This window comes from Arachis ipaensis, chromosome B4, assembly GCF_059453495.1.
Source record: "Arachis ipaensis isolate K30076 ecotype BB chromosome B4, ASM5945349v1, whole genome shotgun sequence".
Taxonomy (NCBI): Eukaryota; Viridiplantae; Streptophyta; class Magnoliopsida; order Fabales; family Fabaceae; genus Arachis; species Arachis ipaensis.
The window spans coordinates 143,678,842-143,750,930 of NC_142439.1; the positions used below are offsets into that span (position 1 = coordinate 143,678,842).

At 29.8% G+C, this 72,089-nt stretch overlaps 4 protein-coding genes and 1 long non-coding RNA gene across 6 annotated transcripts; 2 read left to right on the forward strand and 3 right to left on the reverse strand.

Annotated features, from left to right (window-relative positions):
• Window positions 1–475: 475 nt before the first annotated feature.
• Window positions 476–10,475, reverse strand: SCPL25 (serine carboxypeptidase-like 25). 2 transcript variants are annotated; one of them, XM_016338884.3, is made up of 8 exons: window positions 10,080–10,475; window positions 6,559–6,762; window positions 4,991–5,166; window positions 3,426–3,713; window positions 2,539–2,669; window positions 2,358–2,453; window positions 2,170–2,275; window positions 476–877 (listed from the first exon to the last, which is right to left on the reverse strand). In XM_016338884.3, the coding sequence occupies exons 1-8, from the start codon at window positions 10,354–10,356 to the stop codon at window positions 734–736; spliced, it is 1,422 nt and encodes a 473-aa protein (XP_016194370.1). In that variant the 5' UTR covers window positions 10,357–10,475; the 3' UTR covers window positions 476–733. The 2 variants fall into 2 exon arrangements, with proteins under 2 accessions (XP_016194370.1, XP_016194371.1); XM_016338885.3 differs by lacking the exon at window positions 6,559–6,762.
• Window positions 10,476–24,493: 14,018 nt separating this feature from the next.
• LOC148569507 (uncharacterized) lies at window positions 24,494–26,988 on the forward strand. Its single transcript, XM_088485096.1, has 6 exons — window positions 24,494–24,718; window positions 25,313–25,869; window positions 26,030–26,196; window positions 26,302–26,509; window positions 26,660–26,721; window positions 26,831–26,988. Exons 1-6 carry the CDS (start codon window positions 24,494–24,496, stop codon window positions 26,986–26,988), a joined length of 1,377 nt encoding a protein of 458 aa, XP_088341222.1.
• Window positions 26,989–33,706: 6,718 nt separating this feature from the next.
• Window positions 33,707–36,048, reverse strand: LOC107637330 (glucan endo-1,3-beta-D-glucosidase-like). The gene has a single exon (XM_016340759.3). It carries the CDS (start codon window positions 35,901–35,903, stop codon window positions 33,900–33,902), a length of 2,004 nt encoding a protein of 667 aa, XP_016196245.2. The 5' UTR covers window positions 35,904–36,048; the 3' UTR covers window positions 33,707–33,899.
• An 8,447-nt stretch (window positions 36,049–44,495) lies between these two features.
• On the forward strand, window positions 44,496–45,572 carry LOC148569508 (uncharacterized). Its single transcript, XR_015881374.1, has 2 exons — window positions 44,496–45,059; window positions 45,285–45,572. It is a non-coding gene; the product is annotated as an uncharacterized LOC148569508 (long non-coding RNA).
• A 2,075-nt stretch (window positions 45,573–47,647) lies between these two features.
• AFP3 (ABI five binding protein 3) lies at window positions 47,648–50,567 on the reverse strand. Its single transcript, XM_016338886.2, has 2 exons — window positions 49,459–50,567; window positions 47,648–48,289 (listed from the first exon to the last, which is right to left on the reverse strand). Exons 1-2 carry the CDS (start codon window positions 50,246–50,248, stop codon window positions 47,946–47,948), a joined length of 1,134 nt encoding a protein of 377 aa, XP_016194372.1. The 5' UTR covers window positions 50,249–50,567; the 3' UTR covers window positions 47,648–47,945.
• Window positions 50,568–72,089: the final 21,522 nt, after the last annotated feature.

A 72,089-nucleotide genomic window follows, 5' to 3' on the forward strand; every position in this document is an offset into this window, starting at 1 on the left:
GGTAGCCACGGATTATGTCCCACCTTTTCCAACCATAAAACCTTATAGCGTCCAACGGTTTACATACAAACTAGAAACCATGGTTAACTCCCACGGTTTACATAAAATTGAAATTGTACATGTACGTAAGAGATTTTTCTTTTGTGTATTCAGGTAAACAATTCACAGAATTTATTTAATTAGATAAATTGCCCTAATCACTAATTTTTTTTTTTACATTTTATAGCTGGTTAACATAATTTTTTAAAGTCATAACCAGTGTTAATAGCGTTCTTAACACTAAATGTGATTATTTTAAATGATGATATAACTTAGGGATCATTGCAATTGTTAAATTAAACTTGTTCATCACTATTAGTCATGTTTAAAGCACATATCAAATTCACTTGTTATGTGAATATCATGAGGAAAAATTAAAGATCTGAACAAATAAAACACAACGCTCACAATTTAGAATAAACTCATTATCAAGCTCTTTCCATTAACGCCTCTTGTTAATTTTCCGATTAAGAAAAATGGCATTAAACTTTTTGTTCACAACAATATATATTGACGGCGGTAATGCAAATATAGAAATTAAATTAGCAGCTATGGCCTTTTACACTTGTTTAAATTTTCTTCTATCACCCCCATATTTTTTTTCCTTTTTTTTCTTTTCTTCTTGGCTTCCTTTTTTCCTAACCTTGCTAGCTTCTTAATTTTGTTTTACAGCGTGATTGATTATTGATTAATTTTAGGACTTAGGGAGAGGACTTCCTGAAAGGAATGATTTGAATAATTGAAGAGCTGCTCTTGGCTTGAATAATGGAACTTCATGGCCTGCTCCTCTCACTGTCGCAAATGTTAACCCTTCATATACTTCAGTCCACCCTCCAACCTTCACATAATACATCAAATTATTTTGAAGAATATATATAAGATGGAAAAACACCAATTAGATTTTCTAAAGTGAGGTTAAAGAAGATGAGAAAACAATTACTTTCTAGGTAATTATTGCTCCCGTATCCTTTCGAAACTAAAGGATAAATTAGAGAAAAGGATAAATAGGTCTCTGACCTTTTGTCCTGTGGACATTTTTGTCCCTGACCATTGAAAAATACTTTTAAGTTCCTAACCTTCACAAAACTTGGACGGATCAGTCCCTAACGGAGGCATTTGGACGGATCAATCCCTGACGGAAGCATTTGGACGGAGGGACTGATCCGTCCAAGTTTTGTGAAGGTCAATAATTTAAAAGTATTTTTTAATGGTCCGGGACGAAAATGTCCGCGGGACAAAAGATCAGGAACTTATTTGTCCTTTTCTCGATAAATTATTATTTTCTCTCATAATGCACACTTTTAATACATAAAATAATTTAATGTTGAACCAATCTACTATCTAATATATATAGTTAAAGTTCGGAAAAAATGTATTTTTGAAAGACACATTGAATATTATTATAGAAAATAATCGTATATTGAACTTTTTTTCTTCTTCACATTATCTTTTAATTTGAAGATTAATCTGTCGTAAATCTGAGTTGGTCAATGAGTTACTACATACACAAGATGGGATTCAAACTCCGACACTTACTTAAGCGGACGAATGAGCTGACTACTCGACGAACCCAACTTGATTATATATTGAACCTATCTTATACATATAGTTATAGTTCTAGGAAATAGGTGCTTTTGAAACACACATGGAATATATATTGTAAGATTACGCAAATATTTTTCAAATTTTATAATCTTATGAAAATAAAATGATGTATTAAGTTAATTAATTAAATTTAATTTAAATATGTTGCGTATACAATTAAATTTATTATATAGGATAATTTAGCCTCTAATTTTCAAAGAATAGCAGAGTAATTGCCTTTCTACTATTATTTGTTACTTAACTTCCACTAAGGTCATTATCTAACGTTGATAAGTGTTTCACTTCTTATCTTTACAACTATATATATCCTTTGTTTTTGAATCTCCAAACTCGAAAAGGCCTATTTGAATTTCTTGGTTATATATATGACAAACAGCCCATTATTCGAGACTTTATTATATTAAGACTAGATATATACTTAATACAACAATTTTACAAAGGATAGATGTAAAATGATTAATGAATGAGAGGTAGGATTAGAAGAGCAATGCGATAATTAATTAATTATTATTATTTTGCACTAACCTGATTTTTGACATACCAAGGATACCATGGTATTTTAGTTGCCACCTTAAGCTGTGCAAGTGCATATCTAGTTGCTGTAACCGGCACCACTGAATCTACGTCTCCACTATCAAACATAACATATATATTTATGATTAATTTTTGCCTTTTTAATTAATTCATGAAATTAAAGTAACTAACTAACAAACCTGAACACCCAAACTCTTATTCTATTGGCCATCAACTGTCTATAAATTGGTAGCACTGATACATCTGTATCATTCCAGTTTCGATTCAAAACCTCACTGCACAAAACGATCCAGAAAACAATTCAATTAACTTGATAATTATGATCAAATCTTTAATTAACAATTTAAATTAAGAGGTGACCTGCAAGCAGTCCACTTATAAGGAATTCCAGTAGTGTTAGCATGAAGTGCTTTCTGAACATCTGGTCTATTGTAGTATATCTCTGCATACTTTTCCGTACATGGATCATACCCGGACAATTGCCTAACTGCCTGATAACAAAATAAATCATTTTCATCAATTTTCCAACAAGATTATACCATTTGTTAAATATATAATTATTCGTGCATCTTCTCCTATCAGATTAAGTTTGGAAGAAATGAAAGTTTTAGCTGATAGGGAAGACACTGTATAATTATATCTAGGATAATGTTAGGTATTTATTAAAATTAGTTATCAAGATCAGACACTAATATAAAATATATGTTAAAAATTTACGATATAAAATACTTATTAAAAATAAGTTAAATAATACATGTATTTATACTAAAATATATGATGTTTGATTTTAGTATACAGATAGCATTTTTGATATTTCTAACATGTTCCGTCAGGTAACTGTGTTTGCTTGAATTTTTTGCATAAGTTTAATTTTTTTTTTATTGATCTTATGCTAAATTTTTTTTTTTGGGATTTAATAAAGATTAAACTCTAAATTTTTTCGCTCATAACAAATTTGATAGCATTTCATAAAATCACTTTTATCGAAAGCTTAAATTGATTAAAGGAAGAATATGAATAATTATATCTCTAACTGAATTATTCCTGGTTAATCTAAAGAAAATTTAACATAAAAAAAAAAAAAACTAATGTGAAGTTTCTAGTAAAATCCAAAAAAGAAAAATTTTGAGTAGCATAAATTAATGTCATTGTATGTTGATTTTTAAGAAATAAGACATAAAAGGCAGAGACAGAGAGTAAAAAATGATGGATTTAAATCATTATATCTAAGACACAGAAGTTGTTACCGGATGACGGGGGCGATGGGGTAGGCGCATGGCGCGGCGGGAGGTGGCGGCACTGCCATCGGAGTTGTTACAGGGAGGTGCATAGATGTTGTACTGATCAATGTTTCCGAATTCTTGATCCATGGCATAACTATATAGAGACTCACACTCATCAGATTCCTTCTGCCTGTGGAAGTCACAAGTGCTTATGAGTTGCCTGTAAGTCTGGTCAGAGATCATTGCATGGCTCCACCAATATGTCACTGTTCCTAAGTTGTCATAATAGTTGTCTGTTACTGCATTTCCAACCTGCATCATCATCATCATCATTTCAATTAATTACTATCTATTATTTCATGACAAATTAAAGGGACTACTCCTAACAAAAAGATAAAATTTAATGGATCCCCACAATAATACAAGGCAACTACTCAAATGAAGATACTAAAAACATCTTTTTATGAAGATTTTTGTGTTAAAAGTGTACTTTGTTTGTTTAGCCACACTTTAAAAAAAATAACACTTTTGTAACACATCAAAATCAAACCATACATTTCATCATCTAATGGTAAAAAAGAAGCATCTTCATATAAAGACAATAATGAAATCTTCATGGTAGTATCCACCATAATACAAACCTATCGATCAGTCTATCACCATCTATGCAACAATTCATATACTGTTCTCATAATACAATGGTCCTTCATCTCAAAATCGAGATAAGAAAGCGTTTGCTATATAGGATACCTATTATTATGGCAAGCTATAGTAGTTAGGTAACTTTTGGCATCATTTAAAAAATAGGTTAAAGTATATTTTTTAGGTTTAATTACTCTGCTGGTCCTATAATTTCACAAAATTTTCAATTAAGTCTCTATACTTTTTTTTTAATTGAGTTCTTGCACCAATTTTTTTTTTTAATTTGGTCCCTACACTTTTTTTTCCTTTTATTTAACTCACTGTACCAATTTTTTTTAAGCCAATTACTACTAAAAGGGACTTAATTGAAAAAAAAATTTGGTGCAGGACCCAATTAAAAAGAAAAAAAGTATAGGGACCTAATTGAAAATTTCATGAAACTATAGAAACCAACAGAGTAATTAAACCTATTTTTTATTCTTAAAATTTGGCAAAAATTTTAAAATTATTCATAAATTTATTTTGTTTTAATTTCATCCTAAAAATTTTTAATTTGCATCAAATATACTTCGACAGTCAAATTTTTAAAAAATTCAAGATCAGTTTAACAATAATGCATAACAATTCTATTTGATTTGCTTATGTTAAAGGTTATTCTTATCTAACTGTTGTTGAATTTGTTCTAAATTTTTTAAAAAATTAGCCGATAAATCGAAAATTTTTAGAACAAAATAAAACTTAACAGTATTTTTAAAACTTTTATCAAATTTCAAAAAAAATATACTTTATCCCAAAAAGTATTACTATTAAAGTATTAATGTTTGTTTATTATATGATAACGTTTTTAAATATGAAAAATAAAAGCAAATACCATTGTTGCATAAAACTTTTGACTATGGATCAGTATTGTAAATGCATAAATGGAAGTTGAGTATACATATATTTACCATGATTCCTTTGAGATTGATGGGGTACTTAGTGTTGGTGTTATAAGTGATAATTTCTCTAGCTAGTTGAGGCACATAATGGCCAGCATAGCTCTCTCCAGTGATGTAAAGCTCTCTATTTTTATAGCGTGGGAACCTTTCTAGCCATTGGACTACAAATTCCAGAGAGTCTTTTGCTGAAAAAATTGATGCAAAACATATTATTAGTCATTGTTAGTAGGTGAAATTTAATATATAATATTATAATTACAGTGTAATGTTTGAGATACATAATTAAAGTAAAGAAAATGACATGGTAAGACAAATGGATGATAGCAAAATTTAAGTTTGGCGTTATTGTGATTTGATTTAAATCACGTTTTGGAACTTTCCGTAACATCAAGAGTAGTCTTTGTAGAGAAGCAGAGCTATAATAAGTACACAATTGTGGCTACTTTAAATAAGGTACGTGGATAGATAGTCAATACATAAGTTATTAGGTGATGAACGTGGACCCCCCACAAAAATTGGACTCCATAATAATTAATTGCATTTATGTTTGACACACACACATATATAACAAAATGTTGCAAGATGTACCACCAATATGTTATATCTATTATTTTTGTATTTATTTTTCTTCTATATGGCTCTTTGTTTTTTATATTTAAAGTTATTAACAAAAAATAAGAAAAAGATAAAAAAATCTATCATTTATAGCATAAAAATGTATGTAAAAGATGATGCAAATATGAAATATCGTTTCTACATATATAACAAACAACAATATAATAAAGTACTCTTAGTACACTCATTAAGATAATTCCTAATGTATTGATAGCTTTTTTTTTTTAATTGAAAAACATCACTTTAAATGATGATGTTTTTGGACTCTTAATAATAACAATAATAATAATGGAGAAAAATTTGAGAATTAACAACTTTAATTGATATTGACTAGTATTTTTGGTGAGTAATCTAATATTTTTAATTCAGTAATTTAATATTATATTTTTAATTAATATTTTTTAATATTATTAACTAACTGCTGATAGAAAAAATAAATTATGCTGATTCTTTAACATTGTTCATAATAATAATAAGAAAAAAAAATCCTAAACGGCCTGACAATTACTTCGAAAGACACCGAGACTCTTAATTAAAAAAAACTCAACTCGACCTCTGAACTTTATTTTTATAGGACTAATTAGTTCTTGTGTAAAAAAAAATCAATGTTATTTTTTTTGCACAAGAATTAATCAGTCCAAAAAAAAAAATTAAGAGCCGGATTGAGTATTTTTTTTTTTTGAGGCCTCGTAGTTCTTTCGAGGTAATTGTCAGGACCGGATGGGTATTCACTCTAATAATAAATTATCAAATCATGGTAACAATGATAATGATGTTAGTAGTAGACTAGTAGTAGTAGTTAATTTGGTGAAGCTATAGTTGATCCAGCTATTCATTTTTGCCAATCATAAAAACCTAATCTTATCATCACTTCTTCTATATGGCCTACCAAACAATGAAAGATGCAGGAACCGTGAATGGTGGTTGTAATTAATGTGTATTGAAGGGTGGAGGGTCCCTACCGGTGCGGCGGTCGCCGGTGTCATGTAGGTCGGAGGAGCGGTTGGTGTATGAGAAGCCGACGCCGGCCGGGGTTTCGAGGAATAGGAGGTTAGCCAGTGAGTTCCATGAAAACTTGTTAATGTATAGTCCTGAAGCAGACCTATTTACTCTGAAAGGGCCAATCTCTTCAGAAGCTCCATATGCTACTGATGAACAACCGGGACCTAATATTTTCCATAAGGATATATTGTTAAGTAGAGTATTATAAAAAGAAATATTTTATCTTACATTTATTTTTAAAAAATATTATTAAAGATACAAATTAGCTAAATTCGTAAAATAAATAATACAATAAGATTCAGACACATGCATTCCATGTTATAGGTAAGAAACTTATTAGTAAACAAACTATATATACTTACACAAAGAATTATTATTGAATACTTGAAGTATGATGAAAAAATGCACTCCATAATGGACTATGGTTTGATTTGGGTAAACAGCTTAATTAAATTATTTTTGAAAAAATAGCTTAAACAATAAATGACTATATTAAAAGTAACTTATAAATAAATTATTTTGTATTTGAATTTTTAATTCTAAAAGTATTTATTTTATAAAAATGTGATAAAAAGTAGTTGTATTATCAGAGAAGTCATTTTTTTAACTTCTCTATAAGTTTCTAAATAGCTTTTTAGAAAGCTGCAATTTGATTTTGAAAATTGTACTAGACATTAATACTACTACTTTTCATAAGTCAAAAACTCAAAAAAATTACTTTTAAAACTTCTCAAACGGATCCATATGTGTACACTAAAATCAACCATTAAAGTCAGTTATCAGTATAAAATACATATTGGAATATAAATACACGTTAAAAATAAATTAAATTATACATGTATTTTATACACAAATACATTGGTGGCTGATTTTTGTGTATGAATAATATTTTTAAATAAATATATATGATTAATAAAAGACAATAAAGTTTAGAAAATGATTAACATCATTTTTACATTTAAAATTAAAGAAAAATTACAAATTAAATATATAAGAAAAAGTTAAAAGAAAGGAATAATAAACAGTTTTTGGAAATATAGTTATTTTTCTTTAAAATAGGATTTAGCTAACATGTATAGTAGAGATTAAGATAAGTTTATCATTAGTGAAAAATTTTAAATATTTTTATTTAATGAAACAAATGTATTAAAAACTTAAATTTTTTATATTTTTAATAAAAAATTTTTACTAATAGCAAATTTATTATGTATCTTTAGAACACATATTAGTTAAATCCTAAAAAATATATAATAAAAAAAAACATTATATGCAATGCACATTTTTAAAAAAAAATTAACTATAATTTTCACTTTTCACCAAAGAAATTCTTTTTTCTTAATTATCATAGTTTTGTGACAAGTTCACCTATTTTCTGTAGCAACTTAATTGTCTATTTCCAAAGGTGATGTGAACTACTTATAATTTGAATTCAAAGAAAAAAAGTGGAGATATATAAGAAGATTATTTTAGGGTTAGAGATACACTGAAACTCTACTAAAAATAGGGTTGCATTGATGGTGCACCAATACGCGCTGACAACTCGGCTAACAGAACCTTAAATAAGGGCTCTGAGGTTGATTAAGCCATTAATGAGGCTAGTTTTTAGTTGCTTTCAAGCATTAACTGCATGCGCGTGTGTGTATATGCGTGCGTGACTACTATTGTATTGTATTGTAGTGTAGTGTGAAGTGTAGCTTAGACATATAGATAGACTTCAGAAATCAGAAGAGAGAGAATGTGAGAGACACATTATAGACTCATAGTCTCATAGACTTGAACAAACCTTCAATATTATTAAGACCAAGAGTGTTGCTTTGATCATGGTTCCTATCAAAACCCTTTTATTAGGACAAAATATTAGGTGTTGATACAATAATATCATGGCTAGTTTATTCATAATTCATAAAACTATATATTACTATCTTAGATAAATATTTTCCTCCTTGTTAGGTGTAAAAATAATTATGCAAAGTTTTGACTTTTGATTCGCATTTTTTATTTTTTGTTTTCAAATTTTTATTATTTTTTATTTTTACAAAATCTGAAAATAGAAAATATTAAAAATAAGATTTAATTACTCTGCCGGTCCCTATAGTTTCACAAAATTTTCAATTAGGTCCCTATATTTTTTTTTCTTTTAATTGAGTTCTTGCACCAAATTTTTTTTTAATTGAGTCCCTACACTTTTTTTTTTCTTTTATTTAGGTCTCTGTACCAATTCTTTTTTTTTTAGTTGGATATCTGTAAAATTAAGCCAATTACTACTAAGATGGACCTAATTAAAAAAAATTAGTGAAGAAACCCAATTAAAAAGAAAAAAAGTATAGGGACCTAATTAAAAATTTCACAAAATTATAGAAAACAACAGAATAATTAAATTTAAAAAAAAAATAAAAAATAAGAACCAAGTACACTCGAATTTGTTTAAAAAAAATATTTTGTATACTTTCTAATCTATACTTTTTAAAAATAAAGACAAAAAAATATTTCTGTATTGGTATATTTTTACTGGATAAATAGAATCCAAGGGAAGAGTAGAGCATTGAATAGTCTCTCTTTTACTAGTAACATTGTTGTCGTGTATGGGTCATTGGGTTTGTACCATTCATTGTTAGTTAGGTCATCATTCCAACCTATCCATTGCCAACCCACTCATGTGGGCTCTACGTACACTTTCTTTTGTTTTCTTTTACAGTATCCAAAAAATATTTAATGCATTATTTCTCCAAGCAATTTATTTTTATTTTATTCTTCTAGCCTCACTTAATTGTCTATGAGACACAGGAGTAGGGTGTAATCAAACAAGGAAAATAGAGTAACATCTAAAGGTAATAATAAAAAGTAAGTAACATAACATGTAAAAGAATAATTGTTTCCATTGATCTTTCAAATCAAATTGAACTGTTGTTTGTATGTGTGACTAAGCCCATATATATACATATATACTTAATTTAAAAAGATGCCTCAACAAGAATTCACCTAGCACCATATTAAAGAGGAAGTTCAGAAAAGATTATTTTTGTACATTTTTTTTTGTTTTTTTTTACGGTATCCCCAAACCCGACGGTCAAAGACTAATCTGTCGCGAAGATTTTTGTACATTTTGTGTCTTCTATATATTATATGTCGGCATAGTAGTAAACTAGTAATTTAGATTGTTTTGCACTGTTTTTATAGTTTATCTTTCATGTGGTTTAAAGTACCCAAATGAGAACAAATGATAGCATTAATGTCCATAAATAAGCGATATAACAGTGACTTTCAGTAGATACTACCCAAGTATATATTCAAAAGCCATGAATATCTGGATTATTTAATTTGCATGCATGCTAATTAGTAATTACTTACACTTAAATTAATAAACAAAAAAATATGTCAAAATTCAAAATGCTAAATATAATAGTGAATTATTATAATTATAGATTTGATTTAAATTGAGAGAGATTTGAAAATGAAAAAGATGGAATAATTAATGTCTAACCTCCATTGAGCCAAATAACAAGGGGTTTTCTGAGTGAGTTTTGAGAAGATTCAGTGAGCCAGTAGAAGAGTGCTCTACCGGCAACCTTGTTGACAGTAACATAGCCAGAAAATTGTTGAAAAGACACCTTTGGTTGACCAGGAAGTTCCAAGATCCTATCTTCTTCTTCTCCTCCTTTAACACAACTACTTGGTCCCACCACCACCACCATCACCAACAAAATCACCACCACTTGATGAAGAACAACAAAGATCTTTTTATGATGTTGTTCGTCCATGCTAAGGAGGAGGAAGAACTAGAAGGAGGAGAGGCGAGTGTGAGTTACAAAAAGTGATGAGAGAAAAAGAAAATGGAAAATGAGTGAGTGAGAATTATAGGGAAGGTAGGTTTGTGTGTCTCCTCAAGGGAAGGATTAAATAGGAGAGAGAGAGAGAGTTATTATTTATGAGTGTCATAAACAATTTAATTTGTGCACTTAGGGGTTGGAGACTAATTTTATTTATTTATTTTATTTAGTTATTTTATGGTGAAAATTCAGGTGTAGTTGACTTCACATGAAGTTGATATTTGAGAGCCGTTAGAAACGGCTCTCAAAGTTTCTAATGGCTTTTAAATATATACTTTACGTGAAGTCGACTGCACCTGAATTTTTTTCTTATTTTATTTGACCATGTGTTGCATAGCTGCTACTATTTTTGGGGGACTTCTCTTATATCCATAAATTGTTGATATGAAGACTGTAGAGGGAGGATAGACATTGTTCATGTCTTAACTACCATTGGTTAGTTGCTCAACTAGGATAAACATTTGTATAGTAATGCATGTTTGGACATTGCATCTTAGATAGAATTACAGAAATACAAGATTTTCTTTTTTTAAATACAAGTAGAGAACTATTGCTTAATATTAGTTTTTTTTTTTTTAAGTTGACGCATATTAACATCCAAATGAATATTTAAATATTATAATATTATGTACAAATAAAAAATTCGTCATTATGTATTTGTATATAAATATATATTATTTAAATTATTTTTAATATATATTTATATTTTAACATGTATTTTAATTTATATAAATGATTTATTTTTTATGTATAACTAATATGATTGTCTAGAATTATATACTAGAAAAAAAAATCAAAATCCTATTACAAAAAAATTATAAAGTGAAATAAAATATTCAAGTCAATGATAATTTTGTTTGAAATTTTGAGAGAGATACATACAAAAATATAATGTACAAACTAAAAATAAGTTATTAAATTATATATATATATATATTACTTTATTTATTTTGGTGGGTATTTTATATGATATCATATATTTTATATATAAATGGTTGATTAGTCAGAAGCAGAGCTAAATTGAATTCAGAGAGGACTAAAAATTATTTCGCAATAAAAATAAGGGCGAGGGGACATTGTCCTCTTTTGGTTAATGAAGCTTTTTTTTAAGATGCGGTTGAATTTTTTTGTATACAAAATATACTTGAGAGAGGAAATATGTTACGATAGAATTGAAGTTAGATTTACAATTGTAGATAAAAAAATAAAAATAAAAATTAAGGGTTAGTAATTTTATTTTATATAAACCAGCATTTTTAATTATTAATCTAATATTTTTAGTCTAATAATTTAATAATATATTTTTAATCAATATTTTTAAATATTGTTAATTGGCTAACAGTTAGTCAAAAACAACAAATATCATTAGGCTTCTAGCATTATTCGATATGAGTAAAAAAATGATTTTAAGAATAAACAAAAATGGTTAAAATTGGTTATAAAAATTTACTCCCTAATTTTTTTTTACTTCTTGAAATTTGAGATAAGAATTCGTCTTTACTTTGCATTTTATTTTAAAAATAAAACGTATACAAAATAAATATTTGTAGATATATAAAAAATTAAAATGAAGAAACATTTGTTGAAAAGCATACGGATTTAAGTTTTTCTTTTTGAAATATTAATTAGTAATTACTACATCACCCTCTTTTTTTCTTTTTTTTTTACATTCTTAACAAATATATATGTTTAAACCATATATTAAAATGGCTGAATCTTAATTAAATAACAAAAAGATTAAAAAGCATGTAATTCATGGCCGTAAATTTGACGTGTTATCAATAAAGGGAGGCGCTCATAATATTAGAGTCCGTTTGGAAATTCTAAAAGTTACTTTTTTTTTACTTATAAAAAGTTATATTAATAGTGTTTGGTATAATTTTTTAGATAAATTTTTAACTTTTTAAAAAATTATTTAAGAGCTTTTGAAAAAGTTAAAAAATATGACTTTTTTTATTTTCAAAAATTATTTTATCACTCTTATTTAATGTACAACTTTAAAACAAGGACTTCTATAATAACTTTTCAAACACAAAATAACTTATTTAAAAGTTGTTATTAATAAAAGTCCTTATATTTTAAATTTCTTTTTTTAAAAGAACTTGTTTAAAAAATTTAGCCAAACTGGCCCTTAAATTAAATGAGAACAAAAATAAAATGAAGATTATTTTACGCATTGTTGAACGGGAATGCAATGCAACTGGCTCTCATTCACATTAATTAAGCTCATCAAACTTTGACTACCTCTGAACTACTCTTATTTCTTTTTCATTTCCTCTTCTATCTTCATTATTCTGCTTTGCTTCAATCTGGGTTTTGTTATTAGATAAGTTAGAATAATAGTATCAAATTTGTCTTGTACAATATATTCATAATTGACCAAATTATGTGATTCTTTTTGTCATATTGTGATTGTGATCCATATATATATGGTACAAACTTAATAATTATAGATTTTTTTGGGTTCATAATTTTGGTTCCCTCCAATTATTGCCGTCATTGCAGACGTAGATCAAATATTGGTAGCCCAAATATCTGGCAGTGCAAATTTTTTATTATTTTTTTATTACAAAATAAAAAAAAAAAGGATCAGTTTTAAATGCCTTTACACTGTTCTGCCTATAACCTGTATGGTCAGAAAGCTGTGTTGATGTAAAAGAACATGATGTCATTTACAAATTTCTGAAATGAAAAGCGACTTCTCATTTTACCAATTTCATCAAACACTCACTTAATTGATGAGGAAAAATACACAGAAAACTTCACCAAACACTCATTAACTTCACCCAACGCTTTGCGGGACTATCCTTTTGGGTTTAAATAAGATTTTTATATTATATAATATTACTTATTATTACCTAATTAGTATTTAAGCTGTGAGCGATGCTCCTGTAAAGATGTGTAAAAAATCTTTTTGTAAAGACATTTACGTATCGCATTATTATTGGATGTATTAATGAATTTGTTATTTTTTTATAACAATAACAATAAATTCAAAATTTTTTTTAAGGATTTAATTGTTATTTTAAATTTTTAGAGATTTAAATGTCTGCAAAACAAAAACTCAGAGATATATTTATCTTTTTATCAAAAAATTTAAAGATATTCGGTTTAGATTGTATAATTCGATCGAATCAAATCAGGTTTAATATTTTTTTTATAATATAAATAAAATATTTTCTATAAAACTAAAGAAAATGATAAATAAATGTATTGATACATCAATGATTGATTTTGTGCCTCTGGAGCTTGTACTTGTTCTCCAGATTATCGATTTTATTCTTGAACTGTTGTTATGTAGGACATTTTATTAATTATTTAATTTTAACCTCACTGTGGGACTAAATTGATGCTAAATGAAATTTTTTTAGATTTAAATAGAACACTTTAAACCCTAAGGACCAAAACAGAATTACGCCAAAACCTATGGAACCAATTTAGTACTTTATCCTAGAATTTAAAATTTTTAAAATTTTATTGATCCAAAATTAGAAAAGGAATTTATAGAGATCAAAATTTAAAAAAAAAAAAAACACCATTTTATAAGAATCAAATATTTATTTAGATAATATCATATTTTAAATTAATATATAATAATACGAATATTTAAATTTAAATTTTTTCTTCCGTTATACCAAAACAAGAGAAAATGATTACAAGAATTGAACAAATAATCATATATAGAATTAAATGAAATTTATAAGACTTAATTACTAAACTTTAAATTTAATTGCTTTGGTTTTTAATAGCCTACTTAGACATATAATACTAAAATAAAATCATAATAATAATTGGAAGTTCACTAAACATGCTTGATTCAGTATCTAAAAAAAACATGGTTGATCATGACCGTGGGAATTCATGACTTGTATATGCATGTATGTGTGTAATTTTAATAAATAATAAATAATGAATTTATTAGTAATTTATATATACACATTAATTAGTAATTTAATTACACACTAATAAGTTGAATATAATAATTTCTAATAAAAGTGACATATAAGCTGAAAATCATATGCATAACATTATATTCGTCAAATAAATTATAATCCATTCTAAGATATACCAGCGGCTAATGAGGTTGTTTTAAATCAAGGAAGTGAACTCAAATGAGAACCACTACGAGAGAGCCTAAACATATAAAAAACGCACATTAATATATATAATACCTTTTGGACTAATTAATCTTTGATAAAAAAAAAATATCAATTAAATTTTCCATGTTAGTAAACAGTGGATGGATATGTATGTCTTTGTGTTAATAAATAATATAAAATGAAACAGAATTTTTCACATATTTCATTATTTATTATGGTTTGTGTCTCGTTACTGTCAGGTTATCACATAAGTATAAAAATGATATAGTTTTGGACGGTAAATATTTATTATCTTTTAAATTTGCATATAATATTTACTAATTGTTCTCTATTTATCATGAATCCTAACAAAAATAGGTGAAGTTTCACTCTAAAAATTATTATTCATATGACAATTTTTCATAAATAAATATATCACAATAGTTAACTATACATATAAGCAACACCATTAAGTTTTATGTGATAAATTGATAGAAAAATTTTACATGTCCACCGTTAAAATAAATGTTATTGAGCATTGCTAATTATACTAAAAATATAATAATGGAGATATAAAAATTAAAAAAAGTTAATGAATACTTTCAATCTTAAAATACTATTCATTATATATAATTTATAAAAAAAAATTATTTTTAAAAATTTAAACTTAAAACATCTTAACTAAATTATAAATAATTTATCATCCTAACTAATTTTATTTTTATTTACTTTTATACACATTTAATAATAAAAAGAGTGAATTAGTTGGCACATTAACGTTTATTGTTACACTAGTATTTATAATTTGAAACTAGAATTATATATAAATATAAACAAAATAAACCTGTATATAAAAAGTATGTTATATAAAATAATAGAAACTTAATTTATAATTATTTTTATTTCTTTTTTTTAATAATTAAATTTTTATATTTTTTTTAATTTAATTTTGATACACTGTAAGATTAAAGATTTTATGCATCTATTTAATTATATATTGTAATTAAAAAATAACTTTTTACATTCATCACGTAAATAGTTATCTAAAAGAATAAATATAATTAAATATCTATGTAAAAGAATACATATTTTAATATATTAAAATTAATTTCTATACTTTTAAATAATTATTTTACTGCTCATTATAATTTTTAAATATTAATTACCATCCATTGAATTAGAAAATTTATTTGTTATAATATTTATGACATATAATATTTTTTAATTCAAAATAGTTGTTACAAGCAAGATTATTTAATAGATAAAATTAAAAATATTATATAATTTTAAAATAAAGAATATTAATTAATAGATAGATACTATTTTTTTATTTCAATTAATTTTTGAAGACAAGAATAATTTTACTTATATTTAAAAAACTGAGTTTTAATTTGGTAATTAACTAATTAATTAGTTTTAAAAATTATATTAATACTGTTCATTAATTTTTTATTAAGTTAGTTTATTTACTTATTTTTTATTTTTATATTAAATCAAATTTAACAAAATAAATATTGTTACATATTAAATTTAATAAAAATTGATTTTATCATAAATCTCAAGACAAAATTTTGTAATTTTTTGTGGAAACAAAAAATATAATTATATTGGAAACAAATATATATATATATATATTTATATAGATTTTTTTTTAATTTAGTGAGGGCAAGTGCCCCATTCCCATGTACCTGAGCCTTTCCTGTTTCAAGTATTACTTTGTTACTTAGATTTTATTCTCATGGGAATTAAATATATTTAAGGAAAGGTGGGAATTGAAATAATGGTATTTTGATTCCCTGAAATTAAACTTGCTTAAAAATATCTTTTCAATCTTTGAACTAAACATGAAAATATGATATTCCTATTTTAAAATTTTTAAAAATTATTTATAATTTTTCCAACTACACACATCTTTAATGGTATCCAATTTAGCTGCGAGTGAGTAACTGTCGCAGAACTATTTAGCAGACCGTCCCATACTGTCGTACTTGGTGGTTTTGGTGTAGTGTTTTTCATTAATTTAATTTTTTCAATATAATATATATATATATATATCAAATTGATGAATTTATCTAAGGTTGATAAATAAAAGACAAAAGAAATTAAATATATATTAAAAAATGATGAAAAATGTAATGCATATTATGGTCCTTGACTTATTTATTTACTACACCCACTTGTTCATAACAGAGTATGTAGGTTTGCTTTTTTGTTTTCTACCTTGGTACCTTAGGAATAATATTATATTTATCGTATGTTACCTTCTTCCGTTAGTAACAATCTACACAATACGATTCAACAAACTTAGAAAAAAAATTTCCATTTTGGTGAAATTGAATAATATCTAATTCTATACCTAACAATAAACAGAAGATATATATAGATTGTCCGTTTTGTATAGGAAAGTTAAATCCCTTTACGTGCACGCGAGCTGTAGAGACGGATAGTGCTACTCAATTCTTAAAATGGAATATAGAATATATTATAGTGTGTTGTGGCCACTAGCCATCATCATGCCTCTTTTGGACCAGTTTTGTTGTTGTTGTTGATCATATATAGCAGTTAAATTTTCTATTTAATTTTTTAATTTTAAATAAATTAAAAAATTCAAAAAAGGAGAGATATAATAAGAACATCGTGATATTGTGGTGGTGCATGGGGTAGGGTAGGCAACGCAGGCATAGTAATCGAGTGCATCTTGAACCAAAGGCAAGAGCACATTGCATATTCAATTTAGTTTGCATTCTTGGTCGGTAGATCCGTTAATAAAAATATAAAAATAAATAAAATATTTTTTAGAAATTTTATTTAATTATAAAAAGTTGAGAACAAAGATATGAATATAATTTTTTTTGGTCCTATCACTATTTAACTGTCTTTATATTTTTTCCATCTATCAAACACAATAATTAGATGCCACATTCATCAAAAACTCCTTATATAATGCTTTATATAGTCATGCAATTATTTTACTTTAAAAAGATGATAAGTTCACCTAATTGATATTTTTAATCATATTTTGAATTTAAGTTTTATTCTTGAGCTAGGATCGAACTCTTCGTGAGATTCCTAATTGCATTACTTATAGCTTCTTTGCTCGTAGACAAAGCTGATTCGAAATTCTCTTTCATTCCATGGCATAACTTGTATCCATGCGGTTCATATTCGCCTGGAATTCACTCCCAGAAATATAGCTCCCCCCCCCCTCTCGTCAATCCCACGAGCCTCTTTTTTATCTATTCTAAATTCTCATTCGATTACGGCATCAAAATAGAAAAACTCACATTGGGTTGTATATACTATATCTATAAATCTTAAATATTAATATGTAAATTAATACACATATATGACAAAGTGTAAACAAACTAATAATGACCAAAACTAAAATAAATAACTTTTAAATTTAAATAAACAAAAGAGAATTATAAAAACAAATATTTTATAAGAATAAAAAATTATTTAAATTATTCTTTTGGATTTTGAACAAATATATATTTTGAGCTTTAGATTGTAAAATTATATTTTATCTTAAAGTTTATATGAAAATGTAATAATATGATGTTTAATTTATTGTTAGGAATAAATGATGAGATGGGAAGCAAAGAAAGCTAGTATAGTTGGAACTTGAAGTTGGAAAAGGACCTAGTTTGGTTCCATAATGAGGCTCCATCGCACACAGCTAGATTCAAACGGCATTGATTGAAGACTTCGAAATAAAGCTCTATTGTGTCAGTGTCAATTCTGATACTTAAGCGTTGGTCAATGCTCATCTTCTTATAATAGTATGCCACTTCCTAATTCTACACTTCATTCTAATCTCACGTTAATTCAATTCATAACGTGTTATGTGTGGTATACAAATTAATTAATTAATTATTATGTTCTATTAATTAAGATTCTTTAATTTATTGTTTCCAATACTATTAACTTTTTTTTGTCTACTATCGCTAATTTGACAAATTAATAACTAATTTGTTATAAATCTAAATTTTTAAAAAAATTTATAGTTGGCTAATAATTATTATATACACAAAATATGATTTGAATATTCAACATTTATTTAAACAGATTAATAAATTAATTACTTAATTAGTAGATGAATCTGAATTTCCTAAACTATCAAGTTCACATTGTAAGGCAGCATGCGTTAGTTGTATATAATTAGGACCCAAATATAAGAATTAAAAATAAAAATAAAAAGAATGCAGGTTATATTGTTTTTTATTTTTATATTTATATTTAATATTTATGAAATTAGTTCTCCTAAAAATTTAAGCTGAAATCTCTTTTACGAGTTTGCATATAAATTTTATATTTTTTATGCTAGAATTCTTTTTTTTAGGGATTCAATAAGCTAAGAATCAAACCGTAGATCTTTCTATCATAAAATTTTTTATATCATATTTATATTATGTTATTACTTCTACTAAAAATAAAAAAATGTACATAAATAATAATATCTCTTTAATATACAAATATTAAATTAACTATTCTTTTTCTGTGACATCTTTTTAGGTTATAATCATGGTTTAAAAACTTAACAACAAAAAAATTATTGTAGTAATACATCTTACCTATCAGAACGGTAATATTAGACAAAAAAAAAGTTTAAATTTTTTATTTAATATTTAATTCTAATAATAATTAAGAAATATTAAATAAGACAAATTTTAATTATTTTTAACGAATTTTATTTGAGTTTAATTTTTATGCATTGAAAATGTAAAATATTTTGTATAATCGTACAATCACAGTTATTTTTTTAGATGACCATTCACATAATTAATATAAGATATAGTTACTTACTTATTTTTATTAACGTAGTACACTAACAGTGTATCAAAATTAATTTTATTTTATTTTGTTACTAAATATTTTCATATTAATAAAAATTTGATGTTATTATGATGAAGAGTGACGAAGTATTGCTGAAACTGAAAACTTTTCAGGTTGCCAGATCTACAATGTAACAGTGGCTATGCACGCATGTTGGAGTAAATTCTAGTCGGTGCTTAGTTGTGAGCACATACAATACACACACAACTTCAACTCATTTTATTATTGTAACATTTTTTTGGTTAATATAAACGACACGTTTTGTACATCAGTTCGGCTTTTTTTTTTTCTTTTTTAATAATCCGTTATATAATTATTAATTAAGCATTATTAGATATCAGACAAAGCTATTCTTCATTGGAATCGAATGCTGAAATCAAATTAATTAAAGATAACATAAATCATTATCTTATTTTTATAGTATCGATCTTAGTGTAGTGGTTTAATTTAATTCATATATATATATATATATATATAGATAAAATACTATTTAGACCTCGATATTTAGACAAGATTTTAATTTAGTTATTAACGTTTTAAATATTCTATTTTAATTTCAAAAAATTTAAAATAAAATTGATATTGTCTCACAATTAAATTTGATATGAATAATTAGCATATTTAAAAGTCAATATAACATTCGATTTTAAAAGTTTTACTCAGATGAGTGATTTTTGGATTCACGCTACACTTATCATATGTCTTCCATTTGAGAGTGGTTTTTAAATTTTAAAAAACTATATAAAAGGTGGAGTTATTTACATGGAAAATAACATTTCATGTAAGATAACTGGAATAAATTCAATCAGGTTAAAGAATTAAGATGGATCCACCAGAATTTTGGAGAATGTTTGATATGTGCAGAATTTGAAGAAAAATCTCCTTTTTTTTTTAGTCATAGAATCAAGTGACCTAGTGAAAAAAATGAAAAGTAAAATTCTTATAGAAAAATCTAGAGCATTGGTGGTGATGAAAGGCACATGAAAAAACAACTTGTATTACTATCAAGGTAGTTTGGTTGTTGGAACAGTAACAACAGTGACAACAATAATTTCCAGTGACGATAAAGATGCAGAAGCAATAAAATTGTGGCATAGGCGTTTAGGATATGCTGATGAGAAAGCCTTGTAAACTTTAATTAAATAAGGACTGCTTAAAAACGTTAAATCCTGTAAATCGGAATTTTGTGAGCATTGTGTGATGGGAAACAAAAAAAAAAAAAAGAGATTTGACACTATGATTCATGATACTCAATGTATTTGTGGGTTTTTGTTGATGATACTATTAACGAGTAATATGAGTCTTCATTTTCGTACTAGCAATATTTGCATTATGAGGAGCTTTTCCTTTGTTCTTCAGTTTTGGACAATCTTTCTTCCAATGTCCTTTCTCACGACAGAAAGCATACTCGTCTTTGGAAATTCTGGCTTTTGACTTTGATCTATCTTTTCTACTCTTTGTTTGGTGTTTTTGATGTTTTTTCACTACCAATGCTTTATCTACCACCGTCTATTTGTTTAGCTTCTTTTTCTGTTGTTTTAATTCAGGTTGCACCTATCATATGTCTCACATTCTATAATGGTTCTTAGACTTTAAAGAACAAAAAGGTGAGATTGTTTATATGAAAAATAATATTTCACGTAAGACAGCTAAGATGGGTTCAATCAAGCTGAGGAATCAAGATAGATCCACCAGAATACTAGAGGATGTTCGATAAATGTCGAGTTTAAAGAAGAATCACATTTCTCTTGGGGACATAGAATCAAGTGGCATAGTAGTAAAAATAAAAAATGGATTTCTTACAGCAAAATGTGGAGCATTGGTGGTGATGAAAAGACATCCGAAGAAACACTCTTTTTAATGGAATTCTCTTTACATAGTCAGTCAACACTTTAATGCTTCATGACTGGAGAAAATATATCATTATAGTCGACTCTTCTCTTAGCATAGTTTTTGGCTACCAATCTTGCTTTGTAGCGAATGTCATTTTTATTAGGAAATTCTTATTTCTTTGTAAACACCCATTTACATCCAATTGCCTTATTGTTCTTTGGTAATTGTGCAAACTGTCAAGTGTTGTTCTTTTAAAGAGATTTTATCTCTTTTTCCATGGCTTCCTTCCACTTTTCATTTTTTGAGCTCTGAATGACTTCTTGAAAATTGGATAGAACCTTTTTAACTACGGGAAGTGCATATAGCACCATATTGACAAATCGTGTAGGTTTACAAGTTTCTCGTCTACGGTCAGCTAACTGCAATTGATTCTGACTGCAATAAAAAACTTTCAGGTGATTCGTCCGTTTCAACTGGCTCCACTTGAGTCATACAGGTTCAGTTGGTGTACTTTTAAGTGGGCTAACATTTAGCTACTCAAACTCAACCTTCTTCAATGTATACTCCATTTTCATTGAACTACTATCAGTCTCTTCTTTGTTTGCCCTCAACATGGTGGATTCATCAAATGTACATTCCTGCTAACTGTGATCTTCTTTGTTTTCGGACATCAAAGACATTATCCTTTCACTCCAAAACTAAATCTCATAAAGAGTCATAATCAATTGTAGGTTTTCCAGAACATATTTCTAATGGTGTTTTACCATTGATTGCAAATGATGACAAGTGGTTAACAAGATGTTGTGCATATCTCACAGTTTTTGCCTAAAATTGTCTACCTTATCCAGCATCAGATAACATGCACCGAGCTTTCTCTATTAATGTCTTATTCATGCGCTCTACTACTGTAAAATCTCACAAAATATTAAATAATTAATTAACAACTAATAAATAAATTAAATGAGAACGAGATTATATGATTGAACGATGAAATTAAGTTGATTCGAGAGGATAATGAGAACGGGATTATATGATTGAATGATGAGATTGAGTTGATCGAGAGGATAATGAAAATGGAATTATATGATTGAATGATGAGATTGAAATGATTCGAGAGGATAATGAGAAGGAGATGATATGATTTAATAAGGAGATTGAATTGATTCGAGAGAATAATCAGAATGAGTTTGATTGATATTTGAGCTTCTGGGATAGACACAAGGATTGTAGTTTCATCTCGCTTGCTTTCAGTCAGTATTTGAGCTTGCGGGGTAGATGCAAGGATTGTGATTTTGTCCCACTTGCTCCCGGTTGATAATTGAGTTTTTTGGTTGGAGGGAGGACGGTGATTTCATTCCACTCACAGAAAGACAAGTTGAGGATGAAGGATTTCCTCTCTTGTATTTTGAGGAATGTGAGGAAGGTGATAGGGAACTCATCCCCTAATTTTTTCTCCTGCATTCTCGTTAATTGTGTATTGAGGGATGTGAGAAGGTGGTAAGGTACTAATCCCTCGATGTTTGAAAGTGGTAGGCACTAATCCCCTCGATGTTTTCTCCCATATTCTCTCTCTGTCTGTAAGGTGGTAGGGCATTAATCTCCCGATCTGTATGGCACGGCCTCACCAGGAGAAGGTGGTAGGGCACTAATCCTCCGATAAGATTCCTCCTGGTGTTTGTCTCCAGGAGAAGGTGGTAGGGCACACTCCCCCGTTTATATGCCTTCTGGAGATGCGCAGCAGAGAGACAATATCCGAGTTAGCTACTGGATGGTTGGATTTGGCTGTATAACCGACAGATGAGCTCATTGGCCATAGGGCAGTCATACATCATTTGCATTTGTGTGTATTGATTATGTGTGCATCATGTATTTGGCTTGTCTTCTTGATTAAATGTACCTACATGCTACTTGACTAATTGCTTTATTTGTTCTCTCTACTTGTGTATTCCTTGTATTGCTTTGTATGTGTTTGAACAATCGAGAGGTCTCTCCTATTGGTGTCGGTTGATGCTGAGAGCTGTTCTTGATGAGATGATAATAATTAAATGAGTGGATGATGAAAATGAATACTAATTGATATGTGAGCTCCCTCGGTAGATGCAGTGGTCTGTTCCACTCACTCTGAATTGAGAATTTAAGAGTACTAGTATAACTGAGAACCCATATTGAGACTGTTGAGATTTACTAAGACTGTTGAGACTGAATGTTATTAATGATAATTGTTAGAGACTATAAAATTATAAGGATTAAATACTGAAATGAATAATCATGACATTGAAAGAGATGATGATTTGTATAAGGAAAAAATGATATTTAAAGACCACTAATATAGTTGAGATTTAGTTTACCTACCTTGAATCGGATTGCTAAGAACCCTAGGCTTGAACCTTGAATGATGAAGATTAAGATTGCCTAGCGGGTTCATGTGGTTATACATAGTTTCTATTTGAAATTATTGCCCTATTGAAAACCCTATAAAGGGATGATGTTCTCACCCGTTTCAGAAACTATTATATTTCAAATGCAGGTCTCGTGCTTCTCACTGAACGGGAGGTTTATCTGAAAGGACAGCGAAGAAGACATTTTATTCTGCTTTAATTTTAAACTCTCTCCTTCTTTTGGAAACTCTTATATTATGCTCTTGTTTTAAAGACTTGTCGTTAGAGGCTTATGATATATTTTGGAAAGATAAGTTATGTATATCTAACTGTTTTACTGTTGTAACTCTAGCCGGCTAATCTTCGCGAGCCGAGACTAGATGATACTTTTATACATACTTATATATGTCTCTTTACTGTTACTCTTCTGTTTTACTATTATTCTTCCGTCAAGCTTTTGATTATCTACGTTCCCGATGCGCTTATGTTTACTTTCGAGTGTGAACAATTGGCGAATTGTCTTTCATTTTAGTTTTAAATCTTTTTGCAGGCTTCTAGTATAATATTCCTTTCCATATCTATAAGTATTTATATCCCAACTTGAGTCGTAACACCAAACCATACTTAAACATAAGACAATGAATGATAGAGTGTTACAACCACCCCGTTCTATTATGATGTATTTCATTATAATTGTAGAGTACTGTGTAATTCCATGCTTATGACCAATGTTCTGAAAATCGGTTCGAACCGGCCGGTCAAATCGGTCGAATCGTGAACCGGACAGAAAGATGAATCGGTCAATCATCAAAACCGCGAAATCCAAAAAGTGGAATTGAACTGGCAAACCGACCGGTAACCAGTCGGTCGAACCAAACCGTGACTCGGCCAGTTTTTTGGACGGCAACAAAATGCTGCCATTTTTTCCCTCTGAATCCCTAAATGTCCAAAATTCCGAGATCCCTAATTGCCTTCCCTTCTCTGCTTCAGTGCTTGTGCTTCTCAGTTCTCATTCATCGAGCAGACTTCACTGAGCTGCTTCCAACGCCTCACTCAGTCACTATCACACCGTCACACGGGTCGAGCCACCGCTGTCGAGAACTGAGAAGTGAGAACGCCTCACTCACACGGGTCGAGCCACCGCAGCAGCCGTCGCGAACTGAGAAGGTGCCTTTGCTGTCTCCCACCGCCTCACTCTCACTCTCCCTGTTGCATGTTCTGTTGAAGCCTTGAAGGTGCCTTCACTGTCTCCTACTCTCCCTGTTTTATTTTTCTTTGAACTGTGTATTGTGAAACTGTGAACTGATTCAAGACTCAACTGATTGGAGGGAGCTAAACTGTACTGTGATTATTGATTAGTGATTACTGAAACTGAACTGTGATTCAACATGATGAACACCGAAACTGTGAACTTTGAAATTTGTCTCCCTGTTTTATTTTTCTTTGAACTGTGTAGTGTGAAACTGTGAACTGATTCCGATCCTGCTAAAATGAACTGTGATTACTAATTAGTGATTACTGAAACTGAACTATGATTCAACATGATGAACACCAAAACTGTGAACTTTGGTTAATAATTGTTGTTTATTGATTAGTGATTAACTGATTACTGAAGCTGAACTGATTTTGGTTTGTTTACTAAACTGAATTTTGTTATTTGTTGGATAATTGTGAATAATTTTGGATGTTGTTTGTTGTGCACTTGAGAGTTGAGATTATTGGGTTAAAAATGCTTCAAGCTTGTGTGATTTGTTTTTAGAGGTGATTGAATGGATTGGACCTGATAATATTGTTAATGTAGTGACAGATAATGCCGCAAATTATGTTGCTGGTGGTAGGCTTACTAATAAGAAATTTGAAAATATTCACTGGTCACCTTGTGCTGCTCATTGCTTGAATCTTATTTTAAAAGATATAAGTAGCATGCCACATATTTCTAACCTTGCAACACGTGCTTCAAAGATTACCGTGTTTGTATATAATCATACAATGTTCTTGTCCTGGCTAAGACAAAGAGATGATTGGAGGGAGATTGTTCGTCCAGGTGCAACTCGTTTTGCCACTGTCTTCCTCACATTGATGACTATCTTTGAGCGCAAATCAGATTTACAATCATTGGTTGTTGATACACACTTTACCGGACACAAATTAGGAAGAAGTGCTAATGGTAGAGCTGTGAGTGCAATTATCCTATACAATAAATTTTGGGATGATTGTTTTACTGCATGCCAAATTATGAGTTCGTTGATTAAATTGCTGAGGTTGGTAGATGCCAATGATAAACCATTATTGGGAATTATTTATGAAGGTATGCTGAGGTCAGAAAATGGAATCAAAGAAATGTTCAAGCATAGGAAGACTGCATATCAACCTTACACAGAGATTATCAACTCAAGATGGGACAAACATTTGAAAAAAAAAATCTTCACGCAACAGCCTATTTCTTGAATCCTGCTTGCTTTTTTCTGAAAATTATAGAGAAGCACCTGATGTCATGCGAGCTTTACTTGATCTTGTTACATTGCATTGCAAGATTAATAATTTAGATTTAGTTGAGGCAATGAAAGAAATACACTTATATAGAGATCGAAAGGAAAGCTTTGATAGGCCTCAAGCTGTTCCAGCCGCAAAAAAACTTCAACCTGGTAATAATATATGTTTGATAATAAGATTTAGTTATTTACTTATTTTATGTTTTGGTTTCCTTAATTTGATAACTAATACTTGAGATATGGGATTGTAATTTGTAGATGAATGGTGGAGGTTGTTTGGTAGTTCTGCTCCATGTTTACAAAAAATGGCAGTTCGCATTCTTAGCCAAGCATCTGTTTCTTCAGGGTGTGAAAGGAATTGGAGTCTTTTTTATCAAATTCATACAACAAGAAGGAATAAATTGGAGCATGATAGGCTAATAAGTGATATTGTGTATGTTACATATAATTTGCATCTTAAATCCAGGTAATATATATTTCATCCTTTCATTTCATATCATTAGATTTTGTATAGTTAATATACTAGGCTTATCATATATTGTATTTAATTTGTTAGGAAGGAAAGAAAAAAAAAAAGAAAGCAAAAGTTGCAATATGATCTAATCGATATTAAAAGTATTGATAAGGTTGATTTTTGGGTGACGAAAGAGGTTGTTGAAAAAGAGCCTGATCTTCCAAGTAATATTGAATGAAGACTTGCTTGGTGAGTATTATAGTTTATTGATCAGACAATAAATTACAATAGCTTTGATCTTTAATTTATTGATAATGTGTTATATTTTCTTAGATGAGATTGATGCTGATTTAGATCAAGGTGGTGGTGGTGGTAGTAGTAGTACATTTTATGCTGCACCACTTGCTTTTTCTGGTCCAAGTAGTGGAAATGAAGGTGATGATATCAATGACGCAAATCTGCAGCAAGTTATGGAGGATTTTGATGATTGATGACAAACTTGGATCATTTTGATGCTGCTATGTTATGTTTGATTGGTTGTTTTGTTTTTTGACTTTTGAATTTGTATTTGAATGAGATTATAACATTCTAGTTTATATAGTACTTTTAATTTGAATGATATTTTAAAGTTTAGATTGGACTATAATTATATTTTTATGTGCTTATTTATATTTTATTTATTATTTTATTATAAAACGGTTTTTTCAGTTCAACTACGGTCGAACCGATTGAACCTATGAACTAATGAACCAATAGCTAAAGCGGTTCGGTTTTCAGAACCTTGCTTCTGACAAACCTTTGGATTCGATCATTTTTTGTATTTTTCACCATTGTCTGATCAAAATTAATTTGCTAATAGATTCAAAATTGACTTCACAAAACTCCAGTCAAAACAAAGGTTCATGCAAAATTAACCACATTAGATAATATTCAAAATCATCTCCAAAATATTATCTTCATAAATTTTCTATTGTGTCAAATATCTTTAAAATAAATTTAGTCCAAAACTCAACTCTAAACTCTAATACCACTTGTTAGGATTTTAGACGATGACTAAAGTGCATACTAGAGCTAACGAAAGCAGAATTTAGCAAAATTTGACACAAAAAATTAACGTGGTTCAACTTAAAGTCTACATTCACGAACAAAGACGATAAATAAATATTTCACCATAAAATATATCAAAGATACAAATAGGTGACAACACCGCAATACGTAAATCAAAATCTCTAGTGAGATACCAAATAGATGACCAAATATTCAAATAAACCTAAGTCTCAAATACATCCAAAATACTTATTAGTACTAAACTAAATGGTATATAGTCTCAACTTTCAAGAGAAGTAAATAAGAACAAATACTTTTCACCAAAAATAAAGAGAAGACACACAAGACTGACATAAATCTTCTCTAACCAAAAGAGAGACCAACAAATAAACTTGGTATACAAAATACAAATGTCGAAGAATTCTAAAATTCTAACCAAAGAGTTCTTACACCCAATGGGTCTCTAACTCCATGGACTACATTATAGAATGCTTGATTATGAAACATCAAACCCTAATCCTTTATATATGCACCAATGAAGCCACCAAACATACAAAAATATGAACACACAAATTGTATTATTCATACAAGTCTCCAATATAAATACAACAAAGTCACTAAACATACATACCTACCAAACACACATGTATGTGAATACAAAATTTGAATTTCTTACATTCACATCCAAAATTACTATGCATGTTCAAACATCTTAACCATTTGATCAAACTTTAAACAATTTTTCGATCATCTTCCCTCAAAATTCTACCAATGTATGTAACCAAAATTTGATCACCATACATCCAAAATTGATTTTGATTTTCTTCACAAAAACTTTAGACACCATGGCTTCAAACCGAAGTTCTAAGCGAAGAGAACCTCGCCACGATTAAGAAGTTATTGGGAGGGTCATTGTTGCACCCTAGCTTTTCACGCATGTTGGAGTAAATTCAAGTCGGTGCTTAATTGTGAGCACAATAATGTACACACAGAACTTCAACTCATTTTATTATTTGTAACCTTACCTTGTTGGTTATCAATGAATCAATATATTTTCCATTTTTAACTATTTTGTTGCTTTCATTTAGAATTAATATATTAATTTTTTTAGGTAGACAATGACTTTTTTAAGTAAGGTAAACAATAGGCTTTACAATTAACCCAATAAAATAAAAAAACGCTCCACCCCGAAATTACCTTTTAAACCTTAATATTAGGATAACCATCCGTACACCTAGTGAATTGAACATTCATCCATTGTTAACCTGGCATGAGTAAATCAAATACAAAAAATAACCATCCAATTAAAAATAATCAACTTAGTCATCTGCATACCTATTGAATTTGAACATCCGACATATCTATTATTCACATTGCTTAGTATCCTCTCATTATACTTTTCCTTAATATAATAGGAGGTGATATATATTCTCCTAAGATTTTCCACATCTTTGGTTGACTATTAATATATGTTGTTCGCGGGTAATAATAGATCACATGAACTTTTTCCTACTATATGATGAATGATGATGATGAATGAAATGTCTGAGCCACGTGAGACACAAGGCTTCTTTAATTTACTTGTGTTGGTGTCAGAAAGAGTAAAATCTATCTTCTTCCTTGTGCAGTTGTGAATGACCCAAACAATAAACAGAACAGTACATAACAACAGTTTGTGGCTATTTTAATTTAATTTTCTAGCCCTAGCTGTAAAGTTTAGAACAAAATTATGCAAACAAAATAAAGAGTGATGATTGAAGTCAAAACCATATTTTATGCTGATAAATAGAATTATAGAAGTTGACTAGAACCATATACAAAAGGAAAATGATGGTACAAATGGGATATGATGATCAAAACTTACAAGAACAAGGACGTTTCAGTGGAAGCAATTGGAATTGCGTGTTTGCATGCTGTTTATGTAAGTGAAGAGACAAGGTTGGATTTAGTAAGATTCCACTATTAAAGGGGACCACTTCCCATACTCCATTCACAAAAAAAGGAAAAAAAGAAGAGAAAAATGTACTGGGTTACAAGTTACAATCCATAATAAAAAGTATAATTTATAACTAAAGTTGTTATGATATACATTAGAAAAGTCACAACACTTTTCTTCTATTCTATTCTGTACATTTTTCAGTTTGTATTGTAAACATCTTTTTATATTGAGATATAACATAATAAAATTGTAACTTTAAAAGTTGTACAAAGGAGGCAGTATGAAAACCCTTAGATTAAACATGTCTTCAAAAGCTATGTTGAAAACTTTGTTAATAGGAAAACTAAATAGTCTCCGGTTGGTTACTATTTTCACATTTTAATTTTGATATTAGCCTCACAATAATATTTCTAGTCTTATTGGAGTTTGATGTATTTCACTATTGAAATTAGCTTTTACAAATCTGACTCTCTAATTTGTCAAATCTCAAATTTTTGTCTTCATAAAATTGAACCATCGGATTATTTTAGAAATTTTGTTACCACTCAAATTTAAAGGACTAATTTGTTAATTAAAATAAAAAAAAATCTATATTAGAAAGAAAATATACCGACTAACCATTAGAGTGGATAACATAATCTTTCTCCACATCTAAAAAAATCAGCCGTTATTATTTTCCTTGGGTTCCAAAATCATTTTTGTAGCACCAGGTATCTGGAAATCCAAACTCATTTGTTGAGTCAATGGCCCAATTAAAGAAATGGATTTGGGCTCCGTAGTTTTCCACATTTTCTTATGACAACGACTTCCCCCTGTGGAGGATAGTTTGTAGTTTTCTTCTTTGGGCTTAGGCCTGGATTTCTTACAAAAATAAAAAAGAATACTCAATAAAAAGGTCCTTTGTGGTTTTTGGGATTAAGTGCTGTTATTTGTACCCGTACCTTTACAAAATATATGGAAGTCCAAGAGAAAAGAAAATTGGCAAAAAATTTGGCTACGTTGTAAGAGAAAATGTGACCAAAAAAATTTGTTAGAAAAAGGAAAGGAATGTCTGTCCGACCCAATCCATGAACAAAAACAAAAAGAAAGGAATAAGGATAAGAAAGAGACATAAAAAAGAGGAAAACACAGGAATTAGAAGTGTCACATACAAATGACATTTCTGACATTTCTCCAATTATACTAGTCTTCTCAATCTAAAATAATATACCAGATAAAATATACACTTAAAATAAAACTGAATGATCAAATAGACAAATCCACACCGCAATCAAAATCATTGCTGGAACTCTATCCTATCTATATCGTATGCACTCATCATCAAGATGTGATATACAATTATGTATCTTGAGAATAATATCTCAAATTAATTGTTAAATAATATTTAGTTGGAAATTTTAGTTTGTAATAATATCTCAACTTGTTTGACTTTTGTGTTTTGAAAGCCGGCACAACAAGTTCTGCTTGGGAGCGCAAAAGTCCACTATGAGACATTGAAAGTAAGGTCAAATTGGTAAAATTACTAATAATAGGATTGAATGAACCCATTAGTGATATCAAATCATAAAAATAAAAAACATTTTATTAACGACGACTTTTAACATATATTTTTTTAAATATTTAAATATCAAAGTTTAACGGTCTCCATATATATTTAGGTATTTTTATCTCAAATTAGTTTAAATTCAACAAAATCACTCATACAATATAGCGTGAATCACACTTTTTCTTTTTCATATTTTCTCTTTTTTATTATATATTTTCTCATTTTTTTTGCTTCTTCTATTATTACTGATATTATTGTAACATTTTTTTGTTTTATTTATCTTGTTTTTATTCTTGTTAATAAAATGATAAAATAAAAAGATTTACGAAAAAGTGAAACAAAAAAAATACAAAATAAAAAAAGAAAAAAATAGTGATGATGAAGACGAAAAAGAAGGGGATGAGGAAAGTTTTGAATTATGTAAAATTTACTAAAAGAATAACACCAGAAATTTTTTATCGTAACACAGAAAATTTTTTAATTTTGATACATAAATTTTTTAACCGTGACACATGTTTTTGTTAAGAGAGTGAAATAAGAATAACTATGAAAAGGTGAAACAAAAAAGAAAAGATAAATAAAAAGAAAATGATGACGAAAAAAAGAAGATAAGGAGGAAGGAGAGATTTAAATTGTGTAGAATTTATCAAAAAAATAACACCGAAACTTTTTAAGCGTGACACATGATGTTTCTTAATTTTAACACAAAAATTTCTTTGCCGCGACATAAGAAATTTCTTAACCAATTAGAAGTTATCAAAAACAAAAATAACACTGAAATTTTTTAACCATGACATAATAAATTTTTTAATTGTGACACATGAAATTTCTTAAACAACTAAAAGTTATGAAAAAAACTTTGTTAACTTTGTTCATTTGAAAATTTCTTGTGTCATTCGTCAAAAGTTTCTATGTCATTTTAATTAAATGATGTATTTTTTTATTATTAAACTGATTGAGTAGTATTGAACTCATATATAAGAGTATGGTCATTTTTGTGTTTTTTGTAATAAACTATTGTATTTTTTAGTTCTAAAATGTATTTGAATATATTTTGTTGATTGATTGAGTTAAGATTTATAAATTTGTGATTTTAAAAAATTTTGCGTGTCATTTACTAAAATTTTTTATGTAATTTTTAATTAAATAATATATTTTTGTTATCATTAAATTGAAAGTATGATTTTGAACTAATATATAAGAGATTTAGTCATTCTTGTATATTTTGAAAAGGTTGTATCTATTACACATGATTTGGACATTCAAGCCGTATTAAAGAATGTTGGAATAATCTCAGATGGAACTAAAACTTATAATCGCATTGCCATTGTCAATGCAATAAAAAAGACTAAGACTCGTTAAATTGAGCTTGAACTTGTGCGCTTTCAAGATAAGAGTGATGTGTTATTGCGAAAGATTCGTGTGTGCTTTGATGCTAATTTAGTTGAAAATATTCCATGTCTTTTTAATAGATCTTCAGGTGTTATTTTATGCAAAACAAAGTCCAATTCCATTATAATACCTGTGTAATGTTTGTTTGAATCCAAATATTATTATTATTAAGTGTGAAAAACAGGAATCCATTATTGATTCCCCATAAATAAATATACTTGTATTCAGTTGATCTATGCTCTTTAGGCATTTCTGATGATTTGTATTATTTTCCTTGTTCTTCTCTTTCTGATTATCTGAAATTTCTTTATTACTTCATTTGTTGTTATCGCGTGATTTAACATTTTGTAAAATATAATTTTGAATGTAATAATTTGATGTATTTTTTGAATTTAAAATATATTGTATTTTGTTGATTGAGTGAGTCAAGATTTTAAAATTGTATTTTTTATCAAAAATTTTTATGTCATTTATAACTAAATGATGTGCTTTTGTTATTACTAAACCAATTATGTGATAATAAGAAACAAATGATGATGTTAATGGTAATGATGTATTAATAACGGAAGAAGAGAAAAAAAGATGAAGAAAAAAGATAAAAAAAAGAAAAGAACGTATAAAAATAATAGAATGTGCATAAATAATTTTTTTTTTTTAAATTTGAATATTCACACAGTTTAAATGAATTAAAATATTTAAAACTTAATATTAATTAAATTTCCCCCATTTCACGTAAGTATAATACTATTTGTTTAAAGTTAGGGCTTAGGATTGAAGTTTTGGAATGTTGATTGACCAGTTTCTAATTTTCTATTTGTCTAGATGTGTGGGAGTTAAGCTGGTCCAAATGGCGTTCAACAATATAGCAAGTAACCTAATCTTGATCATTCAAAACATACAAGACAACAAATACCATTAAATTAAGATGGTGTGAGAATATCAACGCCTTTGTCGGCAAAAAAAAACTATTGATTGATATAATGATATGTGAAATTTGAAAAGTTGACAATAATCCCTTTGAAAAATCCACTACAACCCAAGTTGCCTAAAGAACCTTACAATGTACCTTTAACATCTTGAGTAATGCCAATGAGCCATAGCTCACACGGCATTCCGCCCCCTTCCTATCTCAAAGATTTTGGGTAAAATGCTACGTGAAAAAAAAAAAAAAAATCAGCCACATTTTATTTGGGTAATTGTTCTTGTTTCAATAAGCATGGCCACCATTCAGTGAGCTCTGTTTCAAATTACAGGGAACTAAACTTCAAGTAATGCAATAAAATAATGTCATTGTAAACAATCAAATCTTATTGAAAACCAAACTCAATGTTGCACTGTAACAGAAAGAAGTGAAAAAATTGATTTGGACTTCCATAAATAACAGAAATTTAAAACTTGTTACAGGAAAAAATAAGAAGATTTCAATGCATTTTTTTTCCTTGGAGTGAGCAAAAATGATCCTGTCCAAGAATTGTTCTTCATCTGCTATGAATCCACCACAAGAGATTAGTATATGAGTTACCATCATCAAACCCCTTCAACATCCTAATGTTGTTCAATGCATTTTCCTTATCATAAATCCCTTGCAATGCATAGGTAAAACCCTTCCAACCTTCTACATTTGTTTTACCCTTCAAAGAAGGTAAAGTCCATTCAACAAGCTCCTTAGCATAAACACCATCAGAGAACAAAGGTTCAGTGATTGGCAACAATGGCAGCACTTGTATGCTAAGCCTACAATATCTACAATCCGCTGAAGCCCACCATAGCTTAGTGTCCCTCTTATTAGACCACAGAATCCCAACAATTCTATTATCTTTTGAGAAATCTTGTTCATACAAATTGTCCTCCGATTTCACATGCCACCATGTTTGTGCAGCTTGGATCTCCAATGCTAAGAGGGTTGATCCGGTATCAAAAAGGCGCGAGTCCTCGAACGCTAGCCCCATCAATGCTGCTGCATAGTATGCATTCACAGCTTCACTAGTACTCTCTTGATTTCTTCCATCCTCGAATTCGGTCACTCCTGAAGCCCAAGAATGCAGAATGTAGAGATCAAACATCCTCAACCGCGGATAATTAGCATTGAATCTTGGCCCCAAGTTCAAGAAATCAGTGACAAGTGAATAGGCTTGTGGCTTGTACTCTTGTCCCCAATCAGGATCAATCTTTGCAAGAACAGAAATTCCATAAATGAAGTATCCTATATGGTAATGGTGATCATTATAAACACCAAAACCAAAATCACCACCTGAATCATTAGACCCTTGTAGTGTAACAAGTCCACCCCATTTTCTCTCATACAGAAAGCCATTCCCTTTGAGTGTTCCTTTCAACCATGGCTCAATGGTTTCCTTTAGGAACTTAGCAATTTTGGGAATCACAATGGGATAAGACACTTCTTCTGCTATTAGTGCCATTCTTGCAGCTCTGCCAACCAGTTTCCCATAGAAATATGATGAAGTTGTGTTCAAATTTGAGGAATTCAGCTCCTTAACATCTTTGTTAAGTGCTGAAACAATCTCCTTGTATGAACCTTTTTCCACACCTTTGATTGAATGCCATGTTACAGGAACATTCTGAGCTTCCAAAACCCATGAGTCACCAACAACACCAACAAGATCTCCATCAATGCTTCTGTACTTGAAACCATTCAGAACAGTAACATTATTATTGTTCTGTTTGAGAAGCTTGAGATGAAGAGGGTGAGCCAGCATTAGAAGCTCCCCGGATCTTCTCGTCTGCCATTTATACACAACCCTGAAATGCTTCTTGATATCTGCATCACCAGAGACAGGGTAACAAGAACTGAACCTGTCAAGTATTTCCCCACAGTTTGAACCGTTGTTGTTAGAATCATCAGGCAATGCTGCAACTCTAACGATTCCATAGAACGGATTCGACAAAATCTTGGAGCCTTTGTTATACAATGCTATTGGAGAAGATGTATAAAAGATCCACGTCTGATTGTTGTTGAGCTTAAGAGTGTACTTGGTTTTGTCATCATTGGAAGGAAACAAGGAAACAATGGAGTGTGGTGTTGTAATAGAGAGACTAGTTGGTTTTGTAAGAGAAGCGGTTATAAAGGGACTTCCTTTAAGAAGAAAGAACCTTAGATTGGAAGAGGGTATGTCTAAAGTGACACCAAGATCACTATAGGATGAGATTACATGATCTTTTTTTGTTGGGGTGGTTGTTTTTTGAGTAGAAGAAGAGATGGTGATGTCAGGGACAAAAACCTGGTACAACATGGCAGCAGAGAATAAGAGAAAAGGGTAAGAGACAGAAAGAGAAGAGTTAGAGGATTTGATGAGGTAAGGGTGGAAGTACTCATGTTGGTCACCGTTTTTGAGAACAAAGTTTTGGAAGAAAGAGTTGGTTGGGAGTGGAGATTGAAGGAGGTTTTGGGAGAAGAATGTTGATGGATCTGGTAGGACTGTGGACTGAACTTCTGGGAAGAGGAATGGTGGAGAAGAAGGCATTTTTAGTGGTGGTGGTGGGTGGGTGGCGGCGGAGGAAGAGAAGAGAGGGTGATTATTGGTGAATGGTGGTGATGGTGACAATGACAAATAAAGTTGAGTGGTGAGGAGTTTTTTATATGAAAGAATTGAGGAATAAGATTAACAATTGATTGGGATTTAGGAGAGTAATTAAATGCTAGATATTGACTACTTGACAAGGATTAATTGTGAATTTGTGATGCAAGGTAAAGGCCTAAATTAAAGGGAAACACTATTTTATACATATATAAGTAGAAATAATTGATTTCAAAATTATTATTCAAAAGTTATTTGAATATATAAATTTTATTAAATGATTAGAAAAATTTGTTTATTACCATTAGTATATTAAAATTAAATTTTCATAGATAGCCAAACTATTTAATAGTGAATTTTAAAACTATAGGCTACTCTCTACAATATTTTTATTATATAGTATTTTAGTATTAAAAGAAATTATAAAACCTTTTTTGCTTTAATTTAAAGGTTTATTCTAATGCTTTATTAATTAGAATTTGATTTTAATATACTGCTTGTATAAAAAAAATTTAAACACATCAAATTACATTCTGTTATAGGAAAAATAACAATTTTTTTATTAATGACGTAAATGATTATTTAAAAGATGAATTTATTATTATGCTCATTATTTTTTTAACAAAATGAGTTTATAGATAGTAAAATGAAAACAATAGTGAAAATACACAAATATTCTTATATATCTACCATGTCATATTTTAAAATATTTGGAGTGAAAAACTAGCTAAACTAAAATATGAATTACATATATATACGGCTTTTTATATAAAATATAAATGATTTAGTTATTTTGTATTTTAAGAACATATTTGAAGAGGATAATAATAGAAACATATTAATTTTTTGATACATTCAATTTATTAAAAATAAAAAAAATATTTTTTAAGTATTTTTAATAAATTCTTATTTTTATGATTTTTTAGAATGTGTGTATTTTTAAGATACACATTTTAGTGAGATCTAAATATTTTTTTTTGTTTCGTTGTCTAACTGTATGCATAAGATAAAATTCAAATTCAAATTTCTGACACTTTGTTAAGTAAACTCGACTAATCTAAATTAGCTGCAAGATCTAAATATAAAATATAGGAAGATTTTCAAGTGTACCGTCATACCAGTATATCATTGATTTTTAACCGTTGATCTTAATTATATATATTATATATATTTTTTATAATTAAGATCAACGGTTAAAAATCACTGATACATCGGTATAACGGTACACTTGAAAATTTTTCTAAAATATATACTTATAAACAAGACATATAAAATGTTATACATAATTTGTAAGAAGCACTTGTTGAAAATACCTCACTTTATTACTCAACAAGAAGGTTGAATTTGCAGCCAACTCCTTTGTCAGTTCCTTCACACACATGATATAGATGACCGTTAGACTAATCACTTTGTATAAAAGACTAAAAGTACTATATATTATTTGAGACTAAAATTAAATAAATATTTTAACAAATTGAATTATTGAAGCGACGTTACTTAGCAAGTAACAAGCGACCGTTTGAAGAAGGAACATGTATTTGACTTTATGCTAATAGTGCCAAGTTATTCTTAGAGATGAATATACTCAATTAGGGGATTGGTGTGTGTATTCAATTATTCATAACAATTAGGTTAGATCTAATTAAATTTGATTTTACAAGTATATTTTTTATATACATTACTTGAGTAACCAAAGTTTTATATCTATTGCTAAAATAAAGCACCGTACCTTACAATGATGTGTGTAGATCCAAAAGGGAATATAATTTACATAGGATTTAGTGAGGCAAACAATTTTGTAGAGCTGTTCAAGGAAATCTTTTATATTGGCAAAGTTAATAGGCATGATAGGGAAAAAAAGCTAAAAGATTCTATTTCCAAATAAACCCATTTGTGAATCCCATTTAATTTTGATAGGAAAAAAAGATATTGAACACATGTACTGAGCACAATACTTATTTGGTGTTATTAAGTTTATAGAAAAAGATTTTTTTTTAGTATATTTAACAAATTTTTAGTAATAAAATAAAAGTATTAAAAAATTAAAAAAAATATTTTTTAAAAAAATTACAATTTATATTTTTTTTAAAATATTTTTTAAACAAATATTTTTAAATGATAAATAAATTAAAAATATTTTTATATTATTATACTTAAATATAATTAATAAATAAAAAAATTATATAAGATATCAAAATAAAAAATTATTATTATTTTCTTAAAAAATATTTTAAAAAAATTAAAACTCACCAAACCAAATCCATAGTTTAATTTCCCCCTTAAAAGAATTATGTATGTGGTGATCGATGGTTACGTTGAGATCTGCTGCTTGTATTCAGAACTATTTTTGTTTTCTCTAGAGGGCCACGTGGGTACATTCTTTGATAACAAAAATCCAAAAGGCCTGCTCTCTCAGAAATATTGAAATAATGGAGAATTTGATTTATGTCTGAATTGTATTTTTCAAGTTTCCAAGATAAGATTCATAGAATATAATATATGATCATATCACCTGTATTTATTCTTATTTTATTTTTTTGCTGTCTTGATCATAGATATGTTGATACAAGTTTCAATTATGTTGAATATTCTTGTTAGAAAAAGTATATCACAATAAAGAATAAAATAAATAATTATTCTCCAAATACAAATTATTTTACCATACAAATCTATATAAATCATTTTTTTTAAATCATCTCTGTACACGCATTTTACGCACATACATTTCACACACCTCTTAATTCAACTGATTTCAATCAACGCACCGTTTTTCTTCTTCTTCTTGCTGTACATCCTTCTTCTCCTTCTTTATCGTCGTCACCAACACTACTACATCCTCCTCCTCCTCCTCCTCCTTATTTTTTCGTTGGAATTTCTTCTCCTTCTTCCTTTTCCTCCTTCTCCTCCTTATTTCGTTGTTGAAGATAATGAATAATTCAAGTTCAGATTATCAATTGAATTGAACCAAAGCGAAATTAATTATTGTTTTGAATCCAATCAAGTAGTTTGGGTGTGGTTCGATTCTAGTTAATTTTTTCGTTAGTAGTTTATGATTGTGTAGGTGAATAATATTTTATCGTTGATGGTTTGAATTGAATGTAATGTAAAAGTTCTGCATTAAAGAAAATATTTTTCTATATTTGCAGCAAATTTGGGTGTAACACATATTTGGGTGTATTCTTTAAGAATTTTTGGTGTATGTATGATGATAAATTCTGCATAATTCAAAACTCTTTTTCTCCCTCCTCCTCATTTTCTGCTGCTTCTTCTTCTTCTTCTTTTTCATCATCATTATCATCATCTTCTTTTTTTTATTTATCTTTTTTTTTTCTTATTTTATCTTCTTAAGTTTCTTCTTGTTTTACTCTTTTAACAAAAATAAAATAAAAAAAATCAAACAAAGAAGAAGAAGAAACACATAATGATACAAAATTACTTGAAAAATGATGAACTTGCATTTATTCAACTAAAAGAAAGAAATAAATAAGGAAAAAAGAAGAAGAAAAAAATGCAGCATTAGAGAAAATACTTTTCTGTATTTGCAGCAAATTTGGGTGTAACACGAAGATATTTGGGTGTATTCTTAAGAATTTTCGGTGTATATATGCTGATAAGTTCTGCATAATTAAAAACTTTTCATCTTCCTCCTCCTCATCTTCTACAACTTCTTCTTCTTTTTCATCATCATCACCATCTTCTTTTTTTTCTTATTCATCTTTTTTTGTTTGTTTTACCTTCTCAAGTTTCTTCTTGTTTTACTCTCTCACCAACACCACCTCCTCCTCCTCCTCCTCTTCTTCCTCCTTCTTTTTTCATTGGAATTTCTTCTCCTCCTTCCTTTTCCTCCTTCTCCTCCATCATCAGTTATCTCGTTGTTGAAGATAATAAATAATTTAAATTCAGATTGTCAATTGAACCAGAACGAAATTGATTATTTTGAATCCATCACGTGGCTGAGGTGTGGTTCGATTCTAATTAATGTTTTCGTTAGTAGTTTATGATTTTGTAGGTGAATAATGTTGTTTTTGTTTTGTGAAAATTGTTGTTCATCGTTGATAGTTTGAATTGAATGTAATGTAAAAGTTCTGCATTAAAAAAAATATTTTTCTGTATTTACAGCAAATTTGGGTGTAACACGAAGATATTTGAGTGTATTCTTTAAGAATTTTTTGTGTATATGTGCTGATAAGTTCTGCATAATTCAAAATTCTTCTTCTCCCTCCTCCTTATCTTCGGCTGCTGCTTCTTCTTTTTTTTCATCATCATCATCTTTTTTTTTTTCTTATTCATCTTTTTTTTCTTGTTTTATCTTCTCAAATTTCTTCTTGTTTTACTCTTTTAACAATAATAAAAACAAAAAATTCAAAAAAAAGAAAAAGAAAAAACACATAATGGTACAAAATTACTTAGAAGAGGGATGAACTTACATTCATTCAACTAAAATAAAGAAAGAAATAAGAAAAAAAACAAAAAAATGCAGCATTAGAGGAAATATTTTTCTGTATTTGCAGCAAATTTGGGTGTAACACGAAGATATTTGGGAGTAACACAGAGATACTTGGGTGTATTGTTTAAGAATTTTCGGTGTATGTGTGTTGATAAGTTCTGCATAATTCAAAATTCTTCTTCTTCCTCCTCCTCATCTTCTGCTGCTTCTTCTTCTTCGTCTTCTTATTTCATATTCTCATAATTCTTCTTGGGAGAAAAAATCAAACAAAGAAGAAAAAGAATACATAATGTTGCAAAATCAACAGAAAAAGAAGGAGGGAAAAAATGCAGCAACAACAACAGTAATTAAAAAACAACGATAAAAATGAGACACGCGAAGAAAAATGAAAAGAAACGCAAAGAAAAAGGAAGAGAAACGCAAAGAAAAAGAAGAAGAAGAAGGAAAAGAAGGAGAAGGAAGAGGAATGTGAAGAAAAAACGACGGTTGTAGTTTTGATTGAGGAAGAAGAAGAAGCATCTTTCATAATGGTGAGTGAGCGCGCTATAGAAATCGTTAAGTAGAGCGCGTGTTAACACGCTTGTATAGGTGAGCGTCCTTTTTGTTGGGTTTGACCCAACTTATATGATTTATAAGTCAAGAAAACTTATACGTATAACATGTTTGTAAAATAAATGTGTTATGATTTAAACATAGGTCTATGATTTAATTTGTATTAAGTTTATGTTTTATTTTTATCGTTTTATAATTCAACCAATTAGGTACAATTATGATTTCGACAACTTTTTGTTGGAATTATAACTATATATAACTATTTCTACTACTAATATTCATATTAAAATATAGTTTTCTCTTTTTTTTTTTAATATCATAACTAGTACTATTAAAGAATCTAAAATGAAATAACTACCTTCGGTTTTATTTACACTAAATTTTGATAATTTTTTTTCTTTGACTTTGTCTATTATAATTATTTTTAATATAACATAAATTAAAAAATTGTGGATAAACAAACACGTTTGATTAATTATATTTGATCAATTCAATCGGCTTTATTTTATTCATCATTACTTGTAAAGTTGAATGTGCTTAAAATTTTTAACTTTTTATTAATCTTTGATAAGGGAATATATATATAGCCATAATTGTTAGCAAAACCCAAAAATCCTTTTATCCAGAAAGGGAAAATTTTCTTCAGCTGCAAACTTTCCAACACTACATGCATTAATTAAGTGCTTTCAGCACCAAATGAAGAGAACTGAATATAAAATATGAACCACATGGCCTTGATTAATATTCTGCCTTCACCAAAGTGGTGTCAATTAATGCAAAAGTCAATATAATATAATACAACATTATTAGTTCATTGTTGGTGGTCGAAGCGAACTCAAGTGCTATGGATTATCTACAAGACACTCCGATAATAATTTTTTTTTTGTGTGTTTACTTGATGATTGTTTCACCCTTTTAGTTTTGGCCTTTTGGGACTACCATTTTTCCGATATTATATGCTTATTATGGCGTATTGTTCGCTGGAATTCGGTGATTGCGGAATATGATACCATATCTATTGTGACACCTGGCCGTTATCCCTTAAAATCGGTTATAGCCTTAATCATTGGGTAAGTTATGTTTTCTTTTTGTCCGTAACATTCATCTATTAAAAAACAAAAATATTTAATAACAAAAAAAATTAACAAAAAATTATTAAAATTTATTATTTTTTACTTTATTTATTGTATTATAGAATAAATAAATATTTAATAAAGTAAATTTATACTATTTGAACCGATTTTTTTTTCCCCTCTATCATTACCGATTTGAAAAAACACGGGAAAAAGGGGAAAAAATATGAAAAGCAATTTAAAGTTCACACTTACACACTTGATAAGCAAACTTACATTATTGAAGGATAAAGAATGAGAAAATGTGCCATGTTTTAGAATGGTAATAAAAAAGAATAAATTTAATTAAGATTGTGAAATGGTTGGTTATAAATGGGAATATTAATCATTAGATTCCCAAAGACATAGATCATAGATGCCATTTTCATTTTCTAGATCTCTAGACAGAACCAGAATTATTGTACAATTCGGCCGTTGCAAACCCTACTTTATTTTACAAACGGTCATGTCAAATATTCTCTCATATCATATGAATAATGAATTAATCATCAAACTGGATTCATTTTCTCCCTAGCTAGTACGGTAAGGTATGATGTTTTTGCTTTTTTTGTAATGTATGGGTTTTAATTAATGGAATATAAATATTCACCATAGAAAGGACACAAAAGGTTGGGTTCAAGCTGTCATTCGTTAGATATGTCTCCTTGGAAATTAGTTTACATGTGATTGTTTTAGCTTAGTGGAAAGGCACCATCATTATTCTAATTTCACTTAGTCTAATAGTTAGTTTATTAATCTGCTTAAATATATAAGTGTTAGATATTTAAATTTTATGCCAATGAGTAATAGTTCAAATGACATAGTCTCCCCATACTCAATTAAGAGGTTGCGGGTTCGAGTCTCATATCTTTGGTAAAAAAAAAAATATTTAAATTTTATTTTATCTATGCAACAAGCCCGATTCAATAATTCATCAATAACAAATTCTTAAACGAAGCCAAGTCTACAGTAGATTAGTCATGGAGCCGATACATTAAAAAATACTAAAAAATACTGTGTAGAACTAAAAAAATACAAGTTCAAGTAATAAATTAATTATTTTAATTAGTTAATATTGATTAATTTTTTATTTTAAATCTTAATTCTAAATCTAAATTCTCAAAAAATAAAAAAATCAAAATTAATGTTATAATAAAAAAAGTAATATTAAGTTATTAATTAATTAAAAATTATTCCTTATAATTGTTAAAAAAAATATAATAATGGTTTACGGGTAATGATAATGCTCATGTGTGGATTTATGTTTTAATTTCAATAATGTCTCGTGTGTGTCTACATACACTCCCTGTCCACCATAATAATCAAATGACTGATACTACTAAAAGTGTAAAGTGTAAATCAAGAGATGATTTTTTTTGTTAGTATGATAAATTGATAATAGAATTGTAAATAAGAAAATAAGTAGTAGTTAGACACTTAGATATGTTTTACAAATATGTAGTGTCGTACACTCGTACAGAAATTACATCCAACAACTTTTTATTTAATTTTTAAAAAAAAAATAGACAGAAATCTCACCTACCAATTTCTAATTTTAATTTTAAAAAAATCTCACCTACTGATTTCTGATTTTATAATTTGTCAACTAAAAAAAAACCTCAACAATTTGGAATTTTCAAAAAAAAAAATTCCTCCGCATGTTAAAAAACATTGCCGATATATTCAAAATTCACAATATCAAAGTTAGTAGTCAACCTATCAAGGATGTTGAATCTCCTTATTATAAAAACAAACAATATAAACACCTCAACTTTATATATTAGATAAAACGATAAATGGATTTTTGATGTTTTATTTTGAAAATAAATAAGTAATTTATTAATTAAAAATATAAAAATAATTTTTATATTTTAAAATATGAGATATATAATTTTTTTTAAATATTTATTTATTTTTATATATTTTAAATAGAAGAATTTAAATATCTCGTAATTTAAAAAGTGAAATTTTTTTTATATTTTTAATTAATTAAAAATTTATGTCTTCAAATTAAAAAATTAGGACTTTTTTTTTTGTATATATTATACATTATGATAGTTTTTTTTTTGGCATTCTGCATTATGATAGCTTTACTCCCCAGAACATTTTTTGGTGTAGACCAATAGCTAGAAATTCTTGTCTAAGCTAAGGTTGGTTTGGGTCTTTGGCTCTTAGCTCATGGGCTTTCAAAACTTTTAACAATTCTTTCAATATTTTCTTCTGTAATACATAAAAAGAATATCAAATTATGGCCGAATAATATATATTATAAAAAATATTGCCTCGAAGCAAAAAATAAAGTCAAGTGCCATTTAATTGAATTTAAATAAAGAAAAAACCACTGTACTAAAATAACTATTTTTTTTTTACAATATCTTTTAGTTTAGCATACTAATAATTAATCCCTTAAGAATCTAAGTTCCATTTAAAACAAGATTCAAAAATTTGGATCGGACCTATTGATTCAATTGAGAACTGATCATCCAACTAGTCCAATTAACTCCAAAATCATCCTGCAAAAAACTAATAAAAAAACTACTTGAATCAGTGGTTAACGAAAAAAGAAAAAAACCAAAATAGACAGAAGACAAGCAGTAAAATCTCACTCTCCCTTCACTCTCCCCAAATTTCAATTCTAATTTGTGTAACCCATTAACCCATGCCATAAGCAAAACCATGCCTCCAATCATCCGCCATCAACTCTTACCACTATCGATGCCGACAGTGACAACCAGCAACGTCTGCTCTTCTCCTCATGGAAAACCTCGCCACTGGAAAGTTTGTTTTTCTCTTCGCATAGCCAGAAGGTCGATTTAGAACTATCTTCGTTGGCTTCGCCCGCCACTATCCTCATCGTTGTTTCTATCCTCACCGTCGAGTATCTGTCTTCGAGCCATCTCTCTCTCTATCTGTTTAGCTCACTGTAAAAGTGTGAAGTGCGATCGTGGACTCTTTGCTGCCATAGACTCTTCACTGTCTCTCTCTATTGCCGTGAGTTCTTCAATTTTCAGTAATTCAGTTTTTTTATTTTGTTAATTAATAATTATAATGATTTTGAATTACTGTTGTTTATTTTTTTTAATTTTGGACTTTGGTCACTGAATAGAATAGATTTTGATTAATATAATTGTCAAAAATAATGATAAGTTCAATTTTAAAGGAATAGGTTTTATTTTGCTATATGTAATTGATATTATTGTTGGCGGTATCTTGTAGATGGAATAACCACAAAGTGATCAATAGCCACAAGACAATGTTGTCTAAGAATTTCAAATGGGTTTCTTTTGAGGAAAATCTGATCTAGCTTGGCAATATTTCACTGTGAGTAGTATCTTTGTTTAATTGAAAACTTATTTGTTCAATGTTATTTCTTTTGGTGATAGAACATTTTGTGTTTGTCATTTATGTGCAGTTTTGATTTTTTTTTTTTTAATTATAAACTTTGATGTTTCAATTTATTTATGAACTTTTAATGATAAATTATGGACAATTTATTTTGTAAAATTTTGAATTTTATTAGTTTAGAAATCATTGAATTTAAATATTTGTAATTATATATATTGAATTTTTTTTTACAAATTTATTGTATATTTAATTAAACCAATTCAACTACAGTTCGAACCCGGTTAGACCATTGAACCAGTTACTCGACTGATTCAATAACTGATTTAGTTCTCGCAACCTTGATTTAAAGATTTGTCGTTGGCCATCGGGTTGTTGCATGCACAAGAAAGATTTCGAACTCCTATAACTTGCTTAAATAGACTAATATGCTAACCACTAAACAAACTAAATAACTAATTTATAATTTCAATTAACATAAATAATATATCTACAATAACATAATATTTTTAACTTCCCATTAACAATTTTGTTATAATACTACGTTTTTTTTTAAATTTAATCTGATAGAAGAAGACATAAATAATCTAACAAGTACATTACCGACATATATATATATATATATATATATATATTTTTAAATTTTCACGGTATCTCTCAATCCGATTATCCAAAATATTAATCCGTCGCGAATTTGAACTTCATTTAAGAGTCTATAGTCAGGAAATGGTTTCCTTTATACACAAGACTATATTCGAACTTTTAATACTTATTTAAACGTACAAGTGAGTTAATTGCTCGACTAATCTAAGTTGGTGGAAGTAGATCCTTTCATTTTTTTTCCACTTGAGAGAATAAAATATAATCTCATTATTAATTTTATAAATAAAACTAAAAAAATATATAAAAAAATATTAAAAAAATTAAAAATTATACTTTACTTCCTCAATTTAAACCAAAAATGGAGAGGAATCCATTCCCAAGTTGGTTACCTACAAAGATATCATCATTACTCAGGCATCAGTGACCAGCTACTTGTTTTGGATGTTTACTGAAATAAATAAAGGAAAGGCCTGTAAGACAATGTAACAGAGACAAGTAAGAGGCCCAAATCACAAACATGAAACCCAACTTCAGTTTTATTAATAAAAGTCTATAATAATAGATCATTAGATCTCTTATGAAATTTATAAGTAACAAACATACACTTATTGCTTTTTTGTCTCTTCACTCACCACCACATGGCAAATGCTTGAAGCAACAACACACATAAAAGGTACAAAGAATGTGAAAAACCACGTATAGGAACCCATGTTAAAACTCACCCAAGATTACAGACAGATACAGTGGGAAATAATAATTGATGTTGGTCCATTGGTTTGTATAATTTTTACTTTAATGATGATAAACAACATATGTCACATGCTCATCCATTCACATCCTCACCCATCTTTTTTTTTTTTTGGTGACTTCACCCATCTTCTTTTTCTAGTTTCGTATGATTTATACAAGGAACCACCTTTTCCCGTATCAAAATCTTCGCCCTACAAATATACATAGAAGATTTAATCGGCCTAAAATTAAGGAAACAAACTAAACAGATCAAACAAATAAGGAGAAAAATTAATCTAGGCCCCCTACTATTAGGTGGATTTTTTTAATTTTTTATATTTATTATTCATCATATCTACACTAATTTTCCTAAAAGAAAAAGCCAGTATATGCCCTTTTCAGGGGTGTAACTGTGTGAGTCTATCATCATAATATAATATATCATTCATATAGAAGAGATTAACACATTTTGTAAGGGATAATAATAAAAAGAATCCTGAAAAATTATGTGTTCATCGGTTTGATACTCAAAAATCAAATATTCTAAATTAATTTCTGAAAAATATAACGATAAATCAAATTAATCCTACTAAATAATGATACATCAGTGAATATTTATTATGTATCATTATGAAAAAATCAATTTAATTCACAATCATATCATCTTCTAAATTGAAGACATTAAGAGAATAAATATTGTAAATGCCACTTATCTTTTCTATAAATTCATGTTAAGTACAATACAAAAAAAAATCGTGTGTGAAATAAGATCATAAAAAATAAAAGTGAAATTATCATCTCCCCAAAATTAATACATGCTTAATCTTTCATAAACTATTTTAACAGTAAACCCCATTTCATAAACAAAAATGTTAGTGTGTCATATTAGAATGGACTTGCACAAATAAAAAGAATATTGGATGTATTATTTACCCTAAAAAACTGCATATTAAAACTCAAACAAGGAACACCATCACTCTCATACTAGGTACACCAAAATATGGAACAAATTAAACACATGAAACAGTTCAAAACATCTATGAATTCAAAGGATGCAATGAACTTTGATTATCAGATGCAAGATTAGAAGAAGTAAGCGAGTTATAAGAGTTAACATAGAATCAAAGAGAGCAACAAAAGAAAAAGAAAAATGATCACTCATCAATTGGTTCTTCTTTCTCTTAGCCTCTCACCCAATGCAAATTACAAACACCCTCCTGGACTAACAACAATATGCTTCAATGGGTTTGACACATCACCACCACCACCGTGCTTGACGAACTCGGCCGGCGTGAGGAAACTGCCGTGGCAGACGCACACTATCCTCACCTCCAAACCTTTCCCGTACCTGTAAAGAAACCCCTCTATTTTCTTCCCATTGGGGCCGTCGAATTTGGTCGACACACACGGCATGTCTTCCAACAAGCTCTTCACCATCTCCTTGGTCTTGTTTGCTGGCGGCGAATGCTTGTTGGAGGACTCGTCTCTTATCGTAGTTGAAAATGTGTCCGAACCAACAGGGCTTCTTACATCTCCTGGTCTTGACCCTGAAATTTAGCAATCGATGAGTTTAAGAGTGAAGACTTCATGAATACTAAAATGAGAGAGAAAACACAATCCAAGAACAGAGATCGGGTCCCATTTTTAACTAATAGATCATCAAGGAAATTGTGTGGAGTGTCTTGAATACAAATGCAACTACACACCCAATCTACAGATAATGCAGTTGAAAAGAGAATACAATTTCTTCATTTAGTATGTGTTGATCAACATTTTGACTATTGTTCCCACACCCAATCTATAGATCATGAAGTTGAAAAGACTTCAATTTCTTCATTTAGAAATTAGAATACGGTTCTTACTTCTTAGACCACTATAAATTTTTAAAATTTTCAGTAGTAGCCAGAGAAGACTTCACGATTTTAAACACACTAATTGTTCTAATCATGGGAATGGATTCACAAAAGGAACTTAAAATCCCAATACATTTTTGCTTATATTCTAAGTTGTCTCAAACACTTGCCATAACAAGAATTTACTTATTTACTAAATCGATTCTCACCCATATAAATCTCCTTCCTTGCCCTTATACATAGAGTGATTCTCGCTCCATCATATATAATAAAACCCCAAAGAAAATTCAGAGGGAAATTATGAAATAACTGAATATACTTAAAATGGCAAATTCAAGAAAATAAGGGGTATGCTAAAGTCCTCAAACAAAGACACAGGTAATAATGTAAATAGTTCCTAGTTAAGTGGAACAGCAATTTCTGCTTAAAACAATGATCCATTAATAAGGTAGGTGGTTGGGGTGTCACCAAAATCATCATACCAAGCAAATGTCAAATTGAACAAGGAAATAAATTTTGATTAATTTTTGGCCAGAGATAATAGGCATAATATGACATGACAAGACAGAACACCATGGTCGGAGACTTGCAACTCGTGACACAACTCACAAATAGACTACAGAGAAATACAAATTGATCAGATTTGTGCAACAAATTCACATTGATTTCTGTAAAATGGTCTCATCTTGGGCACCCTAAAAACTTGGCACAAAACCGGGGGAAAAAGGGACTAAATATAAGAAAACAATTAAAGTTGAGAAAGTGCATTAAAATTTGCACAATTCACAATTTAAAAACTCAAGCACCAAAATTAGAAAAAGAAGAGAGATTACGAAAAATAAAGAGGAAAATTGGTGATTTACCTTGACCCTGTGGACTCTCAGATTCTGAGATCCCTGATGATCCTGCTCCTTGAGGAGAACCAAATGGACCCCTTGAAGGAGGAGGAGAAGGAGGTGGCAAACCACCACAACTACCACAACCACCACCACTTTTCTTCTCTCCATTCAAACCAAGTTCACCAACTCTAGTACTCAACGACGTCGTTCTCCCCAAACTACTAAATTCATTCAAAGCAGCCTCCACCAGATTGCTATTATTTCCATCAACAAAAGCAGCAATATCTTCAGAGAAAGAAGAAGAAGAACGGTTACTCTTTTCCCTCATGGCCTTGATGTTCCTCTGCTGCTTCTCAGAGCGCTTTCTTCTTGCTTCCAACCTCCTCAGCGTCTGCAACTCCTTCCTCTTCCTCCACTCCTCCTCTGTCTCCGTTGGAAGGGAACATGTTCTTATCAGATTCGATGTGCAAGGCATTGGCATGTTATTAGAGTAACCCCCAATATCTTGATTATTATTATTGCTGTTGTTATTATCTTCATCTCTGATGAGGGGCTTTGAGAATGAGAATTCGGGTATTGATGTTGTTCTCTTGATCTTCTTCGCTGTTGGGTCCACACCAAAACGACCGTTCATTGAAAGACCAAGGCTCAGCTCAATCTCTTGTTCTGCATCTCCATCACCATGGCGATGTTGTTGTTGTTGTAGCTCACGATGGTGATGATGGTTCACGGACATGAACCTTTTTAACAGATCTCTTGGGAAATCGCTCATGCGAGTTCTGCTGTTCTCTCTGTCCTCAACAACTTGTGCCATTGAAGAATTTGGGATTGAAACAACAAAAAAGAAGAAAAAAGGTTACCTTTTTCAGGGAAGTAAGAATACCCAGATGGCTCAGAATTCACGAGGACTTGAAAATTGAAGTTTATTTTTGGTAGGTAACCGAAGATTGGTGATGAACCAGAAGAAAAAGAAGGTCGAATCAAATGGTTTTTGTACCCATGCAGTGAGTGAAACTGAACAATTCTGACGTTGTTTTTTTCACATTCTGTCGCAGTTTCCCGGTAAGAACATCGGGAGGAAGAGAGAGAGAGAGAAAGAAAAGTGAAGAGTTTTTAATGAAGAGTGAAGAAGGGGGAAGAAAGAAGAAAGAAGAAAGAAGAAAGCGAGAAAGGGGAGGGTGAAATACCGAGAAAGTCCTTAATGGGATAAGGTGGCGACACGTGGAGGAGAAAAGGGTGTTGGCAGTGTTACACGTGGCGAGAGGAGGGAGTAAAGAGGTGGCGCGTACGAGGGCGTCAGTTTTGTGTGTTGTCTTGTTGTTGGGTTTTTTGGGAGATGGGGATGGGGAAGCATGGTGTATAGCATACACGTGTCGCTCTGCGGTAAGTCAAGGAAAGTAACCTCCACGTGATGGAATGGCAACGTGACACATATATCTATTTGGGGGTACCCCTACCCCTATCCCGAGATACTAAGATGCCATTCTCTCCCAGATTACAATACCTGCAAAGAAATTACTTAGATCAAATATCTTCGGTGAAAATTTATATATCGTTATTATCGTCTAATAATTACTCAAATTATTAATAAAATAATAATTAAATTAAAAAAAAATTGGATTAATGTTTCGGATCCGATCTTCGGTCCTTTTTCGAACCGAATTCGACAACTGTAAAATTGGATCATTCTCACAATTCAAAAGCGTATTAATCATTTCTAAAATCTTAACCCAACATTCTAATTTAAATATTTTTCTTATCTTAATCAAATAAGATAAGATGATGACGATCAAAATCAATCTTATAATTTCTAACTAATATTTAAATTCAAATTATTCTCTTATTTAATAATAAAATAAGATGAGATAATTACAACTAGCTATATAAAAAAAAATCATAAATTTTTCATAATTTATTTTACATATCTTATATCTTTTAGATCCGACTTAAAAATCGAAATCTCTTTATAGATATCACCCTCCGTTACTCCAACCAGATAATCTAACGACTTCTAGTACAATTAATTAATTTTTGAAAAGAAGATTAATTAAATTTTTTACAATAAAAAAAGATATATATATATATATATTGTCAATAGATTAATGTTGCGAAACAAAATAGAATTATTTATATATTTTATATTTATAGTTTTATTAAATAGTAAAATATTTATTATTTTTTTACTTTTTATATAACATTTATTAACTACTCTATTTATTATGAATTCTATTAAAATATATAAAATTTCACTCTAAAAATTATTATATGTATAATAATTTTTTATATATAAATATATCACAATAAATAGCTGTACATATAAATATTATCCGTTAAATTTTACATAATAATTTGATAAAAAAAAATATTACGTATCTACTATTTATTATTATGGAGGATTAAATTGTAATTTAACTGTATGTAAATTAATTAATTCGAGATCAAAATTTTTAAAATCTAATTGTGATTGAACTGTATGTAAATTTTAATGAGTAAACACAAGGAAAGATATTTTACATCTTAATTGTGCGTTAGTTACATTTTATCCAAAAAAAAATTGTCAAATTGATTTCAGCTCATAAAAACACACAAATATATTTTTAAAATTAAGTATTATAAATCTTTTATAATTACACTATGTGACAATTAAAAATTCACAAAATTAGTAATTTAGTAATTTGTAATATATATAATAATTAATTTAGTTATTTGTTTTTGTGTGTATGTAATATTTTTTAATTTTTAAATATTGAAATAAAATACAAAAAATTTTATTAATGAATGAAAAGATTTAAATAGCTCAAAAAAATTATATATATATATATATATATATATATATATATATAATTTTAGTTAAAAGTTCATTTATTTGTGAAAAAATAATGGTTCAGTGGCTGGTTGGCTATTCTTTTTATATATTAATCTAGTATTGGTTAATTATTTAAGTGTTAGATAATTTGATGTTTAACAAATTTATGGAAGTGTCTGTGGTACAAACAATTCATTAAAAACGTATTGTAGAAAAAAAATATTTTTAATTCGTAAAAATATAATTTACAGAAAACGTATTGTCAATAGGTAAAAAATGTATTATAAAAAAATATGTTTTGTTTGTAAAAATACAATTCACGAAGTGCATATTAAATATATTGTCAATTTTTAAATTATTATTAAATATTATTGTATTTAATACGTGTTTTTCACACACTCTTTTCAATATCAAAATAAAAATCGTGGCCGGTAAGTGGTAAGCGCGAAAATAGATCGCTCGAGAGTCCAGACGTTCAACCAACACCACCCTATTAGGGGTGCACAGACCCGGCCCGACCTGGTCCCGAACACTTTTGGGGTTAATTTGGTGTGATTTCATCGGGTTTAGGGTCGGGTAAGGGTCTCAAAAATAGACCCGGTCATTATTTCGGGTCGGGTCCGGGCCATAGCTCGGATCATCCGAAGTCGGCCCGGTGGCCCGGTCATCATACACAATTAATATTTTGTGTTATTAGTGATGGATCATGACTATTCTTATGTAGAATTTAAGTATTGTAAATCTTAATATTTTGTGTTATTAGTCATTATAAGACTATAAGTTAATGTTTTATGTTTAGAATGCATAATATTGTGTTATTTGTATGTATTTAAATATTTGGTATTATTAGACAATATTAGTATTGATTGTGGTTATACTTTAGTATTGATTGTGGTTATGCTTTAAGTTTGAAGAAGGGTTGGTTCTTGTTATATTTTTCTAAGTGAATTTTATCATGTTAAATAATGGTTGGAGTCTTGGAACTTTTGATATTTTTACATGCTAGCTTACAAGAAGGTATCAATGTAATGTAATGTTAACGGCCCGGTTTTCACCCGGTATAATTGTGGCCCGAAAGTGTATTGGTTTCATCGGGTCTAGGGCCGGGTTCGGGTCTAATAAATAGACCCGGTGTATATTTTGGGCCGGGTCTGGGTCACATCAAACTCGACTTCACCCGGCCCATGTGCACCCCTACACTCTATTATGTAAACTGAAAATAAATAAAAAATAGAAAAAGAAAGACAGTGAATGATAAGAAGTTTATTTTTTATGTGTGTCACATAAATGAAATTCTTTTTTAAAAAAAGTATGTAAAAATAACATATTACTTTACCACTGGGTGCGTCAACTGTCTAAGAGAATCGATGCTAGTATTGTCCAACTGTCATTGATTTCAATTTATTTTACTCCATTAAATCAATCAATTGTCCTTGGTCAAATACTAGGAATAGCACCAAATAAATTGGCAAACTCATCAACTTGTACACCAAATTGCAATGGATGCTTTTCAAGTAGTGCTAATTTCCTAACATATTTTTTAAATAATCGGACTGCAGAATTTAATTACTTTGAAAAAAAAAAGCACAAAATAACTGTTTAGACTCTTTTAGAGAAAATTTTAAGGATTAGTAATTTTGATTTGTATTAATTAGTATTTTTAGTCAGTAATTCAATTTTTTTAGTTTAATAATTTAATATTATATTTTTAAATATTATTAATTAATTGTTAAAAAAAATAAATTATATTGTCCTATAGTATCGTTTTCTTATTATTTATTTTGATAAAAATTGTTTAGAGAATTTGAATGATACTTGCATAGTTGCTTATTAATCTTAGCTTGTTAATATTTCTGTACATGCTTATTTATTATATTCTATGTTTACTTCAAAATTATAAAAATTAAACGACAGTAACACTTTATTATATAAATTTAGTAAACTTATATTTTAAGAGTATAATAATAAATTTTTTATTAGAGATATAAAAGTTTCAAAAAAATTACTTAAATAGTTTTTTATAATACCCTTAGAATATATATCTTATATTATTAGCAATACTCTAGTATATAATAATACATAATTAAGTGCATATACGATTACAAGTTGAGCTTTAAAAAACACTACTTTTTATGTGACTTAATTTTCTATTTGAAAGAGATGTAAACTAGAGCGGTAGAGGCTCCAAGTTATTGCTCTGTTGAAATCAGCAGACAATGACATTTTATTTAAATGTATGTATTTATTTAGTAGAAATTCATGCATTCTTTCATTCATTCATTCATTCTTTTTTTCTGCCTTCTTTTCGTCCATTTGGCTCAAGTTTGATTGATCCTTCATTTGACACCCGTATAGCACCTTGATGGGATCAAAACAATATATTATATTGACACTTGTTATATATTATTCAATCATTTTACATTATAATACCACAACCTAGGAGTATATATGACATTCTGTCCAAGGTTCTATTCTCTATTCCAAAGTCTTGGAACGTTATATTTAAGAATCTAACAGTGCCATGTAAACTTATTATTTCAAGCCAGTAATTACTAATTAGGAGACTTAGGCATATTATGCACTTAGAAATGTGTGTTTACTTATGGGAAGTAATTGCGTATGATCCAGGTGTTTAACAGTTACAGTATTTAGTAGTACTCCTAAGATTTTAGCTAGGTCTAGATAGGTGACTCATCAATATAAGTGATCATGATACCCCGTGGTCTTAAGTAGTCTTAATTAATTAACCTTACTCTTTAATTAGCCCGAATAATCTCTTTAAAAAGCTGATAATCACCGTAAGGTTGTATTTGATCATCATAACATGATAAGATAAAATATTAAAGATAAAATTAAAAAAAATATATAAATTAATTTTTTATATTTTATTTAACAATAAAATAAATATAAAAAATAAATTATAAAAATTTAATTTATTATTACTTGTTTCGTACAAAAGTTTTAAAAAGAAAAATATAATATAACAAATATAATTATAAAAAATTAATAGAATTAATAAAAAAATAAAAAATTTATATCTCTTATTAATATTTTTGTGATTTTTTTATAAAAAATACAAAATATATTAATTCAAAATCTTTAACCACAATATTTATATCTTATTTATTATATATATAATTTTGTATTTTTATATTTTTGTTTCAATATCTTGTAGTACTGCAGTAATTCCAAACATAAATGGTATCGGCAGCAATGCATGCATGCATGTGTAAGTTAATTATACAATAATGGTCCATTAAGTCTTAATCACAATAATTGGTTCAGGATTATTGTAGGAATCAAATTGCTTCACTTAATTAGTGTTATTGCCACTTTTAACGTTGGTGGATGATGCGGATATCATTAATTCATTATCCTTTGTAATCCTCTATAAAACGTGATTTTTACAATATTTGTAATTAGACCTTAATCAATAAATAAACTATTCTAAAATACTTTATCAAGGATTTAACTTTTTAAACTTTTTCTTCATCTGAAAGCTTGATTTTTTTAGTGTATTTATCTCTATTATCTAAATTTCTCAAATTCATCCGATAATCTCTTGATTGCCATTTTATGCAAAGACTTATAATCTTATTGGGATAAGCTTATTAATCTTGTAGTCAAAATCATGGAATAAAACTCATACAAGATATAACTAGTATTTTTCTTTTCTAGCTTTCATTTTTTCCTTTAATGAGAAAACATGACCTAGCTAGTAATTACTTACTGGTACTGCATAGTAATTAGCTAAACTCCAAAATATGTATGAGATGCTAATCATTTATTATTTATTCATCAAATTCACTTAATTATTTGCAACATGTACAATGATGAACAGGAAAATGGAAATAAGTAATGATGTCAATTGTCAACCGTGCAACATAGAGAATGCAAGTAGGGAAGAAAAAATGAGACGTAAAAAGTAGGCCAGCAAAGCAAGTGATGGCACGGTAGTACTAGTTGTAGTAGTACCACCCCCACACAACACATACAACTATAATGCCACAAGATTTAATTATTTCCCTTTCTTTTATGCTAAAACTAGAAATAAAAAAATAAAAATAAAAACTAAATAAATCCTATTAACCAAATATTAATTTAATTAAAAGAAATCTCCGTATATTATTCAAATCAATTTCATTTATCTATTCTTATGACTGACATAATGTTATGGAAAGAACTATTTATATTCATTTAGAGTTAAACTTTAAAGTGGTCTCTAAAATTACAGAGACTCAAAGTAGTCCATAAAATTAATAATTACTTATATTCATTTCTTAAGTTGTACCTCGTGACCCAAAGTCGTCCTTTAAGCATTTTTTGTCAATAGACGCACCATCAGAAACCTGATGTGGACTCGTCTCTAATACGCTGATCAAGTACCAACTAACTGACGTAGATTAGTAAATTTTTTTGTGACAATTTGATCCTGGAATCAAATTTAAAAATTTTAATCTCTAAATTTTTCTTTTGTTCTCTTTTCTTTTCTTATATTCTCTTCTATACCTAAATTTCAAAATCTTACTTCCGTACTTACTATCAATTTTCATTGAATATTTTGATTGAAAATATGGGAAGCTATATTTAGTTCCACATATTTCGGAGTCTAGATAAAATAATAATTTCATAACTCAATGGCTTAAATCATTTATAACCATGCATTACTACAAAAATGATTGAAAATTTTCCTCCTCTCCATTACCCTAAATCATGAACAAGTAATTTGGACTAAACCACTGAGTTTACAAAAATCAAGCATCTATTGTTAAATCCTAACAACACATCACATCCATCAATCCCCATTTTTCAGTCTTCATTCGCACTAAAAAAATAAAGTTCTAATTCACAACCCTCAAACATAAAAAATCACAATAATTAAACAGAAAACTAACTATATTAATGAAAGCGTTGCTCAAAGAACCACAAGAAATAGAACTTTCTTGATTTAACACTAATTCCATCTGAAACATAATATTATAGATGTTTAAAAACAAAAATATTAATATGTAGTTTGAGAGATTTAGGTTGAAGTAGAATAACAAAAATATTAATTAAGTCATGCACCACAGTTGCTGAGTTTGGATTCTAACTTTTATTCACAATAAAAAAGAGTAGATGACACCCAAATCAATTATAAAGAATCAAAGTATAACATCATATATACATACTTTAACCACAAATAAAAATCCTCATTCACAATCTATTATTATTTATCAACATTTTTGCAACATTTCAAAAATTAAAAGACTTGATTTTATTTTGAAACAAAGACTACTGCTATTAAGAGAGCTACTTTTATATAGAAATAAGCAAACTTTTAATGCATCTGCAAAATTCTTCTCAATTTCAGTAATACATAACATTGTATTTCTAAGTTCAGTTTTTCAAATTCGTCATCATTAATAGCAAAATTGAGATAGAGTAAGAAATTGAAAGCATGAGTGTGTTCTCATGCATGGATGCAGGAAGTTGAATTGAAAAGGAGAAAGAGATTTGAAACGTGAAAGGTGAAAGTAGTAAAAGGGTGAAACGTAGAAGTGGAAGTGAAAGGATAAAACTGAATCTCATTCATTGAAATTGTAACTACAGTACTTAATAATAAAGTAATACAATATATATATATATATAGTGAAGTACCAATATAAACTAATTAATCCCTATATTCATTCACAGCTCCCCTCAAACTTAGTAGTGGGTTGAAGAACCACTCTAAGTTTGTCTCGAAATTTGTAAAATAGAGATGCTGAGAGGGGTTTGGGGAAAATATCCCCAATCTGATCTATAGAAGGTATATGGAGGACATAGAGTTGTTTTTGATTCACTATCTCTCTTAGGTAGTGAAGGTCGATTTCCATGTGTTTGCACCTAGTATGAAGGATCGGGTTAACCGCTAATGAGCAAGCACTTTGATTATCACAGTAAATAGTAGGTGCTATGGATTGTGGAATTCGAAGCTCCTTTAGAAGATACTGTATAGACACTAGTTCAGACTGAGATGCTGCCATGCTCCTATACTCTGCCTCAGTGCTACTACGACTAACTTTGGCTTGCTTATTGCTCCTCCATGATGCCAAATTGCTTCCTAAGTATACACAATAGCAGTAACCGATTTCCTGTCCTCCAAATCCCCTGCCCAATCTGCATCTGCGAATGCAAGTAGTCTCAAATCAGCACATTTTTGAAATTTAATACCTGCTGATACTGTACCTGCAATATATTTGAGGATGCGTTTGACAGCTTTCCAGTGCTCAATTGTTGGAGAGTGCATGTATTGAGAGACCTTGTTTACAGAGAAAGCAAGATCTGGTCTTGAAATAGTCAAATACTGAAGTGATCCAATAATCTCTCTATACAGTTTTGGATCCTGAAAATGTTCAGCACCATTTGATGTAAGCTTCAAGGCTGAGACAATAGGGGTAGGCATTGATTTTGCAGTGTCCATTTTGGCTTTTTGTAATAGATCTCGAGCATACTTTTGTTGAGAAATAAGAATGGATCCATTTGTTAAATAGGAGAATTCTAACCCAAGAAAATAACTGAGTTTTCCAAGATCTTTAAGCGAAAAAGTTTTATTAAGATCAGAGATGAGTTTGTCTATTTCACAAGGGTCACTTCCAGTGACAACAATATCATCTACATAGGCTAAGAGAAAGGTGGTAGATGTATTAGTGTGTTTAACAAACAATGAAATATCACTTTTGATTTTAGTAAAACCAAACTGTAATAACGTAGCAGTCAATATATTGAACCAAGCTCTTGGAGCTTGCTTCAATCCATAGATTGCCTTGTTCAACTTACAAACCTGTGATGCATTTTCAAATTGGTAACCAGCTGGTGGAGACATGTATACCTCTTCTTCAAGAATACCATTCAGAAAGGCATTATCAAAATCAAACTGCCTTAGTGTCCATCCACGTGATAGAGCTATAGTAATTACAATTCTCATAGTAGTAAGTCTCACAACTGGACTGTATATTTGGCTGTAATCTATTCCTTCAACCTGCAAAAAACCCTTCGCAACTAACATGGCTTTGTACCTGATGATGTTGCCTAATGGATCTCTTTTTATAGCAAATACCCATTTAGAATCAATAACAGTTTTATGCTTTGGTGGTTCAACTAAATTCCAGGTGTTACATCTTATTAAAGCTTGGATTTCAGCATCAATTGCATTTTTCCAATGTAAACACTGAAGAGCTTGTTTAACATTCTTTGGGGTATTGTTAATCAAATCATAAGGTTCTACTGAAGTTATAGCTAATGCTTGAGGTCTATTGTTTCTGGTTTTTGATCTTGTGAGCATATTATGAGTATTAGAAGATGTAGTAGAACTAGTGTTTGTAGGATTTTCAAAAGGTAAACAGATTTCAAGACCTGAAATTGGGATGGAAGAATTCTGATCGAGGCTAGTACTAGAAGAGGTATGCTTAGTAATTTGAGTGTCAGGACAGGTAGTCGATGAGGTAGAATCTAAGATATTTAGAAGAGGTAGAGTTTGGAAAGGGTTAGAAGTCTTGGGTGAAGTGTTGAATGTAAAAGTTGGCAGATCTTTGACTGTATCATGGTTCACTACTGAATTTTTATTGTGAAATAGAGAATTGTAAGGAAATTCAGTTTCATCAAATATCACATGTCTTGAATAGTGAATTTTTTCATCTTTAGTCATGCACTTATAACCCCTGTAGTTACTATCATAGCCAAAAAATAAGCACTTTTCTGATTTGAAAGCAAACTTTACTTTGTTAGAATATCTTAAATAAGAAAAGCAAGCACATCCAAATATTTTAAAGCTCTTATAATCTGGTAATTTTCTAAATAAAGTTTCAAAAGGTGATTTATTCTCTAATGCAGAACTTGATAACCTATTAATGATATATACTGCTGATAGAAAGGAGTCTTCCCAAAATAACATTGGTAATGCAGCAGTAGCCAAAAGTGACAATCCTACTTCAGTTATATGCCTATATCTTCTCTCTACACTACCTTGTTGTTGATGTGTGTAGGGACATGAGATTCTATGCATAATACCATGTTCAGTTAAAAATTGAGTGAAGGAGTGTGACATGAATTCCATACCTCTATCAGTTTGCAAAGCCTTAATCTTCAATCCTGTTTGAGTTTTCATAAACACTTTATAATTTTTCAATGCTTGTAGTGACTGAGATTTATGAGTGAGTAAAAAAATAGTTATGTATTTTGTATGAGCATCTACAAATGAGATGTAGTATCTATATCCATTTCTAGACATCATAAAAGCGGGACCCCAAATATCAACAAAAACAAGATCTAATGGTGCTGTATATACTGATTCAGATTTTGCAAAAGGCAACTGATGCATTTTTTTCATAGCACAATATTCACATATTTGAACAAAATTAGAATCAAATTGGACAAGAACTCCACATGTTTTCAAGACAGAAAGTACAGTTTTTATTGAACTGTGACCTAGGCGTTTATGCCAAAGGTCAAGGGTTACATTTTTGTTACTTTGAGCTACAAATGCTTTCTTAATAGAAGAATTTGTAATGCTATGCTTACAAGAAACAGAATTATTCAGAGAACTATGCATTAAGGATTTATTAGACACGGGAACAAATAAATTTTGAAAGGAGTATATGCCATTTTTAGCTTTGCCTTGGAGAAAAATTTTTTGAGAGTCCTGATCACGCACAATACAATCATAAGGCCAAAATTCAAAATAGACATGATTATCTAAAGCAAATTGAGATACACTTAATAAATTCTGTGTGATTTCAGGAACATGAAGTAATTTATTTAAAAGAAACTTGATTTTACTGTCTTTATCACAAAGAATTGAGGTTCCTTGAGCTAGAATTTTCGTACCTTGACCATTACCTACAAACAATTGATCAGAATCTGGAATTGAAGAGTTGGAATTCAGCAAGTTGAGTGAATCTGGTGTAACATGGTGGCTTGCTCCTGAATCTGGGTACCATACAGATTCCTGATAATTCTGAGGATTTGAGAAATAAGCTCTTGGTTGATGGAACTGTGATGATGGTGGTGGTGGTTGTGTGTTAGAGTAGGAAAATGTAGATTGTGGTGATTGAAAATTAGGATCGAATCTATGGAAGCAAGTTTGAACCACATGGCCTTGGCGACCACAAAGTTGACACTGAGGTCGATTACTTTGATTAAAAAAACGACCTCCTCTTCCAAATCTTCCCCCTCTTCCTCTTCGAAGAAAAGAACCTCTCTGAAATTGATTGGTATAGGGTGATGGTGCTTGTGCCAGATTTGCCATTGGGATGCCACCTTGTGGTTTCTTGTATCTTTCCAACATATCATCATAGGCTTTAAGGAAAGACTCGACTTCAGGCACGTTGTAGGTATATAATTTTGACATTACAGAAGTGATAAAGACGGTATACTCCTCAGATAAACCATCAAGAATTGCTGAGATATGGTCATCTTGTTGAATTTGATATCCAATAAATTGTAGAGAGTCAACAAGGTCCTGGATTATGAAAGATAATCTGGTATCGATCCAATTTTTCTTACTGATTTCAGTTGAGCTTTTAAGCTTTGAATTCTTGTGGCAGAGGTCTCAACAAAATAGTCATTGAGTGCATTTCAAATCTCATAAAATCGATGACACTGAAGAATCTTGTTCTTGAAGGGCTTTGTGACTGATGCAAGAACCCACGTTGATAGAGTAAGATCATCTAATCTCCATTGTTTGAAGGCTTCGGTTTCTGTTTTTGTCTTCTTGGCAGCATCTTCTTCATATTGTTGTGGAATCTTGCTTTGGTACAAGTGATCTTCAAGACTTAAACTCTGAATTGTAAGCAAAACTTGGTGTCTCCATATATTATAATTATTGTGATCCAACTTCTCAGAAATTGGAGAGATCGATCTCTTGGTTGAAGATTCTGATAGAGTAATTGACATTATAAAACACCAAATTGAAGAAATCAAGAAAGGGACAAAATAAAATTGGGGCAAAAATTGGGACCAAAAAAATTGAGAAAAAAAATGAAAGATGAATCAGAATTTGAGGAGAAGCAGGATCTCAGGCTCTGGATATCATAATAGCAATTGAAATAGAGTAAGAAATTGAAAGCATGAGTGTGTTCTCATGCATGGATGCAGGAAGTTGAATTGAAAAGGAGAAAGAGACTTGAAACGTGAAAAGTGAAAGTAGTAAAAGGGTGAAACGTGAAAGTGGAAGTGAAAGGATAAAACTGAATCTCATTCATTGAAATTGTAACTACAGTACTTAATAATAAAGTAATACAATATATATATAGTGAAGTACCAATATAAACTAATTAATCCTTTATATTCATTCACAATCATAAACTTTTTGCTACCTTTCATTTTTTAATGTTAAGTTTATATATCCAACTGCACCTCAAGCCTTCCTTCGAAACAAGCTTTTATAATTAAATTCTTCCTTAATTTTTAGCATATTTTTAACTTCATAGGTTAAAAATAAAATACACATTACTTTACCAAAAAAGCTAATCAAATCAATATCAACAGTTTTTAGTTTTATATAACAGTAAAAGTAACATACTTAAGAACTTTAATAATAAGTCAATCAGAATCTATGATGAATCGATAGCTGAATGAAGAATAAATAATTTTAAATTATTAAAAAATCAAATAATAACTAGTTACTAGATAGAATATGAAAATTAAGATAATAATAATTTTAATAATAGATAAATGCATTACAAGAATAAAGGTAGATAATAATATTTTTAGCAGTAGATAAATGTATTTCTACACTAAATAGAATATGTAAATTATGATAACTTGGTAATTTAATTCTTAGATGGAGGAAAATTTGGTAACAACAACAAAATAGAAGAATGCAAAATCAACACAATTCAAAGAAATAAACACACATGTCCTAACAAAAAACAGCAAATAACACCAAATTTAGCGGCTAAAAGAGAGAGTCATGAATCTGAAGAAAAGACAGAAGACATCAAAATTTATCTTTTTCTTTTTCAAACTCTTACTTTAATAGAAACTACGCGGGTCAACAACCCAGCACAGTAACGACGGTGACGATTATTCTTTATGGAGGCGACTTGGTTTTTCCGTGAGGAAAATAATACCAACAGTGTGTTATAGCAGAGTCATTAAAGAGTAGAAGAAAAAAAAGGAATACAAGTTGGGGTTCAAATTTAACGTTATGGACAGAATAATACACCACGTGACATCGTTTTGGCCAAAATACGCGCTAAAAACAATATTACGTCGTTTTTGGAGTGCTAATATGGTAGAAAATGATTCATCTCAACTTTTCAATGACTAATGATAGACAAAAACTATCAAAAATAATTTTAAATCCTAAAATATATTTTTAGAAATAAATAGAAATAATTATTAATTTTAGAAACTATTTTAAAATTCCAGTGGAACTATAAAAATTACTTTAGACTTAATTCATTCATTTATGAAAAATGATTATAGTGTACGAAATAAACTAAAATTGATGATTTAATTTGGTGACTTCTTATTTCAAAAAAAAAATTGGTGACTTGTGTTTGGTATTTTTGTATAGCAAGTTGGAGGGGACAGAAAATTAGGGAGGAGAACAGGGGCCGTAGATATGGAAGAAGATGATTGAGATCAAAGGGTGGAGAATGGTTGGAAGAGAAAGAAAGGAGAAAGGAGACAAAATCTGAAAGGGAATCTCTCCGGACAACACGGCAAGAGCAAGTAGCTAGCGTTAGTAAGTAGGAGATCAGATAAAGAGTATTATTAGCAGATCCGGTAGTGGGACCCACCCTTTTAGCTCCCAACTTGCACTTTCCCTCTTTTTCCTCATTGCCACGCGTCACCTAACAAGCCCTCTTAACAGGACCAACTTGCACGTGCTGACGTGTCAAACATGAGGATTTATCAAATAAAGTGTGTACATCATACTCTCCTTCTGTCAAACTGACGTGACGCCTTCCCTTCCCTGCTATTTTTTCTTCTTGGGATCTATAAAAACAATTAAAAAAATCAATATTTTAAAAATATTATTTATATATTAAAATTAATTATTATATATATATAATTTAACTTATTTTTATGATATAATTAATTTTAATATACATCTAATATGATTGTAATATATTAGTATGAAATAAAAATTTTATGTATCATAAAAACTAAATAAATTTTTTATTTTCTATAATTCATATTTTTTTGAGATGCTGATTTGGAATATTATTTTTATTTTTAATTTTATTCTACAATTTTAAAACGCATGGTTTTGTTACATAAATTGTTTTAAATACTTAATTTTATGGAAATAATTATTCAAAATCAATGCTGTTAAATTAAGTTCACTAAATTTTCGTAAGAACGGAATAAGAAAATATACAATTGTCTAGAGCAATAAACAAACAAATATACCTGTTCTATTCTTTTTCTATAAAAATTTAATGCAACTTGCAAATTGTAATCGATTCTCCTTCCTTCTCTCCGACACGTGGCTGTGTACTTTACATTCATTCTTTCTTTTGCATTATTTTGTTTCCAACTTTTTTGATTACTCTTGCAACTTGTACGATAGGTTTGAAATAATCTTATATTAATATGTCAGAAATTATTTTTAATATAGAGATAAATATAGTATTTTGATTGAATATTGATATTTAAAGTGTATTATTGTATTGTAAAAATATAAAAAAATGTTTAACATGTAATCTGCGTGTTACTATGATGATGACATGTGTCAACACACATTTTATATATTAACTCTCTTCCTGTAAAATATATCCCACGTATAATTACATCAAATAATTCTATTTTTAATAAAAATATCAACATTTTTTATATAAAAAAATAGCCTTAATTGTACTATCCAATTCTTTAGGTATTTTAAAAAATTTGAGAGTAATTTATCTTTTTATAATGTATTATTGTATAATAAATTAGTTTTACATATTTTAACATGCAATAATAATTATATCTTAAACTAATTTAACCCATTATTAAAATTTAGTTAAAAATAAAATTTAAAATACATATTAAAAATATTTTAGAATTATTTTTTAAATTTTTATTTTTATTAGAATAGAAATGATACGAAAGTTAATTATGTAAAATTTAATTATAATAGGATATTTAAATTTAAATAAATAAAATATATATAAGAAAATCCATCCGTTCCTCCTCGGTATATCTCTTTTCCTTTTTTTTTTCCCCTTCCATAGCATATCTTCTGAGGGACTCGTTAGTAATTAGAATATGAAGAACAATGTTGTGTAACATACATGAACACAACCTATTCCGTAGTTCAAACGTATTAAATTGTTATTATTATTATTTAATAATTCCAAAGAGACACGATAGATGCCGATGAAATTGTTAATTTTAGCCTCTTTTTGATCCTATAAACTTGTGTCAAGTATGGTGTTAACAACTTATAAAGAAGGGACCATCACCCATGTGGATGAGTTGATCAAATTCGATTATGCGACGTAGGGACCCTTTGTGAACACGTAATTGCAGATCGCTTTACTTTGCTGCCCAATGAAATTAATTAATTTATTCATTTTCTTAGCTGAACTACTAACCTAAACAAGTAACATGGGAATTCTTATTATTAGCGGGTTTAAAATTTCTCGTCAAAAAAGAAACCCTCATGGTCTGAATCATATCCTCTCAACATGTGCTCTATTCTATTTCTATCCCAACTTATCAAGTCATCAAGGGTACTCAATATTCACATTCACAATGTTATCTTCCGAAATCTTCTTTTGTTTTAATTTTAAACATGATTGAATTTCTACTAATTCAAATTGACTATATGGCAAAGAATTGAACGAGCTATTTTATTTTTATAATAAATAATATTAAAATATTTTTTTATAATATATTTAATCTATATTCTTAGAATACATGTAGAAAAATCTTTGGCAGTTTTATACCACTTAACCTTAACTCAAGTTGTATAGTCCTTTATATTATTCTATGATGCTACCTAAAAAGTGTTGAGCATTTTTAACCAGCTCCATATTTTTCACCCTGTATTGCACCTTAAGAATAAATTATTTGCATTTTCATTCTCTTTCTCGCATAAGATGCATATGATATGTTCAAATTAAAATAAATGATATTAAACCTGAACAACCTATAAAAAATATTGTCTTTCATGACAAAAAAATTAGGGACCAACATTTTTTATCAATATTAATCAACATTATTAATATTTTATTTTTATATTATTAGAATTTATAGTTTATAATTTAATACCCAGATTTAGAATATTAATCAAATGTTGATTAAAAATAATAAATTTTTATTAATTATCTAATATTATATATATATTTTTTGGACTTGGTTCTGGACCAGCGAATCAACCCAACCAAACACCCGGAACCCGAATTCGCCAAGCAACCCAACCCTCTAACACCCCGAACCCGACCTAACGAAGCACCTCTCTTCTTCCTTGATGGCACTGTCTCGCCGCTCCGCCTTTGTCATCGCCACCTCCGTCAAAATCTCGGGAACATGATGCATGGAACCGATGACGAGGTTGTTCATCCTCAACGAAGACACCCGCCTGAATTTACCGCATATCCGCCCCCGGTACTGCCGTATTCCCCCGGCGTCGCAGACCTGCCTTTATGGCTTCCGTGGTTGTAACCTTGGTTCCGTCTTGAAATTCCTGGTCTCAGGGCCATGACATAGCTGCTGTTGCTCCTCTGCTGCGCAACCTCCTCCGAAGTAGTAAGTCCGTCAGCCTCCGTGTGTTGACCCTTCTCGCTATGTTGATGGTGCTGTTGCTGATACTATTGATCGGCCATTGTGGAATCATGGGTTGAGATCGCTCTTCTCCTTCAACTGCGTGTCTGTCACAGGTTTCCGTTTCCACCCTCCCAGGTAATCTCTCTTCCTTTTGGCCTCCTTGAAAGCTGGTTGAAACTGAAACCTGATTGTCTTGATCTCGATTATATTGATTATACTGAAGAATTGCGAATCCTGCTTCTGTTCTGATTGTATTCCTAAGCTGTACAGGTGGAATAATTGACCATTGCCTCTGTAACTGATTTTCCGCTGCCATCGCTGCCAGTTGGTGAGCTAGATTGTTGCCTTCTCGTGGAGTCCAAGTAGCTCCCACATCCGGAGCCTCTTCCAACAGTAGGAGAATAACTCTGATGATTGCGTCTGCTTCAGCTAAGGGCGTTCTTGCCTTAATCACTTGAACCAAAGGTAAGCAATCTGTTTCAATTATGCAATTTCTTATCTGTAGATTTTTAATGATAATTAGAGCTTCTCTGTATGCTTGCGCTTCTGCTGCTAAAGCTGATGTTGTCTTGAATGTTGATGTTGTCCCAGTGATGATTTTTCATTGCCAGTCTCTGACCACCGCTGCTGATGCTGCCATGCCGATTTCCCTATGAAAAGTCACGTCTGTGTTCACTTTTATTTGTCCTATTGTGTGGCGGAGGCCTCTAGGTAATGCTCCTTGTCTCGCCATTCCTGCCTACTGTAGGATTGTTATCTCTATTAAATACCTTTGTTGCAATCTGGTATTCTGCTGCAAGATGCTCTGAATAGATTATTGCCTTTTGTGGATTGATTTTTGTTTGCTGGAATATGTGCTGATTCCTCGCTTTCCAAATGCACCAACAAATGCAACCCAAATTGGTTAAAATTTTTCCTGTTCATTTCCTGCCTCCCTCTTGATTTTGTCAATTGTGCTCATCATCTATTTTCCAAAAGATCCCACATTATGAGCCGTAGGCACAATTTGCAGGCTAGATCCAAGCCACACCGCTCTAGTCCACGGGCACAAAAGTAAAGCATGTTCTATTGTCTCATCTCCTTCCTGGCATATGCCACACTTTGGTGTAACTGCACTCTTGTGCTGATATAAATTCATGTTCACTGGCAGAATTTCGTGCACTGCTTTTCATAAAAACATTCTAATTTTTTTGGCACTGGTAGTCTCCAAATGGTCTCCCATACCTCCCTCAAATTCTGACTTGTGGATGCTTTGTTGAGTTTCGTCTCTTCCTTTGTGTCTTTCTCTTCCTTCGCAGTATGGTATCCGGTTCTGATTGAGTATTGTCCGTCACTTCTATACGGCCAAAAAAAGTGGTCTTTTTTATTAATTAAACTAATGGGCGTTCTGGTTATCAATTCAGCCACATTACCCTGAAAAATATCTTGAATCTTGTTTAAGTCCCAGCCCTCGCCCTCTCTTACCAACTCGCTCACTCTTCTGTAGCTATTTTCTCCACCTCTCCCCAACTTATGTATTCCTACCACCCAATTGTCTTCCCAAATATCTATTCCTGCTCCGCTTCCAACACTCCACCTTCCCTTCCTTCTAAGGAAATCTCTTCCCTCTAATATGCTCTTCCATATCCATGATGCGTTTCCTCCTCTCCCCACTTCCCATAGGCTGCAATTAGGGTAGTAGATGGCCTTTAGAATCCGAGCCCATATAACATCTTCCTCATTTAAAAGTCTCCAAGCTTGCTTAGCCAAGTGAGCTATGTTTTGGCATTCTAAATCCTTGAACCCCAAGCCTCCGTTTGATTTACTCTTGGTCAATTTTGTCCAGCTCTTCCAATGAATACTTCTTTCCTTTCCATTGTTCATCCACCAAAATCTCGCAATTGATGATTCAATTTTCTTGCAAATGGATTTGGGAAATTTGATCACGTTCAGGGCATAGATTGGAATCGCCTGTATAACTGCCTTTATCAGAACCTCCTTTTCAGCTTGGTTTAATAACTTCTCTTTTCATCCTTGCATTTTATCTAGAATCTTTTCTTGTATCCACTCCAGCGCTTTGTTTTTGGATCTTCCCCATTTCGCTGGTAGCCCTAAGTATCTTTCCAGATCTTTCCATGACGTCATTCCGGTGATCTCTTCAATGTTCATCCTCCTCTGGATGAATACTTGACTTCCAAAAATTAGACTGAATTTTTCTGTATTAATTTTTTGTCCTGATGCCTCGGTGTATTTGTTTATGATCTGAATTAGTTAATATATCTCTTCTTCTTGCGCACCTGTAAAAATAATACAATTATCAGCGAATAATAGATAAGTTATAACTTATGCAATTGGAGCTAATTTTATTCCTAAAATAAGATTATCTCTCAACACCTTCTCCATGACAACAGTAAAACTAGTGTTAGGATTTGGTTGAATTAGTCCCACATTGCTCAGGATAGCAAATGGAGTGGGTGGCCTAGGCTATAAATATGAGGCTAAGTTCTCCATTTGTTTTTGCCCCAGTCAGAAACACTTTAAGCTTGTATCTGATTTTTCTTTTCCTCTGTACTCTTTAATTAGAGAGTGTTGTGAGGTGTAGTTAGATATTTGCTTTGAGAGAGTGTGGGTGTACTGGGGTGCCGGTGTTAGAGAAAAAGAAGTCTATGTGTTGTAACAATTTTCACATAGTGATATTCTCTGGTTGTCATTTGACAACGGCCGTGGTTTTTTCTCCGGTAATTGGAGTTTCCACATTAAATTCTTGTGTTGTGATTGTGTCTATTTTATTTCTCTGTCAAAGGTGTTTTCTCAAGGGGGAATGGTGTCTTATTCCCAACAAGTGGTATCAAGAGCTTCGGTTCGGTGGGATTTATTCTTAGTATGCTCTGTGGTTGCAGCCTAGTCTGACCTTCCACATCAGAAAAGAATTTTGTCCTGTGGCTTGAGGTTGATCTTTGGTTGCTGTTGTTGTTGTTGTTGTTGTTGGAAGGCAGTGTGACACTGTGAGAGTGTAGTTTGGAAAGGTTCTGGCTAAGGAAAGACTTGGTATTTAAGTGTGTCCATTGTGACCCACCTCTCTTTCCTAGGGACCCTTCCTAGTGTACGGTCTACAGTTGAGTTATACTATTCCAGTATACGGTTGCAACAATGTCAGGATATTCAAGTGCTGTGAAGCTTGAAATAGAGAAATTTGATGGAAGAATCAATTTTGGCTTGTGGCAAATACAAGTCAAGGATGTGTTGATACAATCAGGTTTGCACAAGGCGTTGAAGGAGAAGATCTCTGGTTGCTCTCTCTATGAGAGAAGATGATGTTCTCTAGAAGACAAGAAGTATCCTCATGGTAATACCGCACTGCCATGGATAAGGATGAGTTGTGGCAATCGGGTCCACAATTGCACACGGGCATTGGTTGGCGTTGAGATGCAAGGTGTGTGGCAGAGTTAGGTCGATGGCTGAAGAACTTCCAGGAAAAGCCAATTTGGAAGTTGCACCATGAATTTTCAGCAAGGTTTCGATCTGTACCAAGGTGAAATGCTTGGAGTGGTCTAATTCCAAGTGAGTATACTTTCGTGGTGGAGTATGACAGTTCTCTGAACTATGATTGTCGGTATAGACAATGGTAGCAAAGAATTGTCGGTGTTGACAATGGAAGCTGAAGATGTGTGACTATTTCAATCAAGGTGGAGATTGTTAGGATTTGGTTGAATTAGTCCCACATTGCTCAGGATAGCAAATGGAGTGGGTGGCCTAGGCTATAAATATGAGGCTAAGTTCTCCATTTGTTTTTGCACCAGTCAGAAACACTTTAAGCTTGTATCTGATTTTTCTTTTTATCTGTACTCTTTAATTAGAGAGTGTTGTGAGGTGTAGTTAGATATTTGCTTTGAGAGAGTGTGGGTGTACTGGGGTGCCGGTGTTAGAGAAAAAGAAGTCTATGTGTTGTAACAATTTTCACATAGTGATATTCTCTGGTTGTCATTTGACAACAGCCGTGGTTTTTTCTCCGGCAATTAGAGTTTTCACGTTAAATTCTTGTGTTGTGATTGTGTCTATTTTATTTCTCTGTCAAAGGTATTTTCTCAAGGGGGAATAGTGTCTTATTCCCAACAACTAGCGCTAATTCTTACTATCTTCTGATGTCATCCCAACAAAATTATCTGGCTACATTGCTGCAAAATGGAGTATACGGTATACCTAAAGAAATTGTTCATTAATAATTTAATATATAACTGTTTAACGGTTTAAGGAAAAAAACTAGCACTCCAATTTTAATTTCCTTGGGTTGTTGGTCTCTTCATTTCAAGTACAGCCTTTATAGCTGGCAATGTCAATAGGCAATGTCAGAAATAGCAAACTATCTTAAATAGTGAACAAGGATCCATAAATTATATCAGAATTAAACTATCAAAAACATTATATAAATATTAAAAATTAATTACTAAATTAATCATTATATATTCAATACATTGATTGAATGTATGGGGAGAGACATATAAATAGTGTTTCAAACAAGAATTGCATTGGGATTGAAGATAAAGTAAAATAAAGGGAAATTGTAATAATACTCCAGGAAGTTATAGGTTAAAAAATTTAGATATAGAAGTGATGTGAATGATATATCTTAATATGATAATTTTTGGTATTTTTTAAAATTATAGAAGGTACATAATTTGGATTGTCCAATTTTTGTACCTCAAATTTTTTAATTTTTTCAACACAAATTGGACGGTTTGATTTGTTTACCTTTCACAAATTGGATGGTTTCATTTTTGTACCTATACAAATTGGACGGTTCGATTTCTGTACTTTTAATAAATCGGACGGTCTGATTTTTATTTCTCTAATTAAACGGTTCCACATTTAAAAATAACACTCTAACAGTCCACATTTCAAAAAAACACCATTACTATAACAATATTAAAAACAAAAAGGTGGAAGTTATAATAATAACTTACCTTTTCATACTTATTATTCTTAAATTCCTCTATTATTTGAGCAGTCTTCACATTCAACGCCAGGTTTCAGGTTTCTTGCATAAATGGAATGCTGCTTCACACCTATTAGAGGCAGAACATGTTTATTTTGAAACAGAAATATGTCTAAGCAAAATATTGGTTCAGTTTCAACTTTCAAGAAAGAT

Bases quoted from the DNA above. Each gene is read 5' to 3' on its own strand.
- LOC107637330 (XM_016340759.3), bottom strand. From the start codon at position 35,903: ATGCCTTCTTCTCCACCATTCCTCTTCCCAGAAGTTCAGTCCACAGTC.
- AFP3 (XM_016338886.2), bottom strand. From the start codon at position 50,248: ATGGCACAAGTTGTTGAGGACAGAGAGAACAGCAGAACTCGCATGAGC. The intron at 48,290-49,458 runs GTAAATCACCAA...GCTAAATTTCAG, and splicing joins TGAGAGTCCACAGGGTCAAG to GGTCAAGACCAGGAGATGTA.
- SCPL25 (XM_016338884.3), bottom strand. From the start codon at position 10,356: ATGGACGAACAACATCATAAAAAGATCTTTGTTGTTCTTCATCAAGTG. The intron at 5,167-6,558 runs GTAGGGACCCTC...CAATTTTTTCAG, and splicing joins CACCGGCGACCGCCGCACCG to CAAAAGACTCTCTGGAATTT. The intron at 3,714-4,990 runs GTAAATATATGT...ATGATGATGCAG, and splicing joins TCAATCTCAAAGGAATCATG to GTTGGAAATGCAGTAACAGA.
- LOC148569507 (XM_088485096.1), top strand. From the start codon at position 24,494: ATGTCCAAAATTCCGAGATCCCTAATTGCCTTCCCTTCTCTGCTTCAG. The intron at 26,197-26,301 runs GTAATAATATAT...TGTAATTTGTAG, and splicing joins CGCAAAAAAACTTCAACCTG to ATGAATGGTGGAGGTTGTTT. The intron at 26,722-26,830 runs GTAATATTGAAT...ATATTTTCTTAG, and splicing joins AAAAGAGCCTGATCTTCCAA to ATGAGATTGATGCTGATTTA.